At 40.8% G+C, this 55,996-nt stretch overlaps 1 protein-coding gene across 4 annotated transcripts; it reads left to right on the top strand.

The window, feature by feature from the left end:
• Nucleotides 1-23,209: 23,209 nt before the first annotated feature.
• On the top strand, nucleotides 23,210-47,347 carry tlcd4b (TLC domain containing 4b). 4 transcript variants are annotated; one of them, XM_063471265.1, is made up of 8 exons: nucleotides 23,210-24,002; nucleotides 24,824-24,973; nucleotides 28,270-28,422; nucleotides 31,827-31,916; nucleotides 39,309-39,367; nucleotides 42,602-42,696; nucleotides 42,792-42,865; nucleotides 42,972-47,347. In XM_063471265.1, exons 3-8 carry the CDS (start codon nucleotides 28,277-28,279, stop codon nucleotides 43,318-43,320), a joined length of 813 nt encoding a protein of 270 aa, XP_063327335.1. In that variant the 5' UTR covers nucleotides 23,210-24,002; nucleotides 24,824-24,973; nucleotides 28,270-28,276; the 3' UTR covers nucleotides 43,321-47,347. The 4 variants fall into 4 exon arrangements, with proteins under 4 accessions (XP_063327335.1, XP_063327334.1, XP_063327336.1 ...); XM_063471264.1 differs by lacking the exon at nucleotides 24,824-24,973; XM_063471266.1 differs by lacking the exons at nucleotides 23,210-24,002; nucleotides 24,824-24,973 and adding an exon at nucleotides 25,095-25,202.
• The last annotated feature ends 8,649 nt before the right edge of the window (nucleotides 47,348-55,996 follow it).

The following is a 55,996-nucleotide window of genomic DNA, read 5'->3' as shown; positions in this document are numbered from 1 at the left end:
GATGATCTGAACGCATCCACTCCCTGTTTTTTTTTTGTTTTGTTTTGTTTTGGGTTTTTTTGAATTCCTGTTTCGTTCCTCAGTAGCTTCCTAGTAATCCTCTCACTTTAAAGCAAACTTTAATGTGATCGTGATGCGCCCATAGACGAAGACGATGTTTCCACAAGCAGTTGACGCTTTTGGTCATAATTTCAGTGATTTTTTTAAAGTAAAAAACAATAACAGTCATTTACAGATTTCCTGTTTTTCTTTGTCATCTGTTAATGTGAACAGATGCTGAGGTTTTATAATATCATGTAGGGTTTTGGCATTTTCCGCTTTTGCCTTTTTATTTGTACCATTTTTATGATATTTTGCGAATAATGTGCAGATGAATGATTGATTAAAAAAAACTGTTGCGGTCGTAATTATTTTCTGAATCAATCCCATAAGAACTGTGTTTGCTCTCTCTTTCTTTCTTCTTCTTCTTCTTCTTTTTTTCCTTTTGCAGGACCTGGACAGTTTATGAAAACGCTTATGAAATCCCCACCCTTCCCTCCAGCTCTCTCCTGCCGTATAACGTCGAACAGGGACAGAGGGGTGGGTTAGGGATGCGAGGTGAGAGCATAAGAGGAGAGAAGGTGGAGGGAAGAGCGGTGGCGTGATCGTTTGCTCCCGTCTCGACCACGGGTATTCTTGGGTTGATAATACAGATGTCGATGTTATTGCTTGAGAATACGCGTAGCTGAGCGGAAGCCATCATCATCATCATCACCATCATGTGCATCATGTGATAAAACATTTCTCCTCCTGATGTGAAGAGCACCTGTGGTGATGGCAGTCCTCTTCCCGAAGTCCCGTTCGAGGTCCTCAGACTCTCTACCCAGCATCCTCTCGGCCTCTGCAGGAAGTAAGATCCTTCCGAGCGTGCATCACACACCTTTTTAGCTTGAATTGTTCATCCGCTTGACAGATGCCCTTATCAGAGTGCGTGGTGAAGAGGGGAATCCAATAAGTGCACATGGCAGAGGGGTTTGTAGAAGGGGGGAGTGTTGATGTTTCGGTGGGAGGGAGACTGGGCCCCCGACGGCAGGAAGACACGACTCTGCACGACAGGACAGAAGGTCCAGCAGTCGCACTAGCTCCTGTGGCTCACTGTGTATAAGGTCACAGTCAAAGAGCAAATCCAATATCCAGACAGGCTGGCGGGCAGATGGGCGGGCAAACAGGCTGGCGGGCAGGTAGGGGCACGGGCAGGAACGCATTTAGAAAGTCAGAGATAAATCTCAGTCTACTCTCAGCTGTTCTCCAAGCTGCCTGGAGGAGGGTGGGTGGAGAAGCAGACAGAAGAACAGAGACAGGGGCTATAAGACAGGCAAACACGGGAACAACCTTCACATGCAATATCTGTGATTCAAATATCTGATGAAAGGAAAGTAACATGTACAATTACGTTCTCGTGCTCAGGTTCTGCCCCTAAATACAGTTCACTTACAGCTTTAATGAACAAACGACTCCACTCCGCTCATCTAGTTATTTGTAATATATAGATTCAGGCTTTTATACAAAACACAGTGCAGTGTTCAGTGCTCCAGTATGACTCTTTGAACAGTTCATTTTCTAAGAAAATGGGAGGGCAGGGAACATGTTAGTCATGACATGACATGCAGCATTTTCATTTGGATTTGGATTCAAAAGCAAATGTAGTAGTTTTTATTTTTTTACAACTACATTTTATATAAAGTACATTATTGCAAACAAATAATACAGTAACTACATATTGTTGTTAGATTAAAAACACTAATACAATATAAAAAAGTCTAACAATTGCAAGGCCTCGTATGTATATATACAGTAAAACTATAAATAAGTTACTAAATCCATGAAACACACACACACTTTATATATTTATATATTTTTTCAATATATAGATAAAAAAGTTACTATACATTAAAAAAAAACATGGCAGAGAGCAGTTTGCATAGACAGATTAATACAGACATACAGGTCTGTCTGTTTACTGCAGTGTGTGAGACCAGCAGCTCTTTAGCTTTAATCTCTGCAGAGCCTATAGTGGGCGACGTCGTCGTTTGCATTTATACTTGTGTGCTGCGTCTGCATCGTTCTGCCATTCGTGTCTGAAAGTGAGCTGATCATGTTGGACTTGGAGCTAAAAAAAATATTGAAGCGCAGATTGTCAGAGCTATGAAAACAAGAAAACAGCATATGTCTACACTGGCAGAATACGAGCTATTGTGTTAGCATGGTGAGCAAACTAAATACAATTATAGCCACCACCCCCCAACCCCCCCAGACTCACTAACACACACACACACATATACACACACTCTCTCTCCGTTACATTTTGTTTCATAGAGGCCTCATTATGTATTTAAGCAGCATACTACCAAGAAGACGAGTCACAGTTGTTGCCGTGTGCTTTGTTGAAATGTGTACTTACATCCCTGGGAAGGTCTCAGAAAATGGCATAGTTAATAGCATAGAGCATGCAATTACATGACAACTATGACCATAGATTTAGCACAGGATTGTAAATCAATCTTTAGCGTTGGGAAGGTAATTTCTGAAATATAGGTTACAGTTTACTATCTTATTAAAAATGTAAGGAATGGACTTATTTCAAGTCTTTCATAAAAGTCATGTAAATTATTACATTTGGTTACTTTTTGATTACTTTTAATGTTTTAACTGGACAAAAAGCAGAAAAGTCCTCTGAAGACTCTATTTTCAGGTTTAGGGCTTTTTTAGAGCTTTTTTAAATTTCCTAAGTAAATTAATGTTGAATTTTCAGCAAGTAAAGGTTACCTGCTGTGGAGTGGTTTGTCGATCGCAGGCCTAACAGACTCAGGCTGCCAGGAGCAAACTGCATGGGTTTAACTGGCTGATAACAGGTAGTGAAAATTGAAAACAATGTATCAAAAACAATGCTAAAAATTAGCTTTTCTATAATGTAACAAAGTCATCCTGCCTACACACATACTCCTCCTTTTTCCTTATTTAACTTGATTTTTTACAGTTACTCTGCAGGTAAATTTCATGCATTGCATACATTTACTTTTAAAAATCACACACAATTTACGTTACATTACATGTTACTGTAAGTAGCACACTACCAGTGTACACTGCTTAAGATCACGCTGCATAATTCTAAAGCTGTGTGATCTTTATTTTTTTATATTTTTCAAGTACATCCATAGAACAATTTCAACCAGGTTATATATACTTATATATCCACGTATAAGGAGACAATACATCTCTGCTTTCACTAAGCAGAGTAAAAATCCATGACTTTATGGTTTGCCGTGCAATTGTGACCTTAACCACATAAGTCCTTCCACCAGCCTCTGCTTCAACTCACTAATCAAGTAATGTTTGTGGGGTTGAAATGTTGGTTAAGTAATCTCATGAAAATGCTATCCCCTTAATATCTTTTTTGTGATTTACTTGCCCCAGCTCCGGTGCCATGTGGGGTGGTCAGATTGTCAGTTTCCCCCCACTCCAGTCTAGTTTGCAGGGCATTGGATCATATTAGTGTTATTGTAATGGGATGTAATAAGATTATTCAAATCCCTCTATTTCACAGTGGGCGAATGTGATGCTGGGGCTCATCCATGTAAAGGGCCCTTTGACAGAAACTGTGTCTCTGTGCTAAACCCTGGAAATTCCCAGCCAAGAGGATTCTCCACGCCACTCCCCAGAGACACCACTCATATCAGTGCCACTGTCTGTCTGTCACTGTGCACGGGTGTGTGTGCGTGTGTGTGTGTGTGCGCGTGTGTGTGTGTGTGTGTGTGTGTGTGTGTGTGTGTGTGTGTGTGTGTGTGTGTGTGTGTGTGTGTGTGTGCACGCATGTGTAAGATTGCAATTTTTCAGTCTCTTCTTCCACACAGCAATTAAAGATCCAATTGATTTCCCTGCCTACACTGATTACCTGCTTCACTAGTTTGGTTTTTCTATGATATCTGATTAAACAGGGAGCTGGAACAATAACGTGTACACCTTACCTTTAAATACAATGCCTTCAAAAGGAAAAAGAAAAACATTTACTAACAGAATAAATAATTATCCACAGAAAATGTATGGCAGGAATTTTGTTAGCAGTTAACGATTTAAGTACTTTTAATTCTCTAGCTTCTTAAAGGCCAAGATGTCTTTGTTTCATACGGTAGGAAATACTTTAGAAATATTGAATTTGCTGGCACTTAACAATATATTTTTCAATATTTGTGGAAATTTATAGAAAAAAAACAATGATTATTATATCCACTGACTGTGCATTTAGCTACAATCTGATGTAACGCCAACATTTTCTGTGTACAAAACAAAGCTAAATGTGCATTTAACTCTGACATTTCCTTCTCAGATATCATGAATCAAGTTAAAATATACACTTAATGTTGGTGTTAGATGAGAAGATGGTGTCATCCTAACAAACAATCGTATCCCCTCATTATATGTGTTCTCATGGCAAGCTATGCAACAGATCAAACAGACATTTCAGCAGAGCAATAAATGTCAACGAACCATGTACGCCTGACACACATTCGATTTTTCTGCTGGTGGCACTAGAGGGAACGAGAAAACATCAAAGTTACCATAGGAGGCCAATTCTGATCGGGCATTGTACATATACATGTGTGGCGTCGTAGAATTCTTGCCTTCACTGCAAAACAATTTAGCCAAATGTACGACAAGTCGGACGTATTTGCAAAATGCCTGATATCAGTCGTCTCTAAGTACACAACTTGCAGTGTTCAATTTGAGAAATTCAAACATCGTGCAAGTAAGTAAATAAAGTGCACACAGAAGTGCACAAACTGAAGTATACAAATTAAGACTGGATGACTCTTCTTATGATTTTTTTTGTTTGTTTTTTAAAGCAGTTTAAGGTTAAAAAAATTTAAGTAGTGGACTAATATAATAAAGAGAACTCTTTTGACCTATGAAGAAGCTATGGAGGAATACATCATAGGCAGTTTGCTGTAGTTCATATTTCGCAGCCCTCTCAGCTCTACTTACTGTAACTCAACTTCCACCCCTGTATCTCCACAATCAGTAAACTGACCACATTCCCAACACTCAAATCAACCTCATTTCTTCATTGTCCACTTCTCATAGAGCTGCTGCTGATGAACATGATTAATCTATCATTTCCGGACAACAATAGCGATCTGCCTCTCAAAAGCGATGGCGCTAAACATGGCCGTCAAATAGCCCCACATTACAATCCGTGGCTGAGCTTACATCAAAGCAACCCCCATCAGAATCAACAACGTGGTCAGCTGAAGCACCACCCACCCTAACCCAACCCCTTTCTCCTCCATCTACACTGTCCCCCACCCCACCCCCGACAGATCAGTCTGTAATAACCACAGTAAGACCAAACAAAACAGAGACAACAGGCTCTGAATGAATAAGTATGCCTTGGGTTTGGCCGCGCAGTGATAGAAGTAATTTCCTCCTCGATGGGTCACTCCATTACAATTACCCTGTAATACTTATCCAGGAAAACAAAAGGCCTGCTGTGTGCAGGAGTGGCTGCAGGGATCTGACGGATAGACGGAAGGGGAGAGAGAGAAAGGAGATGCTGTAGGTATAGAAGGATGGATATGGAGGAGTTGGGGGGGGGGGGGGGGGGGGGGGGGGGGGGGGGGGGGGCAAGTAGGAGATGAAGGGACAGAGGGAGGAAATCACAGCGCAATAAGAGCCCTCTCATTAGGGCCTGTCTTTATCACTGTGCAGCTCCTATGAGACGTGGCAGATGAGAGGAGGGAACAGAAGGCCAGGAGGAGAGCAGGGCTCAGATTAGGATCCTTATTGCTATGATAATCACTGTTTGTCATCCAATGCGCACGTTTCACACCTGTGGTAAATGCAGATGGGTTAGCTAGTTAAGGTCTCAGTCGTTTGTCTGTGTGTGTGTGTGTGTGTGTGTGTGTGTGTGTGTGTGTGTGTGTGTGTGTGTGTGTGTGTGTGTGTGTGTGTGTGTGTGTGTGAAGCTCATGTATTTGTGCTTGTGAGTGCGAGATGAGCAGAGTGTGTGTGTGTGTGTGTGTGTGTGCCTTTCTGGTGCATGGAGGGTGCGCACGTGAACGCAAGTGCGGACGCATTTAGAATGAACAAATAGATAAAGATAGAATTAAATAAATAAGTAACAATCACATGCATTGCTCTCGGTGCCTGGCAACCGGATCTCTCCGTTGCCTTGGAAACAGTTGCTACAGAAAGTGAGGTGATTGGCAACCGTGACAACGAGGAGGGAATAACATTTGACCCCGCTCGCTGACGAGGGGGGGCAAGTTGGGGTGGGGGTTGGGGTGGGGGTGGAGGCAGGAGGGAGGGGGGGTGGGTAGCAGAGGAGAGAAGAAGAAACATAGAATAGTAGATGGAAGATAGTATCAGATGTGAGCACATTTAGAAATTCAGCCTCTGAAGCCGCTTTGCTCTCACTCCTTCCTTAAGACACACTCACATATACACACACACACGCGCGCGCACACACACACACACACGCATATATATAATATACACAATATACACACACACATGCGCACATATATAATACACACACACACACACATATACACATGCAACCTCTTCCCCCCTGGCTCAAACACACATGCTCACACATTTACTGATACTGTAAGACCATGCATTAGGACACACACAAACAAACACACAGACGCTCGAGCTTTAACATACCAACACTTGTGCCAACCCGAACTCACACTCTGCCACCCACCACCATTACACACATACACACAGTTGTCTTCAGGACTCACCACATTTTTTACACTCTAAGTGTACACCTCCCCTATCGTATGTAAAATCTGCACAGGGCGTGTTTGAAAAAATTGCATGAAGGTGTGTCTGTGTGCAAAGTCTAAGTATGTTGTAAAACACAGAGCACGCGTTTAGGAACAAATACCCCCCAGTATTAATCTGAGGAAGCATCGTTTTGCTCCTAAAGCTTCACTATGTGGAGTCACAGACAACTCTGGTGCCAAGAGGAGAGCCTCTCCCCCACACCCCACCAGTCTTTCCTCCTCTACTGTTGCACTTTCCACGTCTTTCCATCCCTCTCTTCACTCTTTCCTTCTCTCTGCCTTGCTAAACTAATAAGGGTGTGATTAATGGTCTGCTAATTGCTGTAATCTCAGTTAATTAAAGTGGAGATTCTTCAGTTGTGGAGTGCTTAGGGAAAGATGCATGTTGATCTGGAGGTAAGGAACTGGCAACACTCCTCGTAGATGGCAAGGCAGATGCGCATGCATCCACAGAAACACTGAGTTGTGGTGCTGCTTCATTCCAAGGCTGCTTTTTACACATCAACACATGCAGTCGAGTGACTGCCTTTAAAACATGAGAGACAGACTCTCGAGACTTCAAAGATATACATCATACTTTGTGCAACAACTCTGTGGTGTGGTGGCAATTCACAATCATCTGGACTTTTTTTGTTGCAGCTCAAATATCAGAAACTAGTGTAAACGTCCACCACATTTTGCCAGAGACACTCCCAAATGGCAGTCCTGAGGATAAAGATACTTGGACAAAAAACAGAAAATAGACAGGAAACATGATCATTTGAGAAACAGGAACCAGCAATGAATGTGATGCAGTTAATCAATACGTGACTGATCTGGTATCAAAATATCAAGAAGAGCTTAGTCACATCTTAGCTCTGTAAAATGACTGTAACATAAAAAAATGAATCTCAATGAAACCTCAGATTAAAACTTCTGATTTTAATATATATATGTAGTGATATTTGTTTAATCTTTGTGACTGTCGTTGCTCCCTGTCATGAACAGCCTGACAAATAGATTTTACACTTCACACAGTCTTCTAATGATTTGCAAAAGACTGGATGACAGTTCTTGGGGTAAAGAGGGGGGAGTATGAAAACGCTCTAAACACCTTGGTTTGTCTGAGTGTTGACTTCTTGACACTTTTCTAAATAAACCTTGACGACACAGAAAAATAAGACGTTTTTTGATCTTAGACATTTATTTGCTTTGATTTTTCTTTTGTAACATTTCGTCTAACCAAAACAGAATGGAATCAAAAATAAATCAGGGCTGAGAAACATGTTGCTCTCCTGATCACGATAAAATACTTCACTAGAGAAGAACACACACACCTCCCTAAAGACTGACATAAACGTTCATAACCACTTTATTAGGTACACCCTTTTTACCCTCAGAAACTACTGTAATTATTTATGGCATAGAATCAACAAGAGGTTGGAAATGTTCATTAGAGATTTTGGTCTATGTTGACATGACAGCATCACACAGTTGCACATCCATGATGAGAATCTCCACCTTCACCCATAGGTCCCATAGGTCCCATAGGTGCACTATTGGATTGAGATCTTGTGATTGTAGACATCATATTCAAGAAACCAGTTTGAGATGATCTGAGCTCTGATGTAACCATCAGAAGACGGGTACAGTGTGATCACCAAGGAATGGACACTGTCAGCAACAATACTCAAGTAGGCTGTAGAATTTAAACAATGTTCAGGTATTACTAACGGTCCCCAAGTGTGCCAAGAAAGTATCCCCACACCATTACACCACCAGCAGCCTGAACTGTTGATACAAGGCGGGATGGAGCCATGCTTTGATTTAATTCAAACCAAATTTTGACTCTACAATTCAAATGTCACAACAGAAATGAATACTAACAGACTAGGCAACATTTTTCCAATCTTCTTTTATGAATTTGTACAAAGGTAGCCTCAATTTCCTGTTCTTAGCTGGTGGCTGAAACACCTGGCATACTGTAGGTCATCTGCTGCACACACATACACACAGTTGTGTTGTGAATTCGGGGATGCTCTTCTGCATGTCTTGGTTGTGATCAGCGGTTATTTGAATTACTGTTGCCTTCCAATCAGCTCAAAGCAGTCTGGCCCATTTTCCTCTCACCTCTGGCATTAACGAGGCATTTTCACCCAGAGAGCTGCCGCTGACTGGAATTTTTTTTTTTCTGTAAATCCCAGAGATGGTTGTGTGTGAAAATTCCCACAGTTTTTTCTTACACTTCTGGTGCTCAGTTTGAACTTCACCAGGTTATCTTGTGTACCTAGAAAAGTGATTTTAATCTCTGTACTTGCATAAAAAAATTATATATATCACTTACAAAGATGTTTCTTGAGGCTTCTAATTGCCAAAGGGTTAGCAAACACTTCACAACATTTGACAGTCTCAGACTACCAAAAGATGAATTGTATTTGTCACATCGATTGGAAATAATCTTTACACATAATATTTATACCACATACACAATAAAAGTCTGCCGAGGAAAAACTGTTTTCTGTGTTCGCTCTGGTGATGCAAAATGTAAAAACGAAACTAAATTTGCTTCAGGTCATATTCAAGATATTTGCATTGGAAGCGACTCAGCTGGTTCACATCCATCCCCAGCTTACTCTCTGTCTCTTTAACGCTAAAAGACTAGATCATTATTGATGCTATCACATGTCTTTGTTTCATATTTTAAATTAATATTCTTAAATCTATTTTTCTTGCATAAGTATTTGCTTCATCACGAAAGCCTGAGCTTCAAAAATCTTTCCTCTGAAGCAGAGTCTTTGACCCATATACCCAGCGTGGCTACAGTGCCTGGTGTGTCTTTCTGGGTGTGTTTTCAACTGAAAGGTGTGAAGACTGGAGCCTCAGCCCTGAGGACATACATGTACCCTCAGTGTCACACACACACTCAACAACACACAGCTTCTCACATACACACCGACACACACACACACACACACAGAGCAGATGTGGTAGTGTGGATGCACATGTAGCCAGTGTCTCGCCTCTAACGGTGAGGTGGGCTCCAGGTAACCCGGAGTGACAGCTAGGTGTCTGCAGGACGCTGTCCAGGCGTGTGAAGAATGGGACAGCTGGATTGCCTCCCAGATGTGGCAGGACTCGTCAAATGCACGCCCCGTAAACTGACACACACGCACCAGATGTGGCAGCGGGAGTCATAACACAGAAGGCCCCAGCTGTTCACATGTCAAGAAAAAGAAGGGACCAGCTCTTCTTGTCTGATGGCGCTCATCAAACTTCCCAGGATAGAGGACAAGTGGGGTTAAATCATACTGACAGTAGGTGCCAGTCTGGGTAAAAGGATGGCAGGTGCATATGAATCTGAGCGTGTGTTTGCGCCTTTGTGAATCTGAACACGTTTTGTTTACTCTTGAAAAAGCTTTTCTCCAGCGTTTTGTTAGTTGTTACAGTAGTTAGTTTAGCTGTGTGGGTGTAGAATGGAATAGATTGCGGCATGGCACAACACAAACTTATGGCACCCCCCCCCCCCTTTTTTTTTTTTTATAACGCCTCCGCACACCCCCACACACACACACTGGGACCTGGCATAGGCTGTTCTGTTATACCCATTCGAGTGTAACAGCTTTACATTAGCACATCACCAATATTATGTAACGTGGTACAGAGATACATGTTAAAATTCAGCCTCGCAGGCTGATGGGCTCTATCTGGTGGGATTTGGAAGTTTCAGGATTTTCTTTGCTCACTCTTTACTCTCCACTTTCTAATAAATGCAGGCCGCAGATTTGAGTATTCCACTGATGTAGGAGCTGACTGGGAAGGAAAAGCCACCCCTTTCTGGGCCCTCTGAAGTAACGTTACTGGAGGACAGTATCAAGTATGCCATCTTGTGTTCGTCATCAGAACAACAACAACTTCAAAGAGTTGATGGAGGACTGAAGGGATTTCTCCTTTTTCCACTGTGTTTTTGTCACTCTGTCATGTGTAATCGCTGTACAGTCGTGCTCTTGTTCTTATTAAAAAATGGGTAGGAGCGATAAATTGGTCAGAAATTACCACATTTGGATGAGAACACAGAGCGCCAGTTTATCAGCTAATAATAGCAGTGCTAAGTAATGGGCTAATAATACACTAAAACTTTTCTCACCAAAACTGAAACATACGCCTATTCTGCAGCCCACACCTCACAGTAAACCGTATTGTTCACCGGATAATTCTATTAAGAATGCTCCAAAATCTACCACCAGGACAAACATGGTAACAAGGACGAGCTCAGTGACTCAAATTAGCCAAGGTCTCAGTCACACAGGCCTAGAGGACCAGTCAATGTGGGATCCTCACAGGATTCCTTGTGATTTTCTTGGTTGGAAGCACATTGCTTTGGTCACTCATTGTTTGAATGATGGAGGCCAACTTGTCTGCAAGCACTCACTAACTACTGAGCAGTAGCAAAACTAGCTCCTTAACTCTGAAACCAACATACTTCAAAAGACTGGACAGCAACAGCTTTCTGTTCCATCACTATCTCTTAGAGAGTAGTTGGCAAGTGTTTGCAGAACAGTCAAAGTGTTCTGTACAAACTACAAGCAACCTCAGCAGCTAGCTTTCAGTTTCATAGTGCAACCAGTTGGAGAATACTAATTTTTCCATAGTGATTGATGGTTGCCAGGCAGTCACCAACCAATCTGACTAGGGCCTAATGTAAGCCCTCAAAAAAGCTACTAGCTAGAGCTGCTTCAGTCGTCACACCTCACAAAAAAACAAACCAAAAAACAATAGCCCCAGATCACCCGTTGTACATTACATTTGTTTTAAAGGGGAACTTATTCATAGAGGCCAACCCCCCTTTTTTGTGTACCAGGCTGAGGTAAATATGATTTTTAATGCTTTAGATTATGGAGGGCCACTCCAGGACCTGCCGTTTTGGGCACTTCCACAATGGCTTCACTATTCAGACGTTTCTGCTCGGTACTTCCAGACACATTAACATTAAGCAAGAATAAATTAAATTCTAGGTTCTGGATTTTTTTTTCTCTCCAGGTTTTATAATACAAGTGATAAAAAGTGATAGAAATGAGTCTGAAGCTCTAAAAATGTTTCATTAATGTATTCTGAATCAGTCGTGTTCCTATTTGGCTAGTTAGAAAGCACTTTGTATTACTCATGCACCATTAGCTGGAGAAGCACTTTTACTTCCAGGGTTCTCTACTATCCCTATTAGTATGAGCCTAAACCATTTGCATTTCTTTTTCACATTTTAATTTCAAATAGTCCACCAAATATCATGATTATATGAGCCTTTAAGTAGCGTGTAATATCTGCAAGGAGCTGAAGAAGTTGCCGTTAAACTTAACACCTCCTAAATCAGAGGAGTGGGAGGACTCGACTTTATTCACCTATGGATACATAGATTATAAAAAAAGATATGAAACAGTTTGTCAAAAAGTGTCGCAACGCATCGATAATTGTGCTTTGAACAGAAATAACTATGAGAAGTAACAGGTTTCTGACAAAGATATTATATCGGGCTAAAATTATCATCGTGTGTGCTGCACAGCCGCTCCTACATCTTGACCTTCTCCCACAGCTGAAATGAAACAATTAAACTTAAGATGGATTTAAATTGCATGTTTATTTGTTGAATAATGGCTGTTCTTAACTCACTACCTGCAACAGAGTGCCAATTAGTCTCCTCCCGAGATAATGAAATATTTTGAGCCTTGGTAAGTTCAAACATTGCTCAGAGGGCCCAAGGGAGTTTAATAATTACAGTAATTGACTAAGGAAGGCAACACAATGATTTATTCTGCCAAGTGTTTTCCTGGGATTACAACTAATTTTATTGCTTTATAAATTCCAAACACGCATAAACTGGAGAATAAAGGCGGATCACAGCGTCAATATATTAATAATGCACTACAACGACTACACTTCTGCACTGTACTCTCACGCAGATAAAGATGTGTTTCTGCACACATGCACTCAGACGCACTGTCAGACTATAATATTTCAAGCTGAAGACACACTGCATCTGTTAAAATATTTAGGTTTGTGCTGTAGACACTTGTGCGTTTGTCTGTTTTCAAACATTCTCATACTCTTTCCTGTCTGGAACAGATGGCTCAGTATTTCCTCATTATTCAGTATACTCATCCATGTCAAGTGCAGTTCTGGGTAAACTTTCATCCTCACTTCTATTTTGCTCTGCTGGTGTTTTATGCGTGCTATTCAGATAATTTCATTATCCTTTGTGGCCTTCTCTTGGCGAATGATTGTGTTTTATAGGTTATCTGAGAAAAGATCCAATCAAGGCACCAAATGCCCCTGACCTGAGGGCAAAGCTGTTGACATTTCCTGTGAGTCTGTGGCCCCATCTCATGACTGTCTCTATTTCAGTTGGGTTGGGGGGTGTGGGGGGCAGTGGCAGCTTCTCTGCTTTCCCCAGCTTTTATCCACTTGTGCTGAAGATAAATGAGCAAAGACTTTGATTATTTAACAGTGCTGTATCTGAGACAAAATTATACCCCTAAGTAGCTTTCTGCACGAGCCACACGGTGCAGGGCAACAAAAGGTTCATAGACAGAAACAGCTTTTATACAGAAACTGCAGTCATGTGGAAAAGAAAGTTTTCACAGAACTCTATGCAATCCTGTGAAATCCTAAGTACACCCCATGATTCAGGAGGTTGTAGAGCAACATTTGGCCGCAGTAAATTGAAGTAATCCTTTTCTGTATGACTGTAGGTGTCTTTTACCTTTGCTTATAATGCATGCTACTACTAATTAATATTAATATTATTATTATTGCATTTTGGTGTTTAGTTATAGTTTACAAAATAAGCCAGAAAATGCTCAGAATTACAATTAAATAAATAAAAAAAAATGTAATAGAAAGATGTAGACTGTAACATTTTAGCTTCAACACATTCACGTGTCTCATCTTATCTTATGTTATCTTATCTCTCATTAAAAATGACTCATATCATTGCATTGGATGTCATCACTTACTTATATTTCTTGGCACTATCCCACAGATGCTGGAGAATCTTTTTTTTCATTACAGTGAGTTGCTCGTTGTCCTCGACCTGTTTTCTTCAGTCAGTTAATCTGTTGTCATATCAACTTTAATGTCCAAACTTTATTTTTTTTGTACTTGAGCTTTGTTTCATTGTGTCCCACTGCGAGTGTCTCGGGGGGATGTCCAGAAATCCCATTCTTTCAGCCCGATATTTCTTTTTTTTTTTCCTTTGCTTAAAAAAGCACCACTCCTGTTGAAACAGTTTGGAAAGCTGAGCCTTTTCTGGCTTCCTCTTTGCACGCCATCCTTCAAGTTTCTTCAATCAGACCTTCTCCTGGTTTCTTGATTTAGAGATGCAGGTTTCTCTCTTGCACCATCGTCACTACGTTCTCCACTTCACCTGGATGTAAACATGTTTCCTTATATAGAAAAATGGAGATTGCGCAAACATCTTAGTTCTGAATGATTTACTAACATATGCATGGAAGTAAGTGCGCAAGCTTCATAAATCCCAGGTAAGTTTCTATGCACTGGGAAGCTGGTAGGACAAAGACCTTTCACATCCTGCATGCACATCAGCCAACTAATGTGTTTGAAAATGGCTAAAGTGTACACATTTCCTCTTTGCCACTGGAGTGAAGTCATGGTGTCACAATCAGGCTAGCCTCTACTTCAGTATTTCTTTCAAGTGTATTCCTGGTGATAATTGTCCATATAATAACACAAATCATCACCCAGCAGACCAGTTTCAATAGAATAATTGGCACCTTTCTGATTTTAATGAGGTTAAGAAAAAAAAATGACTCTGTGTGACTAAACAAAAATGTGGACTCATATCTTAAACTTCCATATTCATAAATCTCACAGGTTTAATATTATGGTTTAATTACAGCTATGCATTTACAGAGAAAGCAGAGAGAATGTGACCTCAGTGTCCTCAAAGTTGGCTGCAACCCTGGTAAACCTTTTTTTTTTAAGATGTCTGTAGCTATCAAAAACAACAACCCCTACAGTTACTATACACCTCCCATAGCTTTTTCCAGTGATGTGGATACACATAGCTCTGCAGGCACATTGTTCACATCACTACACCTTCTCCTCCTGCTCAAATAAACACTTTACCAGCTCACCTCACTATGAGCAAAGGTCCAGGCTATAAGTGATCTGCTCTGCACTCTTGACATTTTAATATGATATATATCTTGCCCTGTTCAACATATGGATGTCCACTGCAGGGCTACTGGAAACCAACTGCCTCTTTGTCCTGGGCTACAAGCCAACCACCTTTCTCCTTCCAGCAATTACCCTCAAGGTTGAAAAAAAGGCCACTACACCCAGACTTTATGCTTCATCCAAATAGAACCAACAGAGATGGCACCGGCCCAAACTCTCAGCCGGCCTGCAGATCACTACACTGCCCTGCTGTGGCTTGCCCTTACACCTTGATGAGAACAGCCCTCTGTCCTGCAGTGAGATGAAGTAGCCTGCTGTATTCAATTGCGCTCGTAATATAATAAACAATGTCACTGTTGTACTCATTATCATCATCATTACGGGTTAATTACAGTCAGTCATCAGGGACGTGAAATTTCCATGCTTGAAAATGTAAATTAAGGATTTGTTTAGTGAATCTGACTAAATTAATTAAATCTATCAGATAACAAAAGCTTTCTAAAACCCCTCTGAGGTTTTTAGGAATCCAGCGGAGAGTTGACGGGTTTTGTTTGTTGATTATTAACAACCATCTTGTACCTGTTTACCAATTTGGCATCAAAGTGCAGTAAAGAATGTAAATTGCATCATTTTGCACCCAGTTATGAGTCACTCTCACCAATTTCACACCATGACTGAGAATCAGTTTTTCGCACCCAACAACACAACAGGAGCGTTGGAGATCTACAGTAGGCTACGCAATACAATAAACATTTTAAATGAACCTCTTATGTTGCTTTTTTTAATCATAATTCAGTGTTACAAATATGGATGCTCAAATTAGACAGGCCAAAGTTTCAAGTAGTCCCACTGAACTCAGGCAGCTCTGCTTGTCACCACAGATGCTCCACCCATCTGCCTTTGTGAGGGGCAGCCAATCAAAAGACAGTTTGCTCAAAGGGAAAGGAGCTAAACCTGTTTCAGAGAGTGGGTGATATGCAGGGCTGCTACTGAGACCCAGCAGGAGATAAATTATTTTGAACTGCAAATCCATCCATTCTCTTCCACTTATCCTTATCAGGCTCGCGAAGTGGCTGGAGCCTATCCCAGCTACCATAGAGTGAGAGGCCGGGTACACCCTAGACAGATGGCCAGTCTGTCACAGGCCTAACACAGAGAGACAGAGAATCATTCGCACTCACTTTCACACCTATGGGCAATTTAGAATCCCCAATTAATCTAACTCTATTAATTTCAAATCTTGCAAAGCTAATAAAGTCCAAAAAATAAAGTTAAGGAGCTGGAAATGAGCATAACAGGTTTAATCTGTGTTTTCTGCACATTTAGGATCTTGTCATGTAATTCTTGGCAAGAAATAGAATAAGTTTATCATCCTTATTAACCTGCTCTTACCATCCTCTCTGATAGTGCTGATTAGCCGTTATTCCTTTTTGAAGTTCGTTTATTAATTATTAGTTGAGATGGGGACTGCTAGCAGTCCTGTTTTCAGTGTTTGTCTTATCAGTTTGGTTTTCTAATATTAGTTTAGCCTGGTAAGCCCATTGTGTGGTTGGTTCATGGCCCTCTTTCTCTTTTGTTTGTTTCTGCACAGCCTCTATCTTCTTATTTGAGTTCGATTTTTGTAAGTAATTGTTTTTGCATGATTAAAAGAATTTTGAACTGCAGCTGGGTTGTCCCATCTCATATTTTAGGTTCCTCTGACCCATGGAGTTACCGTAATAAAAAATATTGATTTATTTCTTTAACGTATACTCTACAGGGTAATTGCATCGAAATTAAAAATGTGATTGCACTTTTGGTTTTCTTTGTGCAGGTTTTCACATATGTGAGATCTCTGCTGTCACCCCAATGTAATGAAGTCAGTAGAAATGTGGTTATGGTCACAAAATGTGCAGAATACAGTCAAGTGTTTCCATCAGGACTTTTTGTAGAAAAGATTAAACCTTCTCACTGCAAGACCACTGTAATTTCTGTAGTAGTTTCAACCTGAATTTTATTTATATGGTGCCAAATCACAACAGCAGGCTTTATATTGTAAGGTAAAGACTTTACAATTATACAGAGACATCATATGAACAACCACTTGGTGACAGTGGGAATGAAAAACTCCTTTTAAACATTTTAACAGGAAGAAACCTCTGGCAGAACCAGGCTCAGGGAGGGGCAACCATCTGTGGTGGCCAGTTAGGTGCAAGGGGAAAGAGAAAATAACAGAGACAGACAGGACAAAAGTCACACTATGGGAGAGAACCAGAGACGAATAATACCTAATGAATAAATGCAGAGTTGTTTATAAAGCCATAGAGAGGGCAGTGCATCATGGGAAGCATGACAAACAACAACAAACAAAAAGAAAAATGTAGAAAAACTAAGAAGCCTTGTGCATCAGAGGCACATACTACCTTTAGCAGAAAATAATTCTTTTTCTTCTTGTTTTTTGTGTAATTGCCTACCAGTCTCTGATGTTGGCTTACTTAAATTTTGTATTCACTTCTTGCAAAATTCCTCCCAGTGGAGAGGTCTGGGGGATTTGTAGTGTGTGCTGCTTGTTTCAAATCCCCTCTGTAGAATTTAAATCTGAGCTTTTACCAGGTTATTTCATAACCATGTCTTCTTTGTAAACCATTCCTTGGTGGATTTGATGTGTGATTAGTATCATGATCCTTGTAAAACGTCTACACTATTTCTGGTTCTGCTTAGCTTTTAGAAAGGTGGCCTCACATTATGTTCAAGCACTTATTGATATGATGTGGAATTTGTAGCTCGGCGATGACAGCAAGCTGAAATCTCTGAGGCAGCAAAGCAACCCTAAACCATTACATTTCCAGGTCCATGCTTCACAGCAGGTTCTTCTCCCAAGGAGCTGTCTTTGATCTACACTAAACATGTCTGTTACTGCGGCCAAACAGCTCTATCTCTGATTCATCTGACCAGAAAACAGTTTTCTCAAAGGATCTGCCTTTAACCAAGTGGCAAAGACAATGGTACAGTTTCTTTTTTTACACATAAGTCTTATATGTGTGGCTCCATAGTGTGGTTATACATTTGCCTAAAAAATGAAACACAACCACATGCCCCATGCCCTGGGTTCGAGTCCAGTGTGCATCCCTTAGCTGTGTGTCTTCCCCCCAAAATAATAATAATTTTAAAAAAAGTCCCCCATCTGGCCGAGACCTTTCTGCGTGGAATTTACATGTTCTCCCGTGTCTGCATGGGTTCTTTCTAGGTACCCTGGCTTCTCCCACAGTCCAAAGACATGTAAGTAATGGCGTTAGGTTAATTTGTGGTTCTAAATTGCCCATAAGTATGAATGTGAGTCTTTGTCAGATTGGCAACCTTTCCAGGATGTACCATGCCTCTCGCCCTATAGTAGCTGGGATAGGCTTCAGTGGAAGAGATAGATGGATGGATACTGCATTGGAAAGGTCGTAGTCTCATAGCATGACACTCATGTAATGAAAAGGAGAATGCATATAAAGCATAAATATTTACTACGTTTCTGTTCACCTCCAAACTGTGATGAACTTTAATGTTCTTTACAGAAAGCAGAGGTTTTTCTTCCACTATAATTCAGGACTTTGCAACAGCTTCCTTCAGTTTCTGTGATGCGTTTTCGGGTCTCGTTTTGAATTATATCATCTTTTACTGTGATGAAACTGATCAGACTACCAGTCCTGAACAAAGAAATCTATGGGATGTCAGACTCATATGCATTCACCTCTGTTATTTGCTATAATAAAATTGTATTGAAAAGCTAGATAAATATGGCGTACCTACTCTTTTTATGCATCATTTTTTTAAAACTTTGGCTCTGTAGACCATCACAGTGGATTTTAAACCAATCAATCAATGTGTGACTGAAGTGCAGACTTTCAGCTCTAATTCAAGGGTTTTAACAAAAGTATTGTGTTGACTGTTGCATTGAAATCTGCATTTAATTATGAGTCATTATTAATCTCTGGCTCTCTTCTATATGATATCTTTTATCTTTTCTCCCTTCCCACATCCCAACTGGTCGTGGCAGATGGCTGCCCCTACCTGAGCCTGGTTCTGCTGGAGGTTTCTTTTTGTTAAAAGGGAGTTTTTCCTTCCCACTGTCACCAAAGTGCTTGCTCATAAGGGATTGTTTGATTGTTGGGGTTTTCTGTATTATTGTAGGGTCTTAACTTTACAATATTAAGCACCTTGAGGTGAATTTTTTTGTGATTTGGTGCTATATAAATAAAATTGATTTCAATTAAATAGAATTACAACCATTTTTATGCACAGTCATCAATATTCAAAGACTCAAAAGGAACTTAACAAACGAACATAACATTGATTATTGACTGCTTTATGTCTAAAGCCCCTGAACATCACCAAATGCTGTGGTTCCTCCTTTGCTCTACACGTCACCTGCTACTTCTATCAGCAGTCACATCAGCAATAAACACTAGTGATGCACTTCAAGTGGGAAAAAGGCCTAACCTGACCGTGAAACTGCTTGACAGCCAATTGTCCAATTGCTTTTGAGCTTCTTAAAGTGTATAAAAATGGCTGCAAATCCTAAACAGTTACTCTGATACTTCTGGTAAAACCCTAGAATTAAAGCTGAAAGCCTTCACTTCAATCACATTTTGATTGTTGGTTTAAAATCCAGTGTGGAGTTGCCAGTTAATGCAGAAGCCTGAGCTTGAATCTGCCTGGAGGCCATTTACTACATGTCTTCCCCTTGGTCTCTCTACCAGCTTTCCTATCACAAAATTGGTATCACTGTCTGAATACTTATGGACCTAAATGAACGTACTTAATGCACATAATGTGCTTTTTGTGTTGACAACCATAGTAAACATTATACTGTACATGCTTCACTTAGAGCAGGCCACTATGGAAGCTAAATTCTATTGTAATGGTATGGAGGCACACAATTTCTGGTAATGACACTGACACATTGTAACCCAATGCCACTGGGAAACCAAGTGATGGCACATCAACCACTGCTTGCATGCTTGCCTCTGTCATATTGTCTGACATTATTTAAAGGCAGTACGTTCCCCACGCCTCTTTATTTCCCTGTGCTACTCCCTTGATTGGCATCTGATCTGCTCTAATTACCAGCTGATGTTTAGTAAATCTGTGAGGCTCTTCATTGTTAGTGTAGGGATTAGATTCATCCTGTCTCGACACACTCTTTCAGTGAACACAAATATCATTTCTCCATCTCTGTATGCTTTCTCACATACCTTCTTGCCAAAGCATTCAGTCACAGTGTCCTTTGTTTCCACTCTGCACATCTGAAAATTAAAATCTAATTCTCTATAAATTTAGATTCTGCCATGTCACAAAGTAATTTTGTGCTTTCTGCTTGTAACCAACCTGTAATTCCTTATACGTGTGAGATTTCACCTTCGTATGCAGTCTATAAACCTGCACATAAATTTCCTCTTGCATTGTCTCAGGCAATCTCTATCCCTGCACCTGTTCTCGTCTGATACATTTTTAACTCTTTGCACTCCTTCTGCTTTTTTCTTAGCACAAATTCAATAAAAACTGTACCTTCATAAATTTCTTATGAATAATGCATCACACAATATAACCCCACGGCTACTGACTACACACACTGAACATGCTGGTGCACGAGTGTGAGAAGAAAAGATTCCTGTGGTGCAGGTATTAAAGATGTTGTGGGGACCTACATCCATTTACTCACTTTCATTACGAGGACACGTCTTCCTTATGAGGACAATTATATAAGTCATTAATTCTTGGGGTAACATTTTTTCAAGGTTCTGGAGGCGACGGGGTTAAATGGGTGGCACTTATGCTTAAGGTTAGAGTAAGACTGTGAGCGATTGTGTCCTGGAAGAACAGGACAGACAACCTTGACTCAGCGTTATCTCTGCAAAATGACTCAGAAGCTGAAGCAACAAAGAGGTCAAACAGTCACCATGCCAAAAGTAGCCTGACGGAGGAGAAAAAAAGGAAAAGAAAATTCAAAGGGTTACTTTATGCATGGTGTCATTACTCGTGAATTTACATTTTCCTCCAGGTGCAGCCATTTCTTCCTTTTTTCCTAAACCTAATCGTGACTCAAGCTGTTTTCCTATTGTCTGTGCAGTATGCTGGTATAGGCTGGATTCAATTGTAACTACCCCTATGTATCTTTTCAGATAAAAAAAAAAAACCAACCAAAAAAACAAAAAACAAAAGAAAACGAAAACAAAACAACTGGATTGTCTGGATTGTCAAACTGCTATATGAAAGGAACATAAGCGTATGCTTGTAGCCTGCTTGCTGGTATTTCACTCTGCCTGGAAACCTGCTTCAACAGTAGTCTGCATCGTTTTTTTCCAGCTATGTAACTGAGTGATGTCCTTGAATTCAGAACATGGGTTTACTGACATCTCAAAAGAGACTTTTTATGAATTATACTCACAGCATACATGTATTTTTTTCATATAAAAATACACACATAAAACGGACACATTAATATAAAAAAAATCCCTCCACCGCTAAGAGAAAGCAGTTATTACATTACATAAAAAAATATATTGAGCAACAGAGCACTGTATAGCAGACAAAGGAGTTTACTGCAATCCCTAGGTGTGTCTCACCATTAAATTTCCAAAGCGAATCAATCATGCATTTCAAACCTTTTGCCTGTTTGTTTCATTTGTAAAGGATGAGACATGCTGATAGCTGCTAGGGCTTTTTTATGTCTTGCCAACAGAGAGAAATCACGCATCTTGCACGTGTAATATGCACAAGTCGATCAATTTCTTTTCTTTGTTTCTCAGCACACACTGCCCTCTGGGTACAAATAAAATACACAATGAGTAACTGTGTTTAAGATCATTTGACAGGTACATTTTGAATCTTTTTTTACAGAAAGAAGGGTTTATTTTTCTTCCTAGATTTTATTTGCATTTCTTTATTTTTCAGTTTAAATATAATTAGTGGCCTTATAGTGTTGTGGTTTACAAATGACAATTAAATTTAATTTACACAATGCTGAATGAATTATATCAAATATGTAAAAATTTTAAATAACATAGTGCTAAATCATAACAACCATAGTCAACAGCGATGGCGGCACAGATGAAGACGTTAGGAGCTGGATCAGCAAAGCAAGGCTGCATTCAACACCCTGCGACCTATCTGGAACTCCAAAGCCTTATCTCAGCGCAGCAAGATCTGCATCTTCAACAGCAATGTGAAAGCAGTCCTCCTGTATGGGTCCGAGACGTGGCGGGTGACCAACATCACTACCAGCAAGATACAGATTTTCATCAACAAGTGCTTGCGACACATCCTCAATATCAGATGGCCTGAGAAGATCTCAAACACAGACCTGTGGAAGAGAACCAGCCAGAACCCGGTCAGTCAAGACATCAAGAAGAGAAAATGGGGCTGGATAGGCCACACACTTCGAAAACCACTCGACAACATCACAAGGCAAGCACTGGACTGGAACCCACAAGGGAAAAGGAAAGTGGGGAGACCCAAACAGACGTGGAGAAGATCTGTCGAGAGCGAAGTGAAGGTCGCCAGAATGACGTGGACCCAGATGAAGAGAACAGCCCAGAACAGAGTCCGTTGGCGTGGTGTTGTTGCGGACCTATGCTCCACCAGGAGTCCACAGGAAAATTGAAATCATAACAACAGTCACCTCAAGGTGTTTTTTGTTACAGAGAAAACCCCAGCAATCAGACAACCCCTTTATACAAGCACTTGGTGACAGCGGGAATGAAAAACTCCCTTTTAACAGGAAGAAACCTCCAACAGAACCAGGTTCAGGGAGGGTCAGCAATCTGCATAAAAAGAGTCCTCCAGCTTAAAAATCTGCCAAAGCAAACATACTGAGCTATTTGACTCCTTGTGAATATGGGAGGAGCTAAAAGTAGTTCTTATAGTTATTATTATATTTTATATTATATTATATTATGTTTTTGTTTTTATTTTATTCTTTAATGCTTAATTTCAATATTTGAATTTTATTTTTGCCCCAGTGTTTTGAATGGCACTTGTCAAATGCAAAGTTTAAGAACTTCTATTTATGTATAACAACACAAACACTGTGACACACTGTGTCAAGGCAAACTTCCTACAGTCATGTTGACATTCCTATCTCAGTAAACACATACACCAGACTAAATTGTTGAAAAAAGGAGAGATGTCCCGTATATTTTTTTAAAAATATTACATTTATTGTATTGTTAGATCTGACAAAGGTTCATTTAATTTTTAGCTAAAGTGTAGTTTTCATTTTTATTTCAGTGCACTACGAGTCACGTTTACATAGTTTTCCTTCCATAAGCTTTAAAGTAAGGGGGCTTTTCTACATTACATTTGACACATACATAAGGAGTGTTTGAGCTCATATTATTTAATACACCTGGGGTAACTTAAATCCTCATGATCCACTTATGATGGATAGGTTTGGTGCTCAACAGTTGAGCCCCTTGAGCATATCTCAGTCCACTCTGTGCGTGTGAGATATCTTCTTGCAAGTCGTTAGTCCATCGGCCAGCAGAGCAGCATGACTTGCAGACTGTACGTCTCCACTACCTGTGCTGCAGCGGATCATCATCAATCATAATATACAGTGGCCTTTGTTCCTGGTGGGTGTAACCCACAGACTGTAGCGTAGACTCTTGTCTGGTAAAGGGGTGTGCGGCGGTGGGGGGCGTGTGCACGTGTGGGCGGGTACGTACCGACGTCACCACTGGGTCCTTGCTGTCAACGCCAAAATAAAAACGAGTAAAAAAAACAAAAAACTTTTCAAGTAGACTCATGACAGCGGGGAATCGGGGAAAGCCTCTCTTCTCCGGGCTGTAATGGTTGTTCTGCCACGTTGTGGTGTAGCAGCGGAGGTTGTTTTTCTTCTTCCCTGAGCTCGCACGGGGAAAGCCTGCGGGCTGCCTCCGATTAGCAGACTTGCTAGCTAACGTCAAGTTGGAAGAAAGTGGAGAAGACACGGGGCGAACGGGGAGCTCATCCGCCTACACAGACGTATGCGACGGATAGCAGGTACGAGAGCTCACCCATCTCCTTCCACCACATCAGACACAGCGCAGACTAAAAGCCTTGCCGTCTTTATTTTACTCAGTTTAGGCAGTTCTCCCCCGCACATACCTTAGGACTGCAACAGCTCCCGTGTCCCTCTCTCCTCCTGCCGTGGCGGCAGAAACAACAGGACACGTAGCAGTCCCCACAGTTTGAGCTTTCTTCTGGAGCAACTTTGCTCTCCTGAAATCTGTCCGCTGCGCTTTGGCGGCTTGTTACAATCCGCTCAAAACCTCCTGTCTTTGTGTTGTTTAATAAGCTGTGTTTCTCTCCCCCATTGTCAATGAGAATCCTATTTTTCGACACATTTTTTTGCCATTCTCTTCAGCCGTCTGCAGTGCTTTTACGATGCATTTGCAACTACAACCCCCGCCAAACATAGTGGATTTATTTATGGGGGTATTGCTGTTACATAGATCCATTTTTACTTTAAGCCGAACCCGCCAGTCGCCGATGAGGTGGTGCGGGCTGCACAATAGTCCAAATCAAAGAAGAGAGGGTTTGCTAAATCTGGGCATTTCTTCCAGCTTCAAACGGCAGTAGCCACCAGTCATGTATCAGTATTCGTGTCATGATCCTGCATGCTTGCTTGCTTGCTTGCTTGCGGGGTTTGGTGTGATGAAGCTGGCCAAGGACTGAGCCTCCAACTCGGAGCGAGCCAGACCCATCCCTCTGCTGTAGCAATGCGGTAGACTGGGGGGGCCGGTTTAGATTTCCAAATGAAAAAGGAAGGGGTGGGGGAAGAGTTGAAGCCCTATTATTTATATTTGGTCGATATGTCACAGGGTCACGGTTTGCTGACAGCAGCAGGATAGTCCAGCGGACCAAGGTCGGACGAGGATGGCAGAGCACTTCTCCCGTCCGACCTGTCAGCCGCAGTGAGGAGGCTCCGTGCGCTGCTCCTTCCCATGGGGCGCTATGAACCAGCCTGCCAGGTGAAGAATGCCAATGAATTATTCAGGCACATGCTGCACATGATCAGGGTTGCCCGGGAATGTGCGTAGCTGCTTCTGGGGACAATAAGAGCCCACCCCCCCCCAAAAAAAAGAAAGAAGAATGGCCTGCCTCAGCTTCCCTGCTGAACATGCCAGATTTGAGAGAATGGGGCTTTGGAAAGCTGGAGTGGAGTTGGAGTTGCACTTCTTGCAGCGGCTTTGATTCTTGGTAAATGTGTTTATTTACTGCAGAGTGAAGTTTGTCCTACCGATGGGAGTTTGTGCAGAAGATTACTCCAGCGCTGTAATCATGGTAGACACTTAATTGATGCAGTGTTGCTCGTGGCACTTTGGCTTGGGGTGCTTTGGGTTTTTTCAGCAGGTTGTTCTTCCTTGGGTTTCACACAGCAGCGTATATGCACGGCACTGGACATTTTAATGTAGATGAAAAATGTTGGATACACACTTAGTAATATGGGTCAAACTGCTTAGGTTGCTTTGTAAACAGCATGATTTCACAAACTGTACAGCAACTGCTGTGTCTGCCAGTCAAAAGTAACCCTTTTCTTGCACTATACTATTTTTCTGGAATCACGTGGCTTGCATAACATTTGTTCATCCATTCATATATTTTTAATTGAGAATGGTAAAAAGACATGCCATGTTTCCCACTGTGTTGCAGCCCCGCTTCTCTTGTTGAGGAGGCCAGTTGCTGTAGTTTGAAAAGTGAAAGGTTTTCGCTTCGTGGTTTGATATAGGATTTTAGCCACTCTATAGGCTTCCTTATTTTTATTTTATTGTTGCAGAATAATCTGAGTGAATTGACTGCAGGCAGTTAAGCACCTGTAGGAGTGTGTGCGTATCCTTGCTGAAACTAGCAAGGCTTTCCCTGACACAGACTTAATAGCAGTGTATGATGCTACAAATAAATACATAAATAAGTATTTCCACTAATCCACGCTTAGTGGGTTTTAAACTTTGTGCTAATAACAAGCTGCACAGTTCCTCTCCTCTGTAGCCCTAAGGATTCTGTGTCCAGAATTTCATAATGAATTCAAGAGTTTCCACTTTGCTTCACTCGATCCTCAATGAGGCTTGGCCCAGAGGAGGCAGCAATGCTTCTGGATCTCGTTCGAGTTTTAACTTACGTGTGTGGATGTGGTGCTGAGCTGTGTCCACTGACACAGGTTTTCAGAGTGTTTCTGAGCCCACATAGTGAGCCATTCAGTCCTGCATTACAGCCATTTAGTGCTGCTTTTCAGGCTTGTCCCTTGACTTCACAGGCTTATGTTAATCTTTTAGTAATATTGCGTAGTAAATGATCAAATCCTCCAGTTGGGGTTGGGCTGTGTCCACATGCACATGATATACACCTTTGAATTTACAAGACCAAATCTGTTTGCCTTGTCCAGGTGTATATGGAGAAACTGAGTTTCTTAAAATCCTTACATTGGAAGGATTTTTGTTTTAAAGATCAGTCACATAAAACACTGTTTATGTGTAAAGAAATGGCAAAAATACATAGACAGGGCCATGTTTACCAAAAGACTTACTTGTGTACATGTGGACTGGGCCTGAAATCCTTGAACTGATTAACCGCAAAGGCCTTCACAGAGTAGTGACGCTTTTCCGGTCTTCTGAAAAACTCAGTCCATTTGGGATGCCCTTTTTAAGCTCAGCTATCTTACTAGTTAGACTAATTAGCAGTGAGATTTTCCACCAAGTCTTCGTTACATTTTTTTTGCTGGCAAATATCCCAATGTTCATGAAAGAACCGTTATCTGATATTTTTTATTTTTTTTAAGTACATTTTATCAGTTTTGACATTAAATATTATGTGTTTGTTGCAATTTTAAAGTCAAATATAACATAAAAAATTCCAAATATAAACAATGTTAACTCTAAGAATTTAAACTTCTCTACTTTTTACTCAGCGTCACAGTTTTTTGGGAAACAGGGTTGTATCAGGACAGAGTCCAGATCAGTGCTGACACAGTATGTGGTGATAACTGATAACAGGTCATTATGTGAATGCACTTCAGTACCCTCTGTTCCCTGTGAACTTTGGGTCTTTTTTGACCTCCTTTTTTAAAATCGTTTGTTTAAACATGGACAATTTGGCTGTAATTGTGGTTGTGATCTGTTGAATGGGGGAAGCTGAGAAATGCAAATAATTTTTGCTTGCAGGAAACGAATAACAGGAACGGCAACACTCACAAGCTGATAAGTGTCGAGACTTGTAGTGCGAAGTCCTTAGAGAAGTGGAACTTCTATAAATGCTATCTGTTTTTTCAACTTAGGGAAGTTCTCAGAAAAATGTCTGAACTTCTTGTTCTTGTTTAACGTAACAACCAATAGGACTACAGTCTGAGCTGTAATGAACTGATGAAAATCTATAAGGACTCAAGGACTCATTAAAAAAATAAAGTCTTTGATTCAGTGGTTTTAGTGAGCGTGGTGCCATTCCCTCGCTGATTACCTGCGGTTTGAAAAGACTGGTTTCTGGTGCGATGACGTGAGTCAAAGTAAATAAATCTCTTAAGCTACTCAACTATAGTCTGTTCACAGTGCATGTTTACAATCTTTAGTTTGCTTAGCGTTCCCTGGAACGGTTTCCTTTTAGTTCAAATTTGCTTTATCATTTTAAGATAAAGTGTCAGCAACATGGAAGCGAGGCAGAATGGCAAAGATTGAGTTAAAAAAAAAGAGGTTTAAGCCTAAACGAAGCTGTAACAACAAGCATTGTTTAAGTAAAATACCGCCTGAAATTCTTTATGCAATCCCATGAGCTGAACTTGTTGCTTCATCTTGAAAATCCTCTTTCGCTCAGGCTTTGTTTTCTTCTCAGGGATTTTTTTGGTGTGTCCTAAACAACTCTCTGTAATCCCCTTGCAAAATGTGCATAATAACACAGAGCCTTTTTTTCAGTTCTAAATGCTTAGCATCACGTATTCACACCCAGTAACTTCTTTTCTGTTTCTGCCACTCTGTTATCCTTAAAAGCTTTTTACCCCACCCTTTCCCACCGTGCCCTTCTTGGCTAAAGCGCTCATGTCACTTGCATTAGACGGCTCATGTCTTCAGCTTATATTTTTTCCGTCTGTCTCTTTCCCTTTCCTCCTCTTCTTTGTGTGCCGGCTGAACCACAGTTTCCCCCCGCTCTCACTGCCACCTCAGTTTCTCTTCTGGCACTGCCCAGAATGACTGACAGACATCGATTGAACCTGTCCATGTGTATCACTCTCTGTGCATCCCCACCCCCTCCTCCCCTCTCCTCTGCTCCCCATTGTGTTTAGGTGAGTGATGGAGACGAGAGAGTTGACCGTGGTAGCTGGTAGCTTTGTGGGTTTCCAGCTTCTCTTCTCAGTGGCCAGCCCGCCGCTCTCCTCCGCCATTACCCCAGGTTATGGACGGCTGCCTCCCACCAAGCTCACTGAATGGAACTCCAGGTACGTCACAGGAAAACGTTGCTCGTAAACAGGCCTTTTCTGTACACCTGAGCTACCTCGTTTTTTTACAACAGCGCTCTGCTGTAGTGCCATTGCTGGTAGTAATGCCGGCACATTTTAAGAGGAAAGGGAACCGATTATGTTGCATTACATAGAATTGGATGTAATGCCTGTGGGCAGAAAATTATGGTGGACGATCATTGGTGAATTTTTTGCAGTGAAGACAGTAATTTCATCATTTGGGCCCAGTAATTTTCAGTGAATGTGAGTTAATTATTTATTTATTTTTTGGGGTAGAAATGCATGGAATTGATTCTGGACTGAGCATCAGTACTTTGTTGGTGGAAAATGGGGTATAGCCGGGGATTTTTTTCATTTTTCCCCCCTTTTAGGAGGTGATAAAACATTAAGAATGATCGATTAGGATAATAAATGTTGAAATATACTGTACAACAGTCCCTCCCCTCCCATTTCTTAATATTTTGAAGAAGCCAGATCTCCTAATTTTTAAAAGTAGTCTTGAGAAATACCTCTCCAGGCTTTCTGAAGGTCTCACAAATGTTTTTTAGGGCATTTGTTGCTTTTTCACCATTTTCAGAGGAATGGTTTTTGTTTGTTGAGCTGCTTAACACTGACCTGTGAATCATTCAAGCATCAAAAAAGGTCATGTTGTTCCATGGCGAATCGACCCGAGTAGGTACTAATGGAAAAGGGGCTTAAGAGTCCACAGCTATCTGTAAAACACGGTGGAGGCTCTGTCATGGTTGTGGCTGCAATCAGCCAGTGAAAACTGATTTATAATTGAAGAAACAGTATCAGATTTTGATCCGCCATACAATATCATCTGAGAAGCTTCTGATTGGGAACAGCTTCATTTTTCAACATGAAAATGATCCCAAACACAGTGCCAATACAGGAAAAGCATATCGGGCCCGAAAAAACAGACATCAGTCAGGCATGGACTGGCCCCCAAGAACCCAGATTTTAACATTATTGAAGCAGGGTGGGATCATCTTGAAAGAAAACGGAAGAAAAGGCAGCCAACATCCAAAGAAGAGCTTTGAATGTCTTTTAAGAAGCCTGGAGAACTATACCTGAAGACTATTTAAAGAAATTACATGACTGCTTTCCAAGAGACTTCAGGCTGTGCTGAAAAATAAAGGTGGTCAAACCAAATATTGACTTTTAAGCTTGTTAGTCTTTTTCTACCATTTTTTTAAGCTTGTATATTGTATTTCCATGCATGTTTGTGCATATTTCAATAAATTGTAACACACACTTCCCTTATTCATAGCAAAATATAAAGTAATGATATTATTTTTATTTTTTTGTCATAAAATTGTACAAGTGAGATGCACTTCCTCAAAAAAATAAAATAAAATCTGTAGCCGCAAAATGTTATAAAGCCTTGACCAAGCTAACCTCTGTGCGGTTCTGTTGAGATGAACCTCGATGTGCCTCAGGCCAGCTCATTGTTCTGCACAACTACAGCTGTGATGTGAACGGCTGGTGGAGCACAGAGTGGTTTAAAGTTTCAAACTTAAACCTCAGGGGTGAGGTTCAGGGGGCAATGTTTTGTAGTTGCGTAACATCTTTCACTGTTTTTATTTTCTTCCTCCATCTGTTTTCTGTAATGTACTGCTCAGAGATTACACTTTCTTCATGCAGCTGTGGTTTACATTAGCCCGCTTCTACCTAATTGAAAGAATGGAGTGCACTGACCAAGGAATCCAAGACAAGTCAAAGGCAAAGCGCTGATGGCCCACTCTAGAGTGGTCTGCTGTTGTGTAACAGCCAGCTCTCAGTGTGTCAGTGTGCTGTTTATGTAACCACAACTTAAGTGCAGGGAGAGAAGGGAGAAAGCACTTCTAAGGAAAAGCAGTATGGTTGTGAGCAAAAAAGTGTGTCCTGTATTTTTATTTCATGTCTTTTCTGTTTTTCCTCATCCTCTTATTTATTATTGCACATCCTCAAATAGAGTGACTGCATTCAGAACTTCCTGTAACAGAAAATAACTCAGTGGCTAGTCATACTTTTAAGACTGCAGCAGCAGCCTGCCATCGAGCCAGTTTTGGCCAAGGCTCAGGCTAGCAGCTGCAGTCTGTGGATAGAGGCTGCATGGTGACACTGGAGGAATTGTGATTGTGGTAGAGAAGAGATAAGACCCACTGGACCTCTGGAGTATCTCTTCAGTGGCCCACATAACTACTCCAAAGGTCAAAGAAAGTAACTTACTTGAACGGAGTGCATAAAATAAATGCAGCTATCATAGACTAAACGTAAAACTTGGGCATAGTCATCATGAACTCACCATGTAGGTTCTAGTCTCTGCATTTTGAAGCCAAGTGTTAAATTTGGAAAACTACCATGCTGTTTTGTTTTTTGTTTTTTTCAAAAATGATCATATTGGGACCAGATATTGGAAATCCAAGAGTCCGTAAACTATATGCAATGCTACCCACAGATATCTCCTGGTTGGTCCTAAGTAACAGACCAATGAAACAGCAGAATTTGACTTTTGTTTTGTTTTTTGAGCTGTATGCACAGCAGATGATAATCAAACAATGTCAATGTTAAATATATTTAACATATATATAAATATTCTAAACGTACAACGTTCTTAAGCACCTTGAGGCAACTGTTGTTGTGTAATGTAATAAAACTGAATTGAATTAGGTGACTCTGCTCAACTGGCTGCCAGCTGGTTGTATTCCTATAAAACAGGAAGGTTGCCGAGTGCAAATGTAATGGTGAAATATGAATTTCTGTCTATGTAGACAGGAACAGATACGTGATTTTTGATGATTAGCTGTATTATCAGAAACAGATTGCATGTAATTGCCAACTTGACCCCATTCACTATCAGACTGATTGCAGACTGATGGCTGGTTTTAGTGATAGTGTTGATATGTTTGATAAACTCATCTTTCAGCAAAAAATAACTCAAGTGACAGAATTTTATCTTATTAATGTAACAGACACTGACAAAGTTAAACTTTGAGAACATAATTTGCAGTTTAAAAAAAGCGGATAAATCACAATGTAAGTTATTGTAATTCTCAACAGATTTCAAAATGTCATGTGTTTATACCATATCATGGAGTGTCTGGTGATTGCCACCTCTAATCGGGATTGACTCACTTTTGGAGCTAGCTCCACTTTTTTAGCTCTTTCAGCCCCATAGCTTGGTAAACCTGTACACTATGCATGTATGAACAGATGTGTAAAAAAGACTGATGATTGTTCCTGACTGTAAACCTATTAATCTGTTGTCACGTTCACTAATTTGCTCTTGTAATGTGTGTGTGTGTGTGTGTGTGTGTGTGTGTGTGTGTGTGTGTGTGTGTGTGTGTGTGTGTGTGTGTGTGTGTGTGTGTGTGTGTGTGTGTGTGTGTCTCTCCCAGGTTAGTGTCCACAGTGCACGCGTTGATTGTGGGCTTGTTCTGTTTGTACATCCTGTGGTATGATGACGCAGTCAACGCCAACCCTGTCTGGTAAGAGGAACAGAAAGGAAACCCATCCATGAATATCATGTCACGTGCACGAAGTAAGATAAGATTTGGAGCATGCAGCCATATGCTGTCCACATACTGTGCAACCATATAAACCAAAATACTAAAGTACTGTTAAAGCCGTGGGTGCTTTTGGGAGAAACCTGTGTTCCCACATCTGCCTTTTCAGACTAGCAGCCGGAACTTTCTCACATGGGGAAGGGTGGAAACTGATGAAGGGATGAAGAGGGAGGTGGGGGTGGTGGTGAAAAATCATCGGGATTGGTAGTTAATACCTTTTGGCGCGACAGAGATGGCATTGCCTTCATGAGAACGAAAGAGGGAAGGCGAGAGGATGGATCTAACGTGTCAGTGGAGTCTCCAGAGAGTTGTTGATTTGGAGGATTTAGACTTTGATTTTTGTCTTCGCTGTCTTCTCTGCCTTCACTCTCCCCACCAGTGCTGACTCTGTTATTTGGATCAGTGAGTCCTGAAAAAGAGAAATGGTAATCTCTCGCTCACTCTCCCGCTCTCTCTCTCCCCCCCATTTCTTTCTCCTTTCTAATATCTCAATCAGTCTTTTGAACACATCTCTCCTCAGCTTTCGCTCTCATTTTTCTCACTTACAACACCACTTCCTCCCCTCTCTCCTCTTTTTCCTTACCTTATGTTTCACTTCCTCTCTGTCTGTCTAGCAGACTAGAAATCCCACCAACAAGATGCCTTTTCATAGCAAACAGCAGCAGCTTAGTCCCCCCCCCCCAAAAAAACAAAAAACAAAACCCACTCTCCCTTTCCCTCGCACCACCAGCCCTCACGATCTTCCCTGCCTTGGGTTGCCGATTACACATGTCTAGCTGCCATGTCAATGCAATGCCTCCCTCTTTTATTCTGTTTCTCTGGCTAGCATCGCTGATGGAGCAAAAAAAAAAGGGGAGAAAACAGGAGTGGGTAGGTGCATGGGCAGGAGGAATGAGCTCTCCCTCCCTTCTCCTGCTGCTAGTCTTCATCTGCTAAGTGTTCAAGTGTTTAATATCTTACCAGCATTTTTGGGGGGTTGCAGGCAGGATTTTTCTTCTATCACTTCTCTGAGACACCCCCCCTTGAGGAAAAGGTGACAGTCATTTCTCTGCTGAAATGGTTTCTTTGTTCCAACTTTATTTCTTCACTGCTATTGTTGAATTTCTTAAGCTTATCCCCGTCACCCACCGGCACCTAGCCGATTCCCAGAAGTATCCTAATGCCTTTTTAAAGCTCATCTCATTTCAACACCGGAGTGGAGCAAGCCTTAATTCTCCAGTCAATCTGATTGCGTTACAGCATCATTAAGGCCTGTCACACAGCAGCATTGTTCTCTCGGCGCTGTGCTAAATGGTGGCGCAGCGGTCAGAGCCAAACTGTTAGAAGCCTGCTTTGTTTGCAGCTGCTGCTCAGGCTCTTTCAGGTTGTCACTCCGACTGTCAGCACAGCTTCGGCTGTTATCATAATCCTTTCGGTTAACAAGCGCCGTGCCTGCCGGCCTCGCCCCTGCTGCATTTCTTGATTGGCTTATCTGGACTTGAACTTAACATGTGCATGACAGTCTGAGGAGAATGGAGGACCGCATTTCAGTTTGTTTGAAATTTAGGACAACCTGAGATATATTTTTGACACTAAAGGAAAATAAGCAACAAAAAAAAACAAGATAAGGTGAAAGTGCATTTTGTCAAATCTCATCTAATAAATAAAAAGTGATATCTAGTCCTTTATAAGTCTTCAGATTAGGAGAGTATAAAGTCAGACAGACAGATTGTCTCATTGTTTGTTTAACAAAACTAAGCTAAAATGCAGATGCAGTGTGCAAGAAAATAAGTACTCCCTATGAGTCACCAACTTGTAGAACCACCCTTAGCACCAGTAACTTAAAGTAGTTGTTTTCTATAGGATTGTATCAGTCTCTCACATTGTGGTTGAAGGGTGTGCTTTCTTTTTACCATGACTCTTTGTTCTCGTGTTGCTTTTCCAGGATGTTTAGTTCAGCAAGTCTTTCTGGTGAGATTTAGAAAACTCGGGCACTAATAGTTATCAGCTTGATAAGTCAAACCAGTTTATTCACAGCGCTGTAAAAGAGGTGGTGTTGGCAGCATATGGGCAGGTCTACTGGCAGGCGGCAGACTGGCATATTGTACAAACAACAACCAAGCTATAATATTAGAAAACTGCAAAGAGGTTAATCACATAATACATGCTCCGCAGCAACACAGTTTTTGCAGCCAAAGCATCAGAGTGTGAGTGTGTATCTTCTGCTATAAAAAACTGCTATATTCATTCATTCTTTCATACATACAGTTTAAAGCACTTTAGGCCATCGGGAAGCCTGGAAAGGCATTAGTGGCTGTAAATGCAATCTTATTTGTATCACTGCGCCATTATTAAGATACAGGATTAGAAAAGGGTGTTCCATTAAACTAATGTTTTGCTTCAATGTATTCTCATGGTATTTAAATAGGTTTTAGCCTTCTTTCAGCTGCTGTCCCAATGTTGTTTGCACAAGTAAACACCCTTAAATAAATAAAACAAAAAAACAAACAGAATGTAGACTGTTAAACAGGCTGACTTGCGTATTTTAGAAGCAGCAAAGAAAGGTCCCTGTATTGAGAAGACAGAGGGTTTAGGTGCTGGCTAATAACTCAAATCCCTCGTGTGATCTTGCAGGAATGATTACGTCGTTTAACGGTGAACTGATTGGTCAGTAGGTAATTGTTATGTGCAGTAGCGGTTTTAGATACGGGCGAGACGGGCGGTTGCCCGGGGCGGCATCGTGGTGGGGGGCGGCATCACGGGCATCGGCAAAAAAAATTGCTCGTACTCATGCTGCCCCGACGTCAGCCAGCGCATATTGGGAATGGCATAGGCACTGATCGGTTTTCTATCGCCCATTAGCTGGGAGTAACGGCGCCCTCCGTTTGCGAGGTGCGCCTGCTGCTTGCGGCGCAGGGAGGAGAGGGCGGGGCGGCGGGGGATTCTCTGGCTGGCTGGAGCAGCATCTGATAACCAACTCGCAAAATAAAAGAAAATAAAAACAAACCAACAAACACGAAAACACCAGACATCATGATACAGACTTATAATTTGCACCGATGTTTTTTCAAAATTCTATACGCGAAAAGTGAGCGCGAGAGCCCTCGGTGCGCCTGCTTGTGCTGAAGTCAAAGTAAACTTTATTGTCATCTCCGCTACATACAGTCCAGTAGAGACGAGACGACGAGGCTCCAGTTACAGCAGTGCAAGTAAACAAACAATAAATATTTAAGAGTAAAAACATTAATATACACTTTAGGACTAGGGGTAAAGGGATCAATAACAATTTAAAATGTATATTTTATATTTTGTTGATTTAAAGTCTCACACACAACCCGTTTTTAAAGTTTAAAAAAAGAGAAAGAAGAGGAGAAGTGTAGCGACTTCCACAGTCGCTAGAGGCCGGGGACTGAGCCTGCCTATTTGCCTGACGCGCTGTCAACTTTACGCAATAATGCGAGAGGTGGAATTGCTTGCTTGTTTATTAAAGTGCTTGAAAAGTTTACAGAGCAGTGTGATCGGCTCGCGATTTAAACTCTTAAAACATCACAGCTCTAATGCAACAAGGGGAAACTCGTTGTGCTGCGGTCAACAAAAACTACGGCTACCCAGCCCTCCTCTCTGTCAAAATCAAACCAGTGAAAGACAGACTGACAACGCCCTCTTAATGTCACCGCTACCACCCACGTGACTCCCGTTACACATCACCATAGCAACCAAACAAATGAAAACCCAGTGATCATTAAAATTCAATACATTTAATTATGGCTCCTACAAGGAGAAACGAGCAAAAGATACAGGTAAGCAGATGTGTCATTGGATAATGGCAGGTCATGTATCCTAAAACATTAAGAATCAGAATACTTTCTTAATCCCTAAGGAAATTATGTGGGTTACAGCTCCTCCAAGAAGAAATGGTAAAATAGTAACAGTAACAGACTAAACTCCAAACAATATATACAATAATATAATATTAATTAGTCAGTGTCAATTGTTGATTTGTCCTGTTCTCATTGTATGACGAATTATGATGTCTGTTTAGTAGCCGTTTGCATACAATCCATACTCTCTCTCTCTTCGTGTGTGTGTGTGTGTGTGTGTGTGTGTGTGTGGGGGGGGGGGGCGCCAGAGGGGGTGTTCGCCCAGGGCGCCAAACAGGCTAGGACCGCCACTGGTTATGTGCATGTTGATGTCTTATCTTATGCACAACCAGCCTGGGAACAGGTTAGGTCTGCCACAGAAGTTACCACAGCGATTTAAGCAGATAAGACGAGAACTGCATTTGTAACACTGAAAATCCAGAGGTAAACCTCAATTCACCGTACCTAGCAAGGCCCCAAAACCTAATTTATAACACCAGTGTCTTTCCTGAGGAGGGTCAGCATGTCATCATCAGCATCCGGCCCCATTTGTTTGCAAGTTTTATTCAAAGAAATGCAACCCTGCAGCTAAAGGATGCTGTTGCTGTTAAGAATCAATAGAGGTGATGAAATGAGAGGTCCATCAACTGTTTTTGTCATCCACCTGTATCCCAGCAGTCCTTTCTTTTCTATGGTTTTGGAAAATTTGTGCATTTTTCTTTCTCCAAACTTCATTCAAATGTGTTTTATTGTTGCAGTTAAAATGCTTTATTCCTTAGGTTTCTCTTAAGGGTCTGCATGCGCAACACTAAATGCAAATATCTGAATGAAGAGTCAAACTATCGATAGAGCAAGCAAGTAGAAAGCTAATCAAATTCATATAAGATGTCAGTGTTACCAACATTATCCTCCTCATCTTCATTATAAGAGACCTGGAGTTGAGTTTGTTTGCCTCAGGCTGAATAAAAGTCCTTGAGAATTATCAACCAATGAATTATATTTCTTTCTTTTGATCTTACTGGAATTAATATTTAAATCAAAAATTGACATTGAATGGGACTTCCAGTATCAATCTCATCAGGTGGAAATGAAAAGCGCTTTCATACATCATAGTTTCACCAATGTGCTGCTATCCGTTTCCCATTCTTGAACGTCAAAACCTTTAAAACCTGTTTCCCTAAATCTAAACAGTAACCTGTTGAAACACAGCCAGCTAGTTTGTGATTTATCTGTAGATCTAAGTTGTTGATAACTCTGGAATGACTTAATGAAGGGTTGCAGACTAAGACTAACAAAAAGTCTAAGATGCACTGAAAGTCAGACCTTTCTATTCCCATGCTGTCATTTGTCACCACAGCTCCAGATCAGCTGCTGGTGAACATAACTCATAGCCCAAGCGTTTCACCACACTTCCCCCACTTAAGTCTGTGTGATTTTTGGCCATCTGAGACGAAAGTTGTCAGAGTTAAAAAGCGGAACAGTCAATGATTTAGAAGAGAGGCAGTCAAGGGTATGCAGCTGTCACAGAGATAAATGATACAGAGTACAGTACAGTACAGACGCTACAGGTAATTCTATACTTTGATGTGCCAGTGAGGATGTTCTGCTGAGCAAAGACAAACTCTGAGAGAGAGTTAGCTTTTTTCTTCAAGTTGCGTTCAGTAAGAATATAGAGAGTTTATTTAAGTTTCCTTTGCGCTTTTCTTTGAACCACATATAAGCTCAAGGTTCATTCTGATTACTACGTATCTGTAGCCCCATGGAAAAAGCCTAGCAAACTGCTAAGTGCATCTGGTGCTCTTAAATGACTTCTACTTGCCACTTAACAGCATATCATTTGGCTTTGAGTGTCTTTTGTATAATGCCTGTTGAGTCAGCGCTATTGTTGTACTTCCTGTTTAAAATTCTACGTATCTTTCTGGGCCAAATTCCAGTCAGTTAACCATTCATGAAGAGAGAACGTGAATGTACTGTAGATCTGATTAATCAAAGTTGAGTCACACTGATGAGATTACCAAGAAGTATGTGGATTTTCAGGCTCCCTGACAATCACATTATCAGGCATGATGGGCATTAGCCAACCTGATGTTTGCACGTTGCATTTCTGTCAGAGTGTGAAGAACACTTTCCAACAAAACAGGCCGAGGCCATGTTTGTTACATTCATACACGTATACTCATGGAAACAATAATGTTGGGGAAATGTTAGATTAGTAAAACGACAATGGGGGTTTTTTTTTTGCCTTTTCAAATAAATACAAATGTTTGAGCAGTTAAGTCTTAAACTCAAACAAATACTCTTCTTTGACCTGACTGTTCATTTTGGACTGACATCAATGTGTCTGTGTGTTTCTATCACATACATTTCATTAGATATTAAAATGGTATGGTAAAAAGAAAGTCTTACATGTAACTTGGTTATATCTCCAGATGTTCAATGCACTTAGTTAAAGTACTTATTTTAAAGTGAGGCAGTCAAAGCTTGGAGATAAAGAATACATTTTGGAAGCAGTGAGCCCAGGGTCATGTTGTTGGTGTGGGTACAGTGTATAGTAGAGCATGTGCGCTGTGCTGCGAGCTCCTGTTACACAAGCAGTCAGCCAGTCATTTGCTATGCGATACTTGTGGCTGATACAAGGATCGGATCTCTATTGAAGCAGACATACCTCCATTGTTATTTTAAACCGATGTTATTTGCAAGGACACTTTAATGGTAAGAGCAGCAGGTCACAGGTTTATGGCCCAAACGACTGATCGCTGATTAAACAGAAATGCTGTCAAACGGGAGGGAAGGAACAAAGAGTGCCAGCATTGTGGATATCTTTTCTGCAGAGCTATCTGTCATGTTATGGATTCACCACAAGCATTGCTCTTGTCAACACAGTCGTCTTTATACCGCACACAACAGTATCACAGCAAATTCATCAAGGTTAGACAGTCGAACTTAAATGACCTTTCAGTTTTAATCTGCTAAGAAATGCAAGAGGTGCAGTATTGCAGACTGTCGATCAGGGAAGCAAGACAGCTTAACATATTTAACTCATAAACTGAAGCTTCTTCTTCCCGTTTTTTTTTTTTTTCTTACTTTCTTTTTTTAAAATCAGGATCAGAAACTTTATTCATCCCTGAGGAAATTATGTGGTTACTGTTTCTCCAAGACACTGTAACAGACTGAGCTAAATTTTAATAATACAATATATTACAAAGTTACAAAATATTAAAACGTCTCTAATATATACAAGTAGTTTAATGATGAGTTATTTTGACTATACAGGATGTGCAAAACGGTGCAACTATCGCACTGTGTGCTGTGCATTAGGTGGAGGAGTTGTACAGGCAGATATCCACAGCCAGCAATGATTTTGTGTGTTGTTCATTGGTGCATTTGGGTAATCTCAGTAATCTCAGTCTCTCACTGATTGAGATTGAGCATTATGGCTTTGTGTCTTTACACTGTATCCTTTGCTTTTCCACAGGGGTGACCCCAGTCTCGTCAAACTAAATGTAGCCATAACCTGTGGTTACCTCCTATATGGTGAGGTTTTATTTTTTCTTCTGTCTTTGTTTTGTTTTTTTGCATATGTGGCTGCCATTACCCTTCATGTGTGTGTGCAAGTAGAGCTTTGTATTGTAATCAAGTTACTGTAGAGTCGGATAGTTTTAATTAAATGTATATTACATGCTATGAAGGGTACCTGTGATACATGAATGCATAGGAGCATCAAAAAAGGACAAAATATTTGAAATGTCAGGCTTGGAAGAAAGTCATTATTTTGTCTTATCATGTGTCCTTGAATTGGAATTTAAAACACTTCCAATGTTTCCTTCAGAATTCAAACCAAAGGGAGACACACCTACACTTTCTTTTAATAAAAAAGAAAAACCCTGTACATTAAATGAAAGAATAGTCAGGAGTCCTTCATTCCCTGGTTGGTGCACTCCAGGTCATTTGTGAACTTGCAACGTTAGTTTTTGTTCTCCTCTGCAGCCTTGGAGAGCTCAGCACTGACATTTTGTAGGTTCTTTACTTTACAATCTAAAGTGCCTTGAGGCGATTGTTGTGATTTAGCGCTATATAAATAAAAATTCTAACTTGCATAGAATCTGCAGAACAGGACAAAAACTATTATGAAGTTAATAATAATAATGGTAACATTTTTTAAAATGCTTCAGTTTGAATAAAATAACACAAAAGATAAGCCTATGTCTAAAACATACAAACGCATACTTCCATAAACACATTCAAAGAACAAAGAACATGGGCTGAAGAAGAAGAAAAACTTCTCCTAAAGAAGGTTTAGGAGTTTTTGCCTCTGGTTTTAAAATAGGTGTGGAAGTGTGAAACAGTTAGGAGACATTGATCGGTGATTGCAGGCTGAGTGCTCGAATAAGGTCTTAGCAGGTCTGCTAGAAAGGCAGAACCTGGCCATGTAGGGCTTTATATGTCATTAATAAAAAATGAAGACTGAATTTGAGAATATGAGATTACAAATTCAAATATTGGTAAAATACGGTTCTTAACAGGTGACTTGATATTGCTGGATAGCTGGACAATGTAATGCCTGATCTTAGCTGTAAGAGCCAAACACAAGAACCTCAGTTTTGCCAGTATTGAGATGGCAGAAATTTAAAGACATCCAACGAATAACAGCAGTGAAGCATTCCCCGAAATAGGAGAGGCTATTCAGGTTGTTTGACTTAACAGAAAAATGTATCATCAGCATAGCCTCGGTCGGAAATCCCTGTTAGAAGCTATTTAATAGATAACCCAGGGGTAACATATATACAGAAAACAGAACTGGATCCAGGATTGAGCTCTGTGGAACCCCACATATGAGGGGCTCTGATAAGGACATACAGTTAATATGAATTCTGGAGTATCTGTCAGATAAGTATGATGAGACCATTTAGGAGCTAGGCCTGAGATACCAACCCAGTTCTGTAATAAGAATGGGATTATCAGTGGTGTCAAAGGCTGCTATTACATACAATTCCACATTTTAGGAAACGTAACGAAGATCTGTCGTGGAAAAAACTCAGATAACAGAACTCCATGACACAATTGGGCAGGTTGATAGGAACTAGGGTTTAATTGTGACCTGATATAATTGATCTTAACAGACAACAGAAGAGGAAAAAAAATGTTTTTCACTTTCAGCCGAGGGCTGGGCAGGAAAACCAGACTGAGCGGGATTAAGGAGTCTGTTTGTGGTGTTAAACAAGAACCTTGGACTGTTTTTCATGCTAATTAAGCCAAAGAAGTAGACTGGTTAGTAACTGGTTCCTTCATGAAAAGGCAGTGATTTGTATTTTTCTATCTCAGCTTTTCTGCTTCTCTGTTTATTACAAATATAATTGACATGTAGTAAGAGAGTAAAAAATGTAGCCACTGTGTTCTCATTAAAGATCCTAGGCTTTATGATTCTCCTCTTTGAAAACGATACTGGCTGCAAAACTGTGGCAAAAATGATACACTTATGGTGAAACAGTAAATATGACATACAGGGAGAGTCTAAAAATGAGCCAAGAGTAAAACAACCAACCAGGATGTGCCCACCATTGTGTGCGACCGTTAACATGTTACACTAAATGAAATGCGTTGTGTAAAATTCAGTTAGAGGAATCAATGCGCAAGTTAAAGTCGCATACCAAAATGAGCTTGTCAAATTTAACAATAGATGAAGGTCGATTGGGGAACTCATTTAGGGAAGTTGGTAGCAGATTTAGGAGGTCAGTAGATAATAATATAGCAAACTAGATTTTCACAGTCAATTTTGAACAATAGTAATTTGAATGAATGAAAAGAAGTGGGAGGAAATGGAACACAATTCAAATTACCCTTGTAAACCGCAGCGATTACCCCACCACAGCCTGAGCGCCTCAGGGCATTCAAGAATTTGTAGTTTAGTCAGCAAAATTCCACAAGGGGGCAGTAGTCCTCTAGTTTGAGCCAAGTCTCAGTGGTACAGAAGATGGTAATAAACCATTAATAATAAATGATTCATTAGTAAAAGTTCAGTCGTTTCAAAAGAGAACTGCTGACTTGGGAGGCTGGGCTTTGTCAGGCACGGTAATTAGACTGTTAGGCCTGGTTGCAGAAATTTGTGATGACTAATAAATGGTTTCCATCTGCGCCTTTATAATTACAGGGATTGATAAAACTGTGGCATCAGTCAAATATGAGATTGGGGAATTAGCAGGGGAATCTGTGGAATGATGCAGCCAAATAATGGCCACATGAGTGGGTTGGTCATCGTGATGGTAGTCCAGAGCAAGCTCATTATCAGCGACTGAACTTTTGAAAATACAAGGAAAGGAAATTGTCCACTTGTATACCAATTTGATTGTTCTCTCAAAAGAATGAGAAATAAAAACATATTACAAAACATAGTCTTTTTGCTTAAGTCCATGAAAATGCTGCATGAGTGCTGTTGAAAATGGATGACCATAAATGCCTCCTTCAGTTTCTTCTGCAAATTTGTGTTCTTTGTTCTTTTGTTCTTGCTCTCCTTATCTGCAGTTGCTGTTTTATGACTTGATTATAGTTATGAATGTATTGTCAGCTCTCCAAGTTTTGTAATAAGTTTTAATTCATCAACAGATGAATTGATCACAAAGTGATTATGTCAAAGTCATTTTTAGAGTCAAAGTCCTGAGTATTCTGTGTTCGTGTTAGACTCAGTTCAGCCTGGGCTTTGTTCTTTTCTTCTAAATTCAGCTGTGTAATGTTTTGCTAGCTTAATGACCAATGTCTCCACCTGCTCTCTAGACCTGGTGCTGCTAGCGTGTAATTGGAGCACTATGGGGGACAGCTTTTTTGTTTGCCACCACTTGGCGGCGCTCTATGCTTACGGATATGTTTTGGTGAGTGGCTCATTTTTCTGAAACCGGATTCTTGTTGTTTTTGTGTCCTTCTGCTTCCTAAATTCCTCATCATCTGTGTTGTTTGCTCTTCGCAGACCCGTGGTGTCCTTCCCTACTTTGCCAATTTCCGTCTCATTTCTGAGCTATCCACACCATTTGTGAACCAAAGGTGAGTCATCCTCACTTGTGAATATGTACTTGTCAGGATCCCCTTCACACCATATGGCAGACATATCTTGTTCCCTGACATTTCCTAATGGCTCTTTCTCCTCCAGGTGGTTCTTCGAGGCATTAAAGTACCCACGCTCACACCGGTTGGTGGTATTAAATGGCGTTGCTATGGCTGTGGTGTTCTTCCTGGTGCGCATTGCAGTCATGCCATCCTACTGGGCCAGTGTATTCGCCACTTTTGGCACTCCGGAGTTTGAGCGGCTGGGCTTGGGTGCCCAGGTGGCATGGATCACCTCCTGCATTGCCCTGGATGTCTTGAACATTATTTGGATGTACAAAATCACTCGGGGCTGCTACAAGGTCCTGACTGGGAGAGGAGGGCGAAAGGTCAAGGTAGAAGCAGAGGCGTCATCTTCCTTAGATAAGAAGCACACAAACAACCATACAGACTGAGGAGGTGTAGAGCACAGGATTTGTAGACACAGACAATAAGCATGGAGGGAGGCTGGACAACCAGGAACCTCGCTCTTTTAAAAAAAGCCTCAGCTTCCCTCTCACCCTCAATCTCAGCCCCTGATCTTCTTGAAGTCAGCTAGTGGCCTGGGCTAAGAGTCCTCAGGTTCTCACCCTGGCACAGGACAAGCACCAGCGTTTGCAACCTTTTTCACTGACAGATTAGTATCCTGCTGGGTGATAGCTTTCAGACGACAAGGTAGAGCTCAAAAGCACACTTTTAACTCTGTCTGTTACTCCTGTCACTACCACCAATCCTCTGTCATCCCCCCCACAGCCTGCTCTCACACTCAACTTCAGCCAAAGCCCAATCCTCTGAAGTGCCTGTGGGAGGGGGCGTGAGGGGAAGGGAAAAAAACAGGAAAGCAATAACAGTAGAGGAGTATATCGCCCATTACATTACTGCTTAGCCCCCTTCAAAAACAACAAAAAAACAATCGCACTCACTTTTGCTCCTGAACAACTCGAGGCTTCTTCATCATTCTCCGTCCACACTCGTGGCCTGCAGAGTGAGTAATTCACCCGTCAGACCCGTACAGTGTTTGTGAATCTATAGGGCTCTTGTCTTAAACTCATCAAACCTCACAAAAAAGAGACAGGAAAAAAACCACCATGAATGCCTCTTCTACAGTATCACCTGCTGTGGCCTCCTCGTAACAAGTGGCACCTACCTGTATCACCAGCCATGCCCCTCCAGCCTCGTTATCATTTGGAGTTTCTATGTAAAACACAGAATATGCATGCAGGAGAGACAGAGACTCACTCTCTTACACCTTTCGCTCCTAACAGAACAGTTTTGCCTTTTCAGTATTCTTCATGATGGCTCTTTTTTTTTTTAATTTAACACTTTAATTTAACACTTGTCATTAGCAGTCAAAGGAATATCATTTCCATTGCAACCCTCTGCCTCACTGGGTAGGGCTCCATGATTGAGCTCCAGCATTTTCGTTCTACCTCTCCCCCTGCCTTACAAAAGAGTCTGTCGATCCCGTCCTTATGAATTAATCAGCTGTTTATTTTTTTTCCCTGTTAAAAAAGGAAAAGAAATGTTTTTATCTTTCAAGCCTTCATCTGTGTCAACATTACTGGCTCAGAGCGACTTCTCCCTCTGTCTTCAGAGCTTATCCCAGCCAGTGCAGTGCAGCAGAGCAGCTTCGCTAAACTGCTTCTAATTGTGTTTTTTTTGTTTGTTTGTTTGGTTTTTTTTTTCTAGTTGGACCCCCCCCCCCCCTCCTGCTTATCCACCCTGTTTTCAGTGACTCTAATAGTGGAAAGGAGTCAGAAGACTCACCCACATTTACTTGTTCCACTTGTTTGCACATGCACTGCATAGCGTGCAATCTTACACACTGTATTCAGTGCCCTTTTTTTAAACACCATGGTGGTGCTTGTCCTTTTTGCAGAATCTGAGCAATAGGAATGGTAGCAATATGCCATTTTATTATTTACATTAGTTTTTTCAAAACTTGTCAGGCAGATAAGAACATGAATTTCGATGGACCGGTCTGCGACAACAGAAAGCAACGTGGCAATCTGCATGATTTACTTTACTGTATAAAATGTATCCTCACTGTTAGAGCATGGTACGATTGACATATTTCTGTGACGCCTTAGTGAATAGGGTAAATAGATGACTAACATCTAAATATTAAATGCATTAATCTAATGCTAAAGGGGTTGGGTGGGGCTGGGCTGGGTATCTTCCAAAATGTGTTGTCCTCTCAGAGCATACTCAAAGCATGTACTACTTGTATTTTTTGATTGTTTCCCCTCAACCTGCATGTCTGTACAGTGTATACGCATACAGTAGGTAAGTTGTGCGTACTGTATGGCTAAGATGTTACCACACTTTCCATAGGCCAGTTGGCATTACTCAGATTTACAGATTCATCAGTTCTTCTGTCAGCAAATTCTTAACAGCTGATTTCATGACAGACAGAAACACAGCAGATGTTTCAGGTTTGGGATTTTTTTTTTTTTTTTTTTGCTATCAAATCTTGAAATAACAGGTTGCAGGTTTGTACTTTCTTCACTTGAAAGGGTTTTATTTAAACTTGAGCTGCATTCACATCCAAAAATTAATGACAGTAACTACATATCCCTAAAAATCTGCAAGAAAATCTAATTTAATTCATTTTTCCATCCTTGCACAACTTAAACTAAACATTAATTATATAGCGTTTAAATAAAACCTTTTCTCTTTTAGCCTCAGCCCCCCCGGCAAACGCTACCTGCACAGACACACACTATGAAGTGTTAAACTGGTGGATTTCTCCTTCAAGTCTTTGTCTCGTTGGATCAATGTTTAAAATAGTCTGAGAATCTCTGCTGCTGTTTTCACTGTGGAAATATAAAGCACATTCCCCGTGGGGCTGTGACTCTCCTGTATTTCTGTCTGTCACCGCTAAGGAGGGGCTACAGTATCTTGTGCCTTTTTAGACAAACGGTGGATGTGATGCAGTCAGATTTGAATTAGCATGAACTTTCTAATGTAATATCCAGTGATTATTTCCTCTATATTCCTTATGTATACTCTGTGTATATATATTTTTATAACCTGCCTGCACAGTGATTAATCCGGCCAAGTATTATAATCCCAAAGCCGATCCCAGCAGGGGAGCCCGTTTTCTGGGCAGGGTATATATCTGAATGTTGCGAGAGGTTATTTAGTGGCATTGAAATGATCTTGCAGATGTCGAAAATGAAGTTCTTTTTATTTTGTTTTTTTTAAACACAAGTTCTTTAAGCTGTACACGTAGTGGACGGGAAGGCTAGTGTCTCATTTCTCCAGCCTCCTGAAATCAAAGCTGTGAATATTCAGTCTGAACTACCGAGCACGGGAGACTTTACTGAGACTCCGCCGAGCAGTGATGCTGATACGTTTCTTGTTGTAGCGTATTGCTCTTTTCAGATGAGTTTAGACTGAGACTGCTCTCTGGCACATGTCTCATGCACAATGTAAAAAGGACACAGTTGGGATGTTTGTTGTGTAGCTCTTTTGCGAACTGGACAAATAGTTTTTGTACCTGTCAGGGTTTTTCTACAGAATATATTTCAAGATCTCTGTCGCACACTTTGGGGCTTTTTGGAAAGAGACAGTGAGTGGAATGATATAAGGCTGTGATCTGTATTCTGTACTAATTATTTTATTTGTTTACAACAGCCAGATTGCCACTACTTGTTATGGCATTTCATAAAGAGAAATTGCTTAGCTGTATGTATATATATCAAAAAGTTAGCAAAAATCATCCTGTGATCAAACTCTTTGATATATTTGGAACAAAATTGCAAGTTTGGATTTGAACCTCCACCAGTTCGCCTGGAATGCGGTTAGGTTGTTCTGCCACATGCTCAACAAGCATATGTTGAAATGAAATACACTTTGGCCTTACAGCTGAGCTTTTCTATTGGGGTCTCAAAATAGACAGAAATTTTGACAAAAAGAATGCTGATATTAAATGGGTTGCTTCTGAGCTGGTGGAAGTTGTATGCTATACTTCAGTTTCTCTCAAGGGTATTCACGGTACAAGACGAAACATTTTTTCCTTTAGTTTTGTCGTTCTTTGTTTTCTGGTTGTACAATGAAATGTAATCGGCTGAATCTGGAAGATTTCTATAATGATAAAGTTCAGTGATGATCACGTCTCTTCTTTTTTCCCCCTTTTTCTCCTGTGAATGATTTGCCAGTGTGGCTTCTCCTTTTACATCCTCTGTCTGTTTTTGTGTTTTAATGCAATGCAGTTTCTTGTTATGATCTTGTTATGTTTTCTGGAGATTTTAATGTGAAACAGCCTACACTACACACACACGGAGACGCACGCAGCCTTCGGGGTCCTCGTCCGAGCATTACCTTGTGACTCAGGCTGTTGTTGTCTACAATGACCACTACTAATCATCACATAATTGTAGTGCTGAAAGCTGAGACTTACTTGAAGTGTTTTTTTTTTCTTCAATAAAGTTGAAAACACAGAAATCCAGTATGTTGGAGTTTTATTTTGACTCTAAATTTCTATTTTCATTATGCAAACTTTTATAATATGGCAGGTGGCTACGGGTACAACTCCCCTCTAATTCAATGGTGTTTCAGTGTACTTTAATTACAATGTAATTATACTGTATATACTTAAATCTGTGTATACTAGAATAAAGGGGTAACAATCTGGTTTTTTAATTATACTTTACTTAAATTTACTTTAATTTGTGTTTGAACAGGAAACAAAAGTAAGTTGGACTCACATTTATATTAGTAAAATAAAAAGACAGTTGAATAATAGAACACCCATCATGCACATCAGTATAATGAAGATTATTCCACTCCATAATATGACCCACACCCAACAAATACAGTGCATTTAACATGTAAGATGGAGAAATACTGTTCGTTTTTCTGCAAAATTACCATGAAATTGCACAGTAAAACATACTTATACATTTGTTACCCCATTATTCTAGTCCACCGACTTTTCAGTATTTATAGGTAAATATAATTAGATTGTCATTTCAAATACAATACACTGAAATTCCATTTAGTTACACTTTTAGTGACAGGACGCATTATAAAGTGTTATCAAAAACACTGACGTCAGCATGACCTGTTGTTTGTGGTGTAACCTGTCCAGTCATTTGTCAGCAGCCAGTAGTATGACAGTTCTACTTAGGCAAGCCAAAACTAACTACTGGTAGCTGGCAGCAGTGCTCTGTGTTTTCTTTTATAAAGTGTTTGTGAGGAAAGTGATGGAGATATTCAACAAAAAAGGAAAGGTGAAGCACGGACTGAGACATTCGCTATGAGATAAAAGGGAGGAGAGCATTGCTCGAAATGGGGATGAAAGAGACCCGTGAAGGAGCACGGAAAGTGAAAAATTTGGAGGAGGGGTCTGAGCCACTGTAGAGGTCTGTGATTGAAACCATCTCCTGTGTGTGTGTGTACCAATCGGTCAAGGGGTTTGGTCAGAGTCCGTGCTTGAGAAGCTTTACCAAAAAAGGTCACATAACAGAGACTCAATGAACATTTCCTCTTACTACTACAATGCACATTCACTGTTTAACTTCAGTCATGTATGGGCTGAATCTCATCACCTGTGTGTTTTGTACACAGAGAAATACACCTGCCTGTTACAAAAACACATCATCTGTCAGCGCTTTTCTTTTTTTTAAAACCTAGCATACATGTTGTACGGGCTCTCTGGTTTTCACAGCACAGCCGATTTCCCCGAGAAAATCACCGTCTCCTGTGGGTGTTTACCTTACGTCGACTGTATGTTTGTAAGACATTTTAACTTAATGAATTCATGTCTGTAAATGCCAAGTCTCCTCTCTCCCTGTCTTTACAAGGTCCAATATCTGAGCTTGCTCCTAGTATGCAGCACAAGCCAGACACAACATTGAGCAAGTAATAGTTATGTAAAAATAAATAGATTATAGGGATATGTCTATTTCAAGAGGAATTTATTCTGAAGACCTTTCCCAGACATGGAGAAACAAAAACAGACATTTTTAAAAAAAAAAAAATGAAAAACTCAAATAAACATTCCAGACTTTGGAGGAGCTATAAACGGAGTCCACTTTTACAAGGTGCTTAAAAACCCCTGGCCTGGGCATCGTTTTATAACAAACACGCTAACAAGCAGCACCTCACTGACACCAGCAATTTTAGTCAAAGGTGTCACTGGCCTGTTCTAGCATGTGAGTGAGAGCCAAGATCTGGACATAGAGGAAAGCAAGTGAAAATAAAGACAGGCTGCAAATGTTCACAACTGGAACTAAAGAGAAACCCAGATATTAGAGTGCTAGTGCAAGTGTATAGATGGAAAGGTGTCAGCTGATGTGAAAAGAATAAGTACTGACAGCAGGTGATCTGGTGCAGGTGACGCTTGGAGATCTGAATGGATCTGAATGTGCCATTCAGAGTGTAAACACTGAAAAGAGTTGACATGTTAGCTGAAAAGAGAGATGAAAGCAGTGGACATGTAAGTGTAAGAGTAAAAGCTGAATAAAGGTGAGGGTTATAACTGAAAGCTGCTAAGAAGTAAAGGAAATTAAAGGCCAGTTGATGTAAAAAGTCAATAATGTCAGCGTTAAATCTCTATGAAGAGGGAAAGTTAAACGTACAGTCAGTTAAATGTACTCACAAAACATACATTGATTAGTGTGTAAAATTACATGTTCCAAAGAATTAAGCATTCTCATAAAATTAGAAATATTCCATTAAATATTGATAGGAGTGGGAGCTGGTTTGTGGAAGCAGCCAAGTTCATTTGTGTATAAATTCAGTTGACTGTAATCTGCAATCTACTGACATCTAGTGCCTAGGGGTGAGATTTTGTACTCTGCATCTTTAAAGGCCTTGGAAGAGTTGAAGGAGTTTTTTTAATCTTTTGTTGAAATGTGAAATCCTAAAGGCTGAAAAGGTTTGATTCAACATTCAAAGGCAACGTACAGTCATTGTAAGAATAAGGTACATCCTCTTTCGAGGTTCTATATATATGTATATATTTAAAAAATATAGTCAGTCTTGTGGACTGTTGTTCCTGGGATCTGCTGGAGCCACCACCTAGCTTGGGAGTCACGGCAACCGATTACCACTGGGACCACTGTTACCTTCACCTTCCACATCATCTCCAGTTTTTCTCTGAGCCCTTGGTACTGCTCAAGCTTCTCGTGTTCCTTCTTCCTGATGTTGCTGTCATTCCATATCGCTACAGCTATCTTCTTCTGCTTGTCTGTATATATATGTATATATAACACCCATCTCGCCCCTGCGGGCAGTTTATCCTTCAAGCTCGGGTCCTCTACCAGAGGCCTGGGAGCTTGATGGCCGTATATATATATATATATATATATATATATATATATATATATATATGTATATACACAATATTAATGTAGTCCATACCAAGTCTTAAAGTATTTATATACAACTTCAGATGAACAATATTAGGCTGAGTCATTATTTATTTAACAAAATCCAAAGTACACCTTATGAGTCAATAGATTGTAGAACCAGTTTTAGCAGCAGTAACTGAAAGTGTTGGATTTCTAGATGACTTTATAAGAGGAATCTTCGCTCGCTCTTCTTTACAATGTTGCTTCAGTTCATTGGGGTCTGTGGGCATTTGTTAATGCACAGCTCTCTTAAGGTGTAACCACTAAAAGCAGCAGCAGTAGAACTGAGCACAGTCCTGAGCACTGTAAGTGTCAGGTACACCAGCATGGAAAAAGTAAAACCAGTGGAGGTGAATTGTGTATGAAATATGGAGATTGAAGACAGTTCCATTGAAAAACTGTTCATCTTTTTAGGTGTCAGTCAGAGCCTAAGTACTGAAAGGAGCTAAAGAATCGAGTACTGTGATGATCACTGCTATACTGGCTCGTAAAAAGTGAAAGCTGTTGAAGTGGCAACAACTTTCACTATCTAGTGCAAACATAAACAGAGTGCTGAAAGTCCCTGAGTCAGGTAAAACATTTTGTTCAACATTTTATTTTTGAAAGTACCAGAGACACGTATGCAAGAATATGACAGGACTGATTGAATAGGTCTGAGCTGACGCCTGAGGGCTTGTTGACCAAATCCAGGTATGTTTAGAGCTTCCTCTCCTACTCTAGTGACAGGTTGGAATTATGATGCCATGAACTCAGCCTTCAGAAGTCCTCAGACTTACGTAGGATCTTGAGGGCTTCTACCATAAATAGCCAGACCCAAGAGGAGCTGGGAGAGGGGTCGGTGGGTGGAGGGACAAACAGCTTCCAGTGGAAATGCCCTTCTGAGTTTCAGAAACTGCACTAATCTCCTCTTTCCCTCCCATTCTGTATTTTTGCATCTTTCTTTCTTAATAGTTTTAAGCCCCTTTAAACTCTCTGTCTGCACCTCGTCGACTTTTGTGACTCGGGACTTTTTCTCAACCTCGCGCCTTCAGAGCATATCTCTATAATCCACCCAGATCTCTTTAACCATCCAAGACACCCCACCCCAAAGAAGTTTGTCCGATGATGTATCCACTGACTTTGAAATACTTTCTCTGAACTGGGCCATGCATGTACAGTATGTTTCAGTCGCCTTGGAAATTGTAAACTAACTCACCGAGCACTTAAAATTGCTCCTTTGTCGAGAGGACTGATTGCTTAAAGTGAAAAAATGTCCAGTCACAAAATACGACTGACTAAAATACTGTAAATACAAAAGCACATTACTGCAATACTTCTCCGCTGAGTTTATGAAATTGTGACACCATTATCCCTAAACCAAGACTCTTTAGTCATCCATCCACATGACACACAATAAATGTGCCCAGAAGTAGCCTATTAGCCTAGGTGTCAGATGAACTGGAGCCAGTATAAACTGTAAAGCCCACCGTACAGTAAATATCTGACTGTATTCAGTTATTTTTAGTGTGAGGGATTCCTCTTTCACGAGACATTACATTTCTACCCCTCTCCCAGTCAGCTCAGGCCCTTCCCTTCTCCCATCATGCCCAAATAAAGCGTCCAAATTCCATGTGTGTGCTTCTTCTTCTCCCTGTGAAATGTTTATAAGACCCTCGCTTAGTTTGTGTGTGCGTGTGCACATGAGGGAATGTGACTGTGCATAAATGAGCACATCTCCTGGCACGCAGAATTAATCCAGATTTCTATATTCTAACGGGCTGTTTATGGTAATCTACTGTGCTTTGATAATGTTTGATTTGCTTTCAGGTTAGGAGTGTCAGCTTTTACTATGTTGTGAGAGTTTAAGGTTGTGCTTTAACCAGTTCATGAGGTCCATTATGATGTTTCTCTACTCTTTTTATTGGACTTTCAGTAATCTCAGCATTAAGCCTGTTACTGATGCGCTGAACTCAACATGTCTGTAGGTAGCATTTTCATAAACTACGATATTATTGTTATATGTTCTTCTCATTGTCCCTGTACTTTATTACATTTAGCATATATTTTACATTTTTACACTTCTACAGCATAATTCTGGTGGATAACAACTTTTCAATATATTTTGCATTAAAAGTGTAAACTAAAGACATTAATCTAATATTTAATCTAAAGTGTTTCTGTGTATAATCACAGCTTTGGAGCTGACGCTTCACTTCCCGTCACTGTTACCCTACTAACTACATCAGCTGATTGCAATTCACACATTCATTCAAGGTTTCATCTCGATTCATCTTATAATTCAAGTGCTTTTATCTCTTACTCATAAGTGCTGTAAGCAACCAAACTGTCAGGTTAGGACACTCTGAGAGAGCAAGCAGCATCCGCAGTGCCCCGTGGCTGCATTTATGTAGTGCTTTTACCCAAAGTGCTTTACAATTTGCCTCTTTTTCACCTGTTCTCTCCATCTCTCACACACACACATACACTTAAAACAGATGGCAGCAAGCTACAATACTGAGTGCTACTTGTGACCTCTGGGACAAAATTGGGGGTTTAGTGCTTTGCAGAGGAATTCTTCCAGAGGAGGCTGAATAGCCATCCCTGCAACTGGATGCTATATTTTGCCTTTTGGCAGCATCTAATTGCTTTAGCTGGCATTTTAGCAAATTAGCTGACACCTTAACAAACTTTTTAACAAATAATTTAAAGCCTTCTCCAAGTTTGTATTTCTTCCACAAATGAGTCTGCTCCAAAAAGACATGCATTCTAAGAAACAAACAAACAAACAAAAGTCTGTCTTAAATTACAACGTGGAAATTGAGTCTTTAACTCACCTACAGGTACTGAAATGTTTGCAGCCTCACTGCGAGCTACATCCTTATTAAATTTCCCTTTACTCTCTCAGTTTGCATTGATTTTGCCACAAAATTCCAAACTTTCTTTTTCAATAGAACAAGGCCAAAATGCAACTGTTACACGATTCATTACAGAATATGCTTGATATAGTAAGTATGGGCAGCAGCAGTACTGGGTGACACACCTCTATCGCTGAATTCTGTAATGGTATTCGGTTGTTTTTCCAGAGTTGGTTTGAGCCCCTAGTTCCAGTGAAGGGAAATCTTAATGCTTTAGACATTGTGGGAGTTTTTAAGGAAGGCACTTTTCTGTTAATGGCAATGTATTGCTGGATAAGTTTTATTTGTAAGAACTTTATAGGACTACACTGATCTCTGACATCAACCCTATAAAGTACCTTTGGGACAAACTAGAATGAAGACTGTGAGTCAGGCTCTCTCGTCTAACATCAAAGTCTGACCTTACAAATGCTCTTCAGGATGAATAGGCAGAAGATTCCCACAGGAACACTCCAAAATCCAGTAGGAAAACTTCCCAAAAGAGTGGAAGCTGTTATAGCCACAAAGAGGAACCAATTCACAATGAATGTCATAAAAGTTCCTGTAGGGGTACTGTGTAGGTTCTCCTTCCATCCTTATAGTGTATAAAACAAGTGCTATTTGAATTCAATTTCAGTCAACATACTGTTAAGATTCCTCCATCAGCTGACCCAGAGGTCATCCAAATGAGCATGGCTAACCATGGTCATTGTCCATGGTTAATGCTATGGACAATGACCACCTTCTGCACATGAAGCTAAATGCTTTCAAGCTACTGAAATATCATTGGAGCAACTTTAAGTTCATGGAACTCAAAACATAATGTCCCAGAGGTGTTCTGTTGGATTTAAGTCAGGCCAGTGTGGGGACTAGTCCATGGTATCAATTCCTTCATCTTACAGCGACTGCCTCCATGCTCTTCCCACAGGAAGCTGAGGATTGTCATGCACTAGTAGGAACCCAGGAACCACTGCACCTGTGTAGTGTTTGACACTGGATCCAAAGAATTTCATCTTGACACAGTTAGGGTGCAGTAGCCTAACCTGTAGAGGTCAGGCTACGGCACCCTATGTGTGCCCCTCCATGGATATGCCTACCTAGACCATCGCTGACCCATCACCAAACTGGTCACACTAACCGATGTTACAGGTAGTACAAGGTTCTCCTCAACTTTTCGAGACCTTTTCACATCTGTCACATGTGCTCAGGGTGAACCTGCTCACATCTGTGAAAAGCAAAGGGCGTCAGAGGTTGACCTGCCAATTCTGGTATTCTACAGCAAGCCAATCAGGCTCCACTAAGCACCGACTGTTTGGATTCCTCCATCAGCTGAATTATGAAAAACAACCACATGGCTCCTTTACCACATTCTTAATGATTCCTTTAAGCTAATGGAATTCAAACCTTGTCCAAGAATAACAGAAACAGTTATGCCTTCCTGTATATAATCATCATTATATGGAGGGAAAATTTTGCCATTAGACCCACTATTTTCCCTTGATCAACACTGGACCGTCTGGGTGGATATCTATTGGGTTCTAAACTCCTGAAACTGAGAAGGAACTTTTAGGTCCTGTGATGTGTGTTTTCAGTCTTTGGATTACCATGACAGATTGTAGCTATGGCATGCTAGACTGTGAACATGCCAATCCCATTGTGGTCTCCAAAAGTCTCTCATGCAGACCAGTGCTCTGCACTAATTAATTTCAGCTGGGTCTGTATAAATCTGCCACTGTCTGACTTGAAGCCCTTGCATTGCTACGGTGTAACAGTGTATATCCAATAGTTATTTGCACTCTTTTATTGGGTATCCCAACCACCACAGCCACACATCCTGCTCTCTGTTCCTCTCTTTTTCATCCATCTCTGGCTTTTCCAGAATGTTCCTCTCTGAGTCTGGCATGCCAGCAATAATCTTAACGTTTAAATACACTCAAAAGAGAGAAGAGGGAATGAATCATGCTACTTGGGAGTCGCTTTCCCTGTCCTCCCTGGCTCCCTGTTACACGGACCCCCCTGAATCTGCTGCATTCCTTTCCTTGTCGTCTGCCCGCCTATGGGGGAAAGAAGAGTTAACGCTCTGGAGTAAAACAGGAAAACCACCTCATTGTTCCCAGGGTGACGTCAGGCACACTACAGTAGCTTTTACGCACAGTCAAACACACGTCAAACACGCGGAGAAAAAAGTCCCACAGCAGTGTACGGGCATGAGCACTCTATTCTTTGACATAACTAAGTATTTTGATAACTTCTCATCCATGTTTGGGGTTTGGGGCGACCGTGGTTCAGGGGGTTGGGAAGCTCATCTTGTAACCGGAAGGTTGCCAGCTCAATCCCCAGCTCTGTCTGTCGTTGGGTCCTTGGGCAAGACACTTCACCCTACCGCCTACTGGTGTTGGCCAGAGGGGCCGATGGCGCGATATGGCAGCCTCGCTTCTGTCAGTCTGCCCCAGGGCAGCTGTGGCTACAACTGTAGCTTGCCTCCACCAGTGTGTGAATGTGAGAGTGAATGAATAGTGAAATTGTAAAGCGTTTTGAGTGTCTAGAAAAGCGCTATATAAATGCAATCCATTATTATTATGTTGGCTTGAAAACTAACATGGAAACACTCATTGGATCCTGTCAAACATTCCAGATCTGTTCTGGAATGTTGTCTTCAAAATCAATAGCAAAACTTTAAATTTCAGCCAGAACCAGTCCTTTAAGTGTTCTGATTACTTCAGTCAGCTGAGGACGATTGTGTCGATTAAGAAACTACAAACCTCATGGTTAGGTCGCTTTGCCACATTTAAATTCACACAACTTGGCAGAATTGTAAGATACATTGAACAAAATACTTAATTCTACAGATGGTAGAT

This window comes from Pelmatolapia mariae, linkage group LG4 (genome assembly GCF_036321145.2).
Source record: "Pelmatolapia mariae isolate MD_Pm_ZW linkage group LG4, Pm_UMD_F_2, whole genome shotgun sequence".
In the NCBI taxonomy this organism is placed as follows: domain Eukaryota; kingdom Metazoa; phylum Chordata; class Actinopteri; order Cichliformes; family Cichlidae; genus Pelmatolapia; species Pelmatolapia mariae.
Note: the sequence above shows the minus strand (reverse complement) of the source record. Positions and strands in the feature narration are given on the sequence as shown.

Bases quoted from the DNA above. Each gene is read 5' to 3' on its own strand.
- tlcd4b (XM_063471264.1), top strand. From the start codon at position 28,277: ATGGAGACGAGAGAGTTGACCGTGGTAGCTGGTAGCTTTGTGGGTTTC. The intron at 28,423-31,826 runs GTACGTCACAGG...TGTCTCTCCCAG, and splicing joins CTCACTGAATGGAACTCCAG to GTTAGTGTCCACAGTGCACG. The intron at 42,697-42,791 runs GTGAGTGGCTCA...TGCTCTTCGCAG, and splicing joins ATGCTTACGGATATGTTTTG to ACCCGTGGTGTCCTTCCCTA.